This window comes from Arachis ipaensis, chromosome B5, assembly GCF_059453495.1.
Source record: "Arachis ipaensis isolate K30076 ecotype BB chromosome B5, ASM5945349v1, whole genome shotgun sequence".
In the NCBI taxonomy this organism is placed as follows: domain Eukaryota; kingdom Viridiplantae; phylum Streptophyta; class Magnoliopsida; order Fabales; family Fabaceae; genus Arachis; species Arachis ipaensis.
Genome location: NC_142440.1, coordinates 44,709,077 through 44,781,165, shown reverse-complemented (window position 1 = coordinate 44,781,165; position 72,089 = coordinate 44,709,077). Strand labels below are relative to the sequence as shown.

The 72,089-nt window shown below is 38.7% G+C and overlaps 3 non-coding genes across 3 annotated transcripts; all 3 read right to left on the bottom strand.

Annotated features, from left to right (window-relative positions):
- Window positions 1-24,656: 24,656 nt before the first annotated feature.
- On the bottom strand, window positions 24,657-24,760 carry LOC148564034 (small nucleolar RNA R71). Its single transcript, XR_015884422.1, has one exon. It is a non-coding gene; the product is annotated as a small nucleolar RNA R71 (small nucleolar RNA).
- Window positions 24,761-36,122: 11,362 nt separating this feature from the next.
- On the bottom strand, window positions 36,123-36,229 carry LOC148564033 (small nucleolar RNA R71). Its single transcript, XR_015884344.1, has one exon. It is a non-coding gene; the product is annotated as a small nucleolar RNA R71 (small nucleolar RNA).
- A 6,518-nt stretch (window positions 36,230-42,747) lies between these two features.
- LOC148564032 (small nucleolar RNA R71) lies at window positions 42,748-42,855 on the bottom strand. The gene has a single exon (XR_015885285.1). It is a non-coding gene; the product is annotated as a small nucleolar RNA R71 (small nucleolar RNA).
- Between the last annotated feature and the right edge of the window lie 29,234 nt (window positions 42,856-72,089).

Sequence of the window (72,089 nt, the reverse complement as noted above, 5' to 3'; positions counted from 1 at the left end):
ACTACGCCCAGCCCTTGTGTGTTTGACGCTCGTCACAGTTATTCAATCCCTGAATCCTACTCGGAATACCACAGACAAGGTTTAGACTTTCCAGATTCTCAAGAATGCTGCCAATGGATTCTAGCTTATACCACGAAGATTCTGATTAAGGAATCCAAGAGATATTCATTCAATCGAAGGTAGAACGAAGGTGGTTGTCAGGCATGCATTCATAGGTTGAGGATGATGATGAGTGTCACGGATCATCACATCCATCATATTGAAGTGCGAATAAACATCTTAGACAAAAACAAGTGTGTTTGAATAGAAAACAGAAATAGTTGCATTAATTCATCGAAACACAGCAGAGCTCCTCACCCCCAACAATGGAGTTTAGAGACTCATTGATAAACCCATATTTCATGAGTTCTTTTGTGCTTAATTTGAGTGATTTATACAATCCTTCACTTGCTAATTCACATTAATTGCATGGTTTTACTTTCCCTTCCTTATTATCTCATATTGTGAAAAACATGTTTCCTAAGCTTTAAAAATTAATTATTTTAATTACCTTTATTTCCATTCGATGCCGTGATTAGTGTGTTGAGTAGTTTCAGATTTTCTACGGTAGAATGACTTAAAGGATGGAAAAGGAAACATACAAAATAGGAAGGAGAAGGCAAAACGGAGCTTTAAGGAAACTGGTATCCACGCGATCGCATGGATGACGCGATCGCGTGCCAAGCACGAATCAGCAGCGACGCGGCCGCATGACTGACGTGACCGCGCGCCTTAAGCAGAACACACATGACGCGGTCGCATGACTGACGCGACCGCGTGGCAAGGAAAAGCTCCGAATGACGTGACCGCGTGACCCACGCGGACGCGTGACAGAGGCCACGCACCAGAAATTGCAGAAAACGCTCATAGCGATTTCTGAAGCCCTTTTTGGCCCAGATCCAAGTACAGACAGCATAGACCAGAGGTTATAAAGTGTGGGAATGCACCCATTCAAAGAGAGCTCGCATATTTTACTTTTCAATGATTTAGATTTAGTTGAGAGGGAGATCTTCTCTCTCTCTCTCTTTTAGGATTTAGGATTTCTTCTTGTTTTAAGAGTGACTTTCAATCCAGGTTTTACGTTCCTTTGTTTTAGCTTCCTTTTACTTTTATTTATTCTAGCACTTGAATTGATCAGTGAATTTATGAATTTCTTCCATGTTACAGATTGTTATTTGAATTAATGATAATTGAGGTATTTTCAGTTTATGATTGTTCTCTTTGAATTAAGTTACCATTGCTTCCCATCTAAGGATATTTTTATTATTCTATCAATTTTACTTTTTCCCCTTTTGGTTCTGGTTAAGAATTCAATAACTCAACAATTATTAAACTCAACATAATTGATAATCGTTATCTTGCTAATTGAGCTGAACTTAAGTAATTCCAACATTTTCTTAGGAAATAAATAGGATTCAAAGGTCAATTTAATTAGTCCCTTGACTTTTCTTTGCCCTAGTACAGGTTGATCAAGTGGAGTTTAGATTCAACTTTCATTATAGTTGAGAGAGATAACTACGTTGGACCTCCAACTTCTCCTACCTTGCCAAAAGTCTGTTTTACAATATTTATTTACTTTAATTGCCATTTACCTTACTTGTCATTCAAATTACTTGCCTCTCATCTTCTAAACCCCGATTACAACCTTTATAGCCAATAATAAGAACATACTTCATCGCAGTTCCTTGAGAAGACGACCCGAGGTTTGAATACCCGGTTAACAATTTCTAAAGGGGTTTGTTACTTGTGACACCCAACACGTTTGTATGAAAGGACTTTTGAAGGTTTAGAAACTATACTTGCAACGAGGATTTATCCGCAAATTTCTAGACCACGCAAAAGTTCTCTCATCACTCATGCTGTCAGAGATTACAAAGTTTAGATCTAAAATGTCATGAGGTGCAAAATAAATCTCTAAAAGTTGTTTAAATACTAAACTAGTAACCTAGGTTTACAGAAAATGAGTAAACTATGATAGATAGTGCAGAAATCCACTTCTGGGGCCCACTTCGTGTGTAATGCGGCTGAGACTAAAGCTTCTCACGTGCCTGGGCTGTTTTGGGCATTCAACGCCAGGTTGTAACCTGTTTCTGGCGTTGAACTCCAACTTGTAACTTGTTTCCGGCGCTGGACGCCAGACTGCAACATGGAACTGGCGTTGAACGCCAGTTTACGTCATCTATCCTTGAAAAAAGTATGGACTATTATATATTTCTAGAAAGCCCTAGATGTCTACTTTCCAACGCAATTAAAAGCGCGCCAATTGGACTCTTGTAGCTCCAGAAAATCTATTCCGAGTGCTGAGAGGTCAAAATCCAACAGCATCAGCAGTCCTTTTTGCTTCCGAACAGTTTTGGCATCTCACTTTATCCATTGAAGCTCAGAATGATTGGCATCTACAGGAACTTAGAATTCAGATAATGTTATTGATTCTCCTATTTCAGTATGTTGATTCTTGAACATAGCTACTTTATGAGTCTTGGCCGTGGCCCTAAGCACTTTGTTTTCCAGTATTACCACCGGATACATAAATGCCACAGACACATAATTGGGTGAACCTTTTCGGATTGTGACTCAGCTTTGCTAAAGTCCCCAATTAGAGGTGTCCAGGGTTCTTAAGCACACTCTTCTTTTTGCTTTGGACCTTGACTTTAACCGCCCAGTCTCATGTTTTCACTTGACACCTTCATGCCACAAGCACATGGTTAGGGACAGCTTGGTTTAGCCGCTTAGACCAGGATTTGATTCCCTTAGGCCCTCCTATCCACTGATGCTCAAAGCCTTGGATCCTTTTTATTACCCTTGCCTTTTGGTTTTAAGGGCTATTGGCTTTTTCTGCTTGCTTTTTTTTTTTTTGCAAGCTTTGTATTCAGTGCTTTTTCTTGCTTCAAGAATCATTTTTATGATTTTTCAGATTATCAATAACATGTCTCATGTTCATCATTCTTTCAAGAGCCAACATATTTAACATTCAAGAACATCAAATTCCAAAGACATATGCTCTGTTCAGGCATTCATTCAGAAGGCAGAAAGTATTGCCACCACATGTAAATAATTAGAATTTCTTTTATTGAAAATTCGAAAAATATTGCCTCCTTATTCTAAAGAAAATCTTCTATTTTATTCATGTTTAATGATGATGAGAAAAATAAATTATAGCTTAATTGGAGATAAAATAACTACTAATTACTACTATAACTTCTAAGGTAAAACTCAAATAAGAACAATTATCACAGAGTTAAGGCTAAGATTAGAACTCAACAACCTTGAGTTTGGGATGTGGATGTTCCTCTAGTCTGTGGGGTGCTTGGTCCTTCAAGAGATAACTTCTGACGCTTCAGTTCCTTTAAGTCACGCCCTTGCTCTTCTTGTTCCCTGAGCAGTTTGCAGAGCATACTGTTTTGATTTTGCTGTTCTTCCTTTATTTGGTCCATAGATTCTTGCAACTTGGTAACAGATGCTTCAAGCTGTTCCCAATATTCAAATTAAGAGACTTCCGGGAGAAATTCTTACGCCCTCCTCTTGATGGGGTCATCCTACACTTGTTGTTTTTCCATTGTGGTTTTAGTGATTGGTTGCTCCACTGAGATGTACTCCGTTATTCCCATCCTTACTCCAGCATCTTTGCAGAGCATAGAGATTAGGCTTGGATAAGCCAACCTGGCATCTTTGGAGTTCTTATTTGCAAGTATGTAAAATTCAGATGGAATCAGTTGATGAACTTCCACTTCTTTCCCAACATAATAAAATGGATCATCACTGCTCTTTTAACGGTGACTTCAGAATGATTGCTAGTGGGCAATATAGAACGCCCAATGAAGTCCATCCATCCTCTTGCGACTGGTTTGAGATCTTCTCTCTTGAGTTGATTTGGGACACCCTTGCTGCTGGTGGTCCACCTGGCTCCAGGGATGTATATATCCTCTAGAATCTTATCCAGGCCCTTGTTTGTTCTCATCATTCTCCTATTGAAGGAGTCTGGGTCATCTTTCAGCTGAGGTAGCTTAAAGATCTCTCTGATTTTGTCAGGGTGGATGTGAACAATCTTCCCTCTGACCACAGTCTGATAGTCATAGAGGGCAGTTCCAGATATTCTCTGCCTGTCTGTTTGTCATAGATTAGCGTAGAACTCCTGAACCATATTCCTTCCCACTTTTGTTTCAGGATTAGTTAGGACTTCCCAGTTCCTGTTTCGAATCTGCTCTTGGATCTCCGGATATTCATCTTCTTTCAGATCCAACTTGACTTCCGGGATCACTGATCTTAGACCCATTATTTTGTAGTAATGGTCTGAATGTTCTTTGGTTAAGAACTTCCCTTGATTCCAAAGTGGTTTTGGAATACTCTCTTTCTTGCCTCTTGGAGTGGGTTGTTTTCCTTTAGGAGCCATGATCTTAGTAGGTATAGTTTAGTGATCACGGATAAACACACCAAACTTAGAGGTTTGCTTGTCCTCAAGCAAAAGAAAAGAAAGGAGAGGGATAGAAGGAGAGCTAGTGTCGAATGGTGGATGAGAGGAGGGAGGCCGAATGTGGATTTAAAAGGGAGGGGGTGGGTTTTCGAAAATTTTAAAAAGATAAGATCGAAGATATGATTTATAAAAAAAAGTATGATATGAAAAGATGTGATTTAAAATTGAAAAGATATGAAAGATATTTGAAAAAGATAAATTTGGATTTTGAAAAAGATAATGTGGAGATTTGAAAAAGATATTGATGAGTTGAAAAGATTTTAGAAGGAAAAGAGATAGATTTGTTTTGGAAAATTTGAAAAAGAGTTGGATTGGATTGAAAAAGAATTTGTGTTTATGGATTAAGATACATTTGATATTTTTAAAGTAGGGTTTTTAGAAATTAGGGATTTTAGAAATTAGGGTTTGTAACATGTTTATGCAAGAAATCATGAATTGAAACATGAAAATTAAAATTAAAATAAAAAATGTGAAATAAAAACGAATTTACCTCCTCCCCACCATCCTGGCGTTAAACGCCCAAAGCGTTTAACGCCCAAATGCTGCTTCTCTTGGGTGTCCAACGCCCAGCTGTTGCTTCTTTCTAGCGTTGAACGCCAGGAACTCCTTTGTCACTGGGCGTTTTTTTGAACACCCAGGATGCTGTAAATCCAGCGTTAAACATCCAGAAGGTACTTCTTTCTGGTGTTCAACGCCCAGAAGATGCTTCTTTCTGGCGTTTAACGCCCAGATGGCTATCCTTACTAGCGTTCAACGCCCAGTGGATGCTTCTTTTGGGCGTTGAACGCCCAATTGTGCCTCTTACTGGCGTTTTCTTGCCAGTGAGACTTTTTTTCTCTGTTTTGTGTTCTGAATCCTTCTGTAACCCTATGAACCTATGCAATTGACTCTTTACCTTATTATCATTGAAGTTATACGCTTTAAATAAATAAAATCAAGAATAGGGCAAAATAACAGAAAAAGTTTTGCCAACGGCTGGGTTGCCTCCCAGCAAGCGCTTCTTTATTGTCTTTAGCTGGACCTTGCTGAGCTTTTAATCTAGCTTCAGCCTTGAGCACTCTTGCTCAACATTACCTTCAAGATAGTGCTTGATTCTCTGTCCATTAACAATGAACTTCTTATCAGAATCAATGTCTTGAAGCTCCACATAACCATATGGTGATACATTTGTAATCATATATGGTCTCCTCCACTGGGATTTCAGTTTCCCGGGGAATAGCCTGAGCCTAGAGTTAAACAGCAGAACCTTTTGTCCTGGTTCAAAGATTCTAGATGACAACTTTCTGTCATGCCACCTTTTTTATTTCTCTTTATAAAGCTTGGCATTTTCGAAAGCAGTGAATATGAATTCCTCTAGCTCATTCAGCTGGAGCAATCTTTTTTCTCCAGCTAGTTTGGCATCAAATTTTAGGAATCTGGTTGCCCAATAGGCCTTATGCTCTAGTTCCACGGGCAGGTGACAAGCCTTACCATACACTAGTTGGTACGGAGAGGTCCCTATAGGAGTCTTGAATGCTGTTCTGTAAGCCCACAGAGCATCATCCAAGCTCCGTGCCCAATCCTTTCTACAGGTACTTACAGTCCATTCCAGGATCCTTTTTAGTTCTCTGTTAGAAACTTCAGCTTGCCCTTTTGTCTGTGGATGATATGGAGTCACCACCTTGTGGCGAATCCTATACCGGACCATGGCAGAGTAAAGCTATTTATTGCAGAAGTGAGTGCCCCCATCACTGATTAGTACCCTAGGGACACCAAACCTGCTGAAGATATGTTTCTGGAGGAACTTCAGCACTATTTTAGTATCATTGGTGGGTGTGGCAATGGCTTCTACCCATTTTGATACATAGTCAACTGCCACCAGAATATAAGTGTTTGAGTATGATGGTGGGAAAGGCCCCATGAAATCAATACCCCATACATCAAACAACTCAATCTCCAAGATTCCTTGTTGAGGCATGGCGTAACTATGAGGCAAATTACCAGCTCTCTGGCAACTATCACAGTTACGTACAAACTTTCGGGAATCTCTGTAGAGTGTAGGCCAGTAGAAGCCACATTGGAGGACCTTGGTGGCTGTTCGCTCACCTCCGAAATGGCCTCCATATTGTGATCCATGGCAATGCCATAAGATCCTCTGTGCTTCTTCTCTAGGCACACACTTATGGATTATTCCGTCTGCACATCTCTTAAAGAGATAGGGTTCATCCCACAAGTAGTACTTTGCATCAGTAATTAATTTTTTCTTTTGTTGCCTGCTGTACTACTTGGGTATGAACCTTGCAGCTTTATAGTTTGCAATGTCTGCAAACCATGGTGTTTCTTGAATGGCAAACAAATGCTCATCTGAAAAAGTTTCAGAGATCTCAATAGAGGGAGAGGATGCCCCTTCTACTGGCTCTATCCGAGATAGATGGTCAGCCACTTGGTTTTCTGTCCCTTTTCTGTCTCTTATATCTATGTCAAACTCCTACAGAAGCAACACCAATCTTATGAGCCTGGGTTTTGAATCCTACTTTGTGAGTAGATATTTAAGAGCAACATGGTCAGTGTACACAATCACTTTGGATCCTACTAAGTATGATCTAAACTATTCAATGGCATAAACTACTGCAAGCAATTCTTTTTCTGTGGTTGTGTAGTTTTTCTGGGCATCATATAAAACGCGGCTAGTATAATAAATGACATGCAGAAGCTTGTCATGCCTCTGTCCCAGTACTGCACCAATGACATGGTCACTGGCATCACATATTAGTTCAAATGGTAATGTCCAGTCTGGTGCAGAAATAACTGGTGCTGTGACCAGCTTAGCTTTCAGAGTTTCAAACGCCTGCAGACACTCTGTGTCAAACACAAATGGTGTGTCAGTAGCTAGCAGATTGCTCAGGGGTTTTGCGATTTTTGAAAAATCCTTTATAAACCTCCTGTAGAATCCTGCATGCCCCAGAAAGCTTCTGATTTTGTTAACATTAGCAGGTGGTGGTAATTTTTTAATTACTTCCACTTTAGCTTGATCCACTTCTATTCCCTTGTTCAAAATTTTATGCCCAAGGACAATTCCTTCAGTTACCATAAACTGACATTTTTTCCAGTTTAAAACCAGGTTGGTCACTTGGCATATTTTCAGAACCAGTGTCAGGTGATCAAGGCAGGAGCTGAATGAGTCTCCATATACCGAGAAGTCATCCATGAAGACTTCCAGAAATTTTTCTACCATATCAAAGAAAATAGAGAGCATGCATCTCTGAAAGGTTGCAGGCGCATTACACAGCCCAAATGGCATCCTTCTGTAAGCAAACACTCCAGATGGACATGTGAATGCTATTTTCTCTTGATCCTGGGGATCTACTGCAATTTGGTTGTAGCCTGAATAGCCATCCAAAAAGAAGTAATAATCATGACCTGCTAGTCTTTCTAGCATTTGGTCTATGAATGGTAAAGGAAAATGGTCCTTTCTGGTGGCTGTATTGAACCTTCTGTAGTCAATACACATGCGCCACCCTGTAACTATTCTTGTAGGAACCAGTTCATTTTTTTCATTATGAACCACTGTCATGCCTCCCTTTTTGGGGACAACTTGGACAGGGCTCACCCAGGGGCTATCAGAAATAGGATAAATAATCCCAGCCTCCAGTAATTTGGTGACCTCTTTCTGCACCACTTCCTTCATGGCTGGATTAAGCCGCCTCTGTGGTTGAACCACTGGCTTAGCATTGTCCTCCAATAAGATCTTGTGCATGCATCTAGCTGGGCTTATGCCCTTAAGGTCACCTATGGACCACCCAAGAGTTGTCTTGTGTGTCCTTAGCACTTGAATTAGTACTTCCTCTTCCTGTGGATTTAAAGCAGAGCTTATGATTACTGGAAAAGTGTCACCTTCTCCCAGAAATACATATTTCAGGGATGGTGGTAATGGCTTGAGCTCAGGTTTAGGAGGTGTTTCCTCTTCCTGAGGAAGTTTCAGAAGTTCTTTCAATTCTTCTTAATCCTCCAAATCAGGCTGAACATTCTTAAAGATGTCTTCCAGCTCTGATTCGAGACTCTCAGCCATGTTGATCTCCTCTACCAAAGAGTCAATAAGATCAACTTTCATGCAGTCTTTTGGTGTGTCTGGATGCTGCATGGCCTTGACAGCATTCAACTTAAACTCATCCTCATTGACACTCAGGGTTATTTCCCCCTGTTGGACATCAATGAGAGTTCGTCCAGTTGCTAGGAAGGGTCTTCCTAGGATGAGAGTAGCATTCTTGTGCTCCTCCATTTCCAGCACTACAAAATCAATGGGAAAGGCGAATGGCCCAACCCTAACAATCATGTCCTCAATCACGCCTGATGGGTATTTAATGGAGCCATCAGTAAGTTGGAGACATATCCGGGTTAGTTTAACTTCTTCAATTAAACCAAGCTTTCTGATGGTGGATGCAGGTATTAGGTTGATGCTTGCCCCAAGATCACATAAAGCTGTCTTGGTGCAATTACCTTCTAATATGCATGGTATCAGAAAGCTCCCAGGGTCTTTAAGCTTTTCAGGAAAGCTTTTCAGAATGATTGCACTGCATTCTTCAGTGAGGAGAACTCTTTCAGTTTCTCTCCAATCCTTCTTATGACTCAAGATCTCTTTCATGAACTTGGCATAAGAAGGTATTTGCTCAAGTGCCTCTGCAAACGGAATCTTTATTTCAAGAGTCCTGAGATAATCTGCAAAGCGAGAAAATTGCTTATCCTGCTCTTCTTGGCGGAGTTTTTGAGGATAAGGTATCTTGGCTTTATATTCCTCAACCTTAGTTGCTGCAGGTTTATTTCCTACAGAGGTGGTTGGAGAAGCCTTTTTAGAGGGGTTGTTATCAGCACTTGTGTATGTCTGATCCCTCACTGGCATTTGAATGCCAGGGTTAGAAGCTGGAGTGACGTTGGACGCCAACTCCTCACCTGTTCCTGGCGTTTGAACACCAGAATTGTGCTTCTTTTGGGCGTTCAACGCCAATTCCTTGCTTGTTTCTAGCGTTGAACGCCAGGACTGAGCATGGTTTGGGCGTTCAACGCCAGCTTTCCACCCAGTTTCTGGCGTTTGATTGCCAGAATTATTCCTCTCCAGGCTCTTACTGTCCTCAGATGGGTTTTGGGTAGTTTGCTTATTTCTTGGCTTCCTGCTACCTTGAGGTGGGGCATCTAATGTTTTCCCACTTCTCAATTGAACTGCTTGGCACTCTTCTGTTATTTGTTTTGACAGCTGCTGCTTTGTTTGCTTTAATTGTACTTTCATATTTATATTAGCCATTCTTGTCTCTTGTAGTCTCTCCTTGAATTCGGCTAACTGTTTTGTTAGAAAATCAAATTGCTGATTGAATTCAGTAGCTTGTTCTGCAGGACTCAGTTTAGCAGTCACTGTTCTAGCCTCTTCTTTCATGGAAGGTTCACTGCTTAGGTACAGATGCTGATTTCTGGCAACTGTATCAATGAGCTCTTGAGCTTCTTCAATTATCTTTCTCATGTGGATAGATCCACCAGCTGAGTAATCTAGAGAAATCTGAGCTCTTTCTGCAAGCCCATAATAGAAGATGTCTAACTGAACCCACTTTGAAAACATTTCAGAGGGGCATTTTCTTAGCATCTCTCTGTATCTCTCCCAGGCATCATAAAGAGATTCATTATCTCCTTGTTTAAAGCCTTGGATGTCCAGCCTTAACTGTGTCATCCTTTTTGGAGGGAAATATTGATTCATGAATTTTTTTGACAGCTGTTTCCATGTCCTTATGCTAGCCTTAGGTTGGTTATTTAACCACCTCTTAGCTTGGTCTTTTACAGCAAATGGAAACAGTAATAGTGTAGACATTTTAATCTACTTCCTTATTATGGACTGTGTCAGCAATTTGTAAAAACTGTGCCAGAAACTCTGTAGGTTCTTCCTGTGGAAGACCGGAATACTGGCAACTTTGCTGCACCATGATAATGAGCTGAGGATTCAACTCAAAGCTACTGACTCCAATGGAGGGTATACTGATACTACTCCCATATAAAGCAGTAGTGGGGTTAGCATATGACCCCAGAGTCCTTCTGGACTGTTCATTTTCACTTAGATCCATGATGGAGAAAGGGAGATGATGTAAAATAGAAAAAAGATGTTTTTATTTATTTATTTATTTATTTCGAAAATAAAATAAATTAAAATAAAATAAATAAAAATGGGTGAAGATTTTCGAAAAATAAAGAGAGAGAAAGAAAAAAAATTGTTAGGAAGTTTTGAAAAAGATATAATTGAAAGGATTTGATTGGAAAAAATATGATTTGAAAAAGATATGATTTTTAAATTTGATGACTAATTTACTGATAATTTTTCGAAAATTATGAGTGGAATGAAGAAAAGATATATATATATATATATATATATATATATATATATATATATTTTGAATTTTATGATGAAAGAGAAAAACACACAAAAGACACACAACTTAAAATTTTTAGATCTAATGCTCCTTGTTTTCGAAAATTTTGGAGGGAAAATACCAAGGAACACCAAACTTAAAATTTTTAAGATCAAAACACAAGGAAGACTCAAGAACACTTTGAAGAATCACAAGAACAACAAGAACATGAATGTAGAACACTAAACTTAAAATTTTTAGAAAACCAAAATAAAATTTTCAAAAACCAAAGAAAAATCAACAAGAAAACACCAAACTTAAAGTTTGGCACAAGATTTAATCAAAGAAAAATTATTTTTAAAAAAAGAATTTAAAAAGAAGATACCCAATTACCAAGAACATAGACCAACGCTCTAGCCAACTGGGCAGTAAATGTAACACTTGTTTTGAAGAAGTATTTTTAATAACTAAGAATAATTTTTTTTTGAAAACTAATGTTTTGAAAAGGCAGACGAAAAACAAGAAAAGAAACAGAACAAGAAAAACTAAAGATCAAACAAGAAAGATAAACAAGAACAACTTGAAGATCCAGGAAAAACAAAGAACACAAATTCGAAAATTTAAAGGAAGATATAAAATATGCAATTGACACCAAACTTAAAATATGAAACTAAACTCAAACAGAAAAATTCAATTATTAGTTTATAAAATTTTTGAAAAATTTAAAAAAGAGAAAATAAGGATTTTCAAAGAAAAATTTTTCCTAATCTAAGCAACAAAATAAACCGTCAGTTGTCCAAACTCGAACAATCCCCGGCAACGGCGCCAAAAACTTGGTGCACGAATTGTAAATCACACTTTTCACAACTCGTACCACTAACCAGCAAGTGCACTGGGTCGTCCAAGTAATACCTTACGTGACTATGGGTCGAATCCCACGGAGATTGTTGGCTTGAAGCAATCTATGGTTATCTTGTAACTCTTAGTCAGGATATCAATTATAGTTATCAGTTTGAATAGCGAAGAATAAAAGAGCATGGATTAAATACTTGTTATGCAGTAATGGAGAATATGTTAGAGTTTTGGAGATGCTTTGTGTTCTGAATCTCTGCTTTCTCCCTGTCTTCTTCTTCACGCACGCAAGGTTCCTCCTATAGCAAGCTGTGTGTTGGTGGATCACCGTTGTCAATGGCTACCATCCATCCTCTCAGTGAAAAAGGTACAGGTGCACTGTCACCGCACGGCTAATCATCTGTCGGTTCCCACTCATGCTGTAATAGGATCCATTGATCCTTTTGCGTCTGTCACTACGCCCAGCCCTTGTGAGTTTGACACTTCTCACAGCCATTCAATCACTGAATACTACTCGAAATACCACAGACAAGGTTTAGACTTTCCGGATTCTCAAGAATGCTACCAATGGATTCTAGCTCATACCACGAAGATTCTAATTAAGGAATCCAAGAGATATTCATTCAATCGAAGGTAGAATGGAGGTGGTTGTTAGGCACGCGTTCATAGGTTGAGGATGATGATGAGTGTCACGGATCATCACATCCATCATATTGAAGTGCGAATAAACATCTTAGACAGAAACAAGCGTGTTTGAATAGAAAACAGAAATAGTTGCATTAATTCATCGAAACACAGCAGAGCTCCTCACCCCCAACAATGGAGTTTAGAGACTCATGCCGTCAGATATTACAAGGTTCAGATCTAAAATGTCATGAGGTGCAAAATAAATCTCTAAAAGTTGTTTAAATACTAAACTAGTAACCTAGGTTTATAGAAAATGAGTAAACTATGATAGATAGTGCAGAAATCCACTTCTGGGGCGCACTTGGTGTGTGCTGGGGCTGAGACTAAAGCTTCTCACGTGCCTGGGCTGTTTTGGGCGTTCAACGCCAGGCTGTAACCTGTTTCTGGCATTGAACTCCAACTTGTAACTTGTTTCCGGCGCTGGACGCCAGACTGCAACATTGAACTGGCATTGAACTTGTAACTATTATATATTGCTGGAAAGCCCTTGATGTCTACTTTCCAACGCAATTGGAAGCGTGCCAATTGGACTTCTGTAGCTCCGGAAAATCTATTCCGAGTGCTGAGAGGTCAAAATCCAACAACATCAGCAGTCCTTTTTCAGCCTGAATCAGATTTTTGCTCAGCTCCCTCAATTTCAGCCAGAAAATACCCGAAATTACAGAAAAACACACAAACTCATAGTAAAGTCCAGAAATATGAATTTTGCCTAAAAACTAATGAAAATATACTAAAAACTAACCAAATCATACTAAAAACTATATGAAATTAACCCCAAAAAGCGTATAAAATATCCGCTTATCAATGCTCTATTGTCAGGAGAGACGATGCGAATCGTGGCTTAGAGACCCAAGAGAATATACTCCAGCTGTTGTCCAATGACGATGTTGAACATCATGTAGACCGTATTGTGGTTGTCAGGCACGCGGATCTTGGCTAAGCGAGTAACGAAGATAGTGGGTGATTGTCAAGGGTCACCCTTTCATTATGACTTAACTGAATTAAGTACAAGAGTATATCTTGGAGAAGAAGTAGGCATGAGTTGAAAGAAAAATAATAGTACTTGCATTAATTCATGAAGAACAGCAGAGCTCCAGACCTTAATCTATGGGGTGTAGAAACTCCACCGTAGAAAATACATAAGTGAAAAGAGGTCTAGGCATGACCGTGTGGCCAGCCTCCAAATGTAACATTAGATGATAAAAGTATCCATAGTATGATCAAAAGATGTAAATACAATAGTAAAAAGTGCTATTTATACTAAACTAGTTACTAGGGTTTACAGAAAATAAGTAACTAAGTGCAGATAGTGCAGAAATCCACTTCCGGGGCCCACTTGGTGTGTATTTGGGCTGAGCATTGAGCTTTATACGTGCATAGGCCATTCTTGGAGATAAACGCCATCTTGGGTGCCAGTTTAGGCATTTAACTCCAGTTCTGGTGCCAGTTTGGGCGTTTTACTCCAGAAAAGGGTCTTTGGTGGGCGTTTAGAGGCCAGTTTGGGCCATCAAATCTCGAGAAAAGTATAGACTATTATATATTGTTGGAAAGCTCAAGATTTATACTTTCCAACATAATTGAGAGCGTGCCAATTGGGCTTCTATAGCTCCAGAAAATCCACTTCGAGTGCAAGAGGATCAGAATCCAACAGCATTTGCAGTCCTTTTTCAGCCTTTGAATCAGATTTTTGCTCAGGTCCCTCAATTTCAGCCAGAAAATACCTGAAATTACAGAAAAATACACAAACTGGTAGTAAAGTCCAGAAATGTGATTTTTGCATAAAAACTAATAAAAATATAATAAAAAGTAACTAAAACATACTAAAAACTATGTAAAAACAATGCCAAAAAGGGTATAAATTATCCACTCATCACAACACCAAACTTAAATTGTTGCTTGTCCCCAAGCAACTAAAAACAAAATAGGATAAAAAGAAGAGAAAATACAATAAATTCCAAAATTATCAATGAAGATTAGTTTTAATTAGATGAGCGGGGCTAGTAGCTTTTTGCTTCTAAACAGTTTTGGCATCTCACTTTATCCTTTGAAGTTCAGAATGATTGGCATCCATGGGAACTCAGAATTCAGATAGTGTTATTGATTCTCCTAGTTTAGTATGTTGATTCTTGAACACAGCTACTTTATGAGTCTTGGCCGTGACCCTAAGCATTTTGTTTTCCAGTATTACCACCGGATACATAAATGCCACAGACACATAACTGGGTGAACCTTTTCAGATTGTGACTCAGCTTTGCTAGAGTCCCCAGTTAGAAGTTTCCAGAGTTCTTAAGCACACTCTATTTTTTTTTTGCTTTGGACCACGACTTTAACTGCTCAGTCTCAAGCTTTTCACTTGACACCTTCACGCCACAAGCACATGGCTAGGGACAGCTTGAATTAGCCGCTTAGGCTAGGATTTTATTCCTTTGGGCCCTCTTATCCATTAATGCTCAAAGCCTTGGAACCTTTTTACCCTTGCCTTTTGGTTTAAAGGGCTATTGGCTTTTTCTGCTTGCTTTTCGTTTTCTTTCTTTTTCTTTATTTTTTGCCTTTTTTTTTCGCAAGCTTTTGCTTTTCACTGCTTTTTCTTGCTTCAAGAATCAATTTTATGATTTTTCAGATTATCAATAACATTTCTCTTTTTTCATTATTCTTTCAAGAGCCAACAATTTTAACATTTATAAACTTCACTATAAAAAATATGCACTGTTCAAGCATTCATTCAGAAAACAAAAAGTATTGCCACCACATCAAAATAATTAAACTATTTTCAAGATAGAATTCGAAATTCATGTACTTCTTTTTCTTTTTCAGAAAACATTTTTCATTTAAGAAAGGTGAAAGATTCATGAACATTCATAGCTTTAAGACATAGACACTAAACACTAATGATCATGTAATGAAGACAAAAACATAGACAGAACATAAAGCATAAAAATGAAAATAGAAAAGAAAATAAACAAGGGGATTAAAGAACGGTTCCACCTTAGTGATGGCGGCTAGTTCTTCCTCTTGAAGATCCTATGGAGTGCTTGAGCTCCTCTATGTCTCTTCCTTACCTTTGTTGAGGTCCATGAGTGGGCTCTCTTGTTTGCTCCATCCTCTTGCTAGTGATGGGCTTTTGAGATGAATCTCTCCATCTCCCATGACTCGAAGTTGGAAGCAACTGCCTTCCCTTTCCTCTTCCTAGAGGTTTCTCCGGCCTTAGGTGCCATTAGCGGTTATGGAAAAACAAAAAGCAGAGCTTTTTCCACACCAAACTTAAAAGGTTTGCTCGTCCTCGAGCAAAATAAGATAGAAGGGAGTAGAAGAAGAACGATGCAATTAATTTTGAAAACTTATTACTGTATGCAAGAGAAATTAAAAAGAGTTGAAAAGAATTTGGAAAAGAAATGTAAGTTTTGAAAACGTTTTGGAAGGAATTGAAAAGAATTAAAAAGAATTGGAAAGATTATTAAATTTTTTGGAAATAGAAATTGAAAGATGAACGTTTAAAACATGTTTGATGCAAAAAATTATGAATTAAAACATGAAAAATTGAAAAAAATCGAATTGGAAACAAAATTACCTCCCTTGTGTCTTCCTGGAATTAATCACCCAGAATGCTATCTATTCTGGAGTTTAACGCCCACTTGACTGCCATTTTGGGCATTTAACGCCCAGCCAGATACCTTGGCTGGCGTTAAACACCAGGAATCCTTCAAAACGCCTAGAATGCTGCCCATTCTGGCGTTTAACGCCCAGAATGCTACCATTTCTGGCGTTAAACGCCCAGAATGCTATCCTTACTGGCGTTTAGCCTGTCCTCCAAGGTGTGCTATTTTTGATGCTGTTTTTTATTTTGATTTATTTCTGCAACTGTTTTTATGACTTTACATGATCATCAACCTAAAAAAAACATAAAATAACAATGGAAAACAAATGTCTAAAATAAATATAATTAAATAACATTGGGTTGCCTCCCAATAAGCGTTTCTTTAATGTCAATAGCTTGACAGTGAGCTCTTAGAGGGCATCACAGAGGCTCAGAGCTTAATGGTGGCCTCCTAACACCAAACTTAGAAGTTGAGTGTGGGGGCTCTGTTTGACTCTGTATTGAGAGAAGTTTTTCATGCTTCCTCTCCATGGTTACAGAAGAAGATCCTTGAGCCTTAAACACAAGGTAGTCCTCATTCAATTGCAGGACTAACTCTCCTCTGTCCACATCAATCACAGCCCTTGCTGTGGCCAGGAAGGGTTTTCCAAGGATGATGGATTCATCCTCATCCTTCCCAATATCTAGGATTATGAAATCAGCAGGCATGTACAGGCCTTTAACCTTCACTAAGACATCCTCTACAAGTCCATAAGCCTGTTTCATTGATTTGTCTGCCATCTCTAGTGAGATTCTTGCAGCTTGTACCTCAAAGATCCCTAGTTTCTCTATTACAGAGAGGGGCATGAGGTTTATTCCTGACCCTAGGTCACACAGATCCTTCTCAAAGGTCATGGTGCCTATGGTACAGGGTATGAAGAACTTTCTCGGATCTGGTTTCTTCTGAGGTAATTTCAGTTGAACCAAGGCATTCAGTTCATTGATGAGCAATTGAGGTTCATCCTCCCAAGTCTCATTACCAAATAACTTGGCATTCAGCTTCATGATTGCTCCTAGGTACTGAGCAACTTGCTCTTCAACAATATCTTCATCCTCTTCAGAGGAAGAATACTCATTAGAGCTCATAAATGGCAACAGTAAATTCAGTAGAATCTCTATGGTCTCTATATGAGCCTCAGATTCTTTTGGTTCCTCATTAGGAAACTCCTTAGGGGTCAATGGACGTCCATTGAGGTCTTCCTCACTGGAAATCACGGCCTCTTCCTCCTCTATAGGTTCGGCCATGTTGGGTATATTGATGGCCTTGCACTCTCTATTTGGATTTTTTTCTGTATTGCTTGGGAGAGTAATAGGAGGAGTTTCAGTAACTCTTTTACTCAGCTGACCCACTTGTGCCTCCAAATTTCTAATGGAGGACCTTATTTCAGTCATGAAACTGAGAGTGGTCTTAGATAGATCAGAGACTATAGTTGTTAAGTCAGAGAGGCTCTGCATAGAATTCTCTGTCTGTTGCTAAGAAGATGATGGAAAAGGCTTGCTATTGCCAAACCTATTTCTCCCACCATTATTATTATTGAAGCCTTGATTAGGCTTCTGCTGATCCTTCCATGAGAAATTAGGATGATTCCTCCATGAAGGATCTTAAGTGTTTCCATAGGATTCTCCCATGTAATTCACTTCTTCCATTGAAGTTGGAAGTTGGTGCAATAAAGTCACCAAGCACCTTCCTTGCATCTCCACCATTGTTGTTGGGTTCGGCTGCCATGTCTACTTCTTTTTCGAAAATTTCTGTCAGGTCCTCTCCGAAGTGTTGTGCTTTAGCTTCTCTTAGCTTCCTCTTCAAAGTCCTTTCAGGTTCAGGATCAGCTTCAACAAGAATGTCTTTATCCTTGTTTCTGCTCATATGAAAAAGAAGAGAATAGAAAAGAAGAGGAATCCTCTATGTCACAGTATAGGGATTCCTTTATGTGAGTATAAGAATAGAAGAATAGAAAAATGAGGTAGAAGAAGAAATTCGAATACAAAGAGGGAGAGAGGGTTCGAATTATTAATAAAAGAAAAGAAAAATATTTTTGTTTTTATTTTGATTATAAGTTAGAATTCGAAATTTAAGAAAAGAAATAAAATAAAATTGAAAACTAAATAAATTAATTAATTAAAAAGATTTTTGAAAAAGTTGTTAGTTAGTTTTCGAAAATGAGAAGTGAAAAAGTAGTTAGGTGGTTTTGAAAAAGATAAGAAATAGTAAACTTTTTAAAATTAAAACAAACAAGTCGAGTGGTTAATTGAAAAAGATTTGAAAAATAAATTTTGAAAAGATAAGAAGTTAGAAAGAGATTTTGAAATTAAGTTTTGAAAAAGATATGATTGAAATTTATTTTGAAAAATATTTGAAAAAGAAATTTAAAAAGATTTAATTTTGAAAATTAAAGTTGATGACTTGACTAACAAGAAGCTAAAAGATATGATTCTAGAATTTAAAGATTGAACCTTTCTTAACAGGAAAGTAATAAACTTGAAATTTTTGAATCAAAACATTAAATGTTAGCAATAATTTCGAAAATATGAAAAAAAAAATAAGAAAAAGATTTTGAAAATTTATTTAAGAAATTTGAAAATATAAAAAGGAAAAATGAAAAAGATTTGAAAAGATAAAGTTTTTAAATTGAAATTTTGACTTGACTAACAAGAAACAACTAAATTTCAAAAATTTTTGACTAAGTCAACCTAAAATTTTGAAATTTATGAGTAAAATAAGGGAAAGATATTATTTTGGATTTTTTTGAATTAATGAAGAGAGAGAAAAACAACAAAATGACACAAGATATAAGAATTTAAGATTAAAACAAATAATGCATGCAAGAACACTTTGAATGTCAAGATGAACACCAAGAACACTTTGAAGATCATGATGAACATCAAGAACATATTTTTGAAAATTTTTAAGAAAAGAAACACATGCAAGACACCAAACTTAGAAATTTTTAATGTTTAGACACTATGAATTCGAAAATGCATATGAAAAACAACAAAAAACACAAAACAAGAAAAATTAAAGATCAAACAAAGAAAATCATCAAGAACAACTTGAAGATCATGAAGAACACAATGCATGAATTTTCGAAATTTTAAGAGAAAAAAAAATACAATTGACACCAAACTTAAAATTTAACACAAGACTCAAACAAGAAACACAAAATTTTTTGGTTTTTATGATTTAATTAATTTTTTTTATTTTTCGAAAATAAAAAAATAAAAAGCTTAAACATAAAATAAAATTACCTAATCTAAACAACAAGATGAACCGTCAGTTGTCCAAACTCGAACAGTCCCCGGCAACGGCGCCAAAAACTTAGTGCACGAAATTATGATTTACACTTTTCACAACTCCGCACAACTAACCAGCAAGTGCACTGGGTCGTCCAAGTAATACCTTACGTGAGTAAGGGTCGATCCCATGAAGATTGTCGGCTTGAAGCAAGCTATGGTCATCTTGTAAATCTCAGTCAGGCGGATTCAATTGGTTATGAGGTTTTGATAATTAAACGATAAATAAAACATAAAATAAAATAGAGATACTTATGTAATTCATTGGTGGGAATTTCAGATAAGCATTTGGTGATGCTTTGTTGCTTCTGAACCTCTGCTTTTCTATTGCCTTCTTCCAATCATGCGTGCTCCCTTCCATGGCAAGCTGTATGATCCTCTCGGATGAAAAATACCAGGTACGATCTCTGCACGGCTAATCAACTGTCGGATTTCTCATCTCGGATGGAAAATACCAAGTACAGCTACCGCACGGCTAATCATCTGTCGGTTCCCGCTAACGTCGGAATAGGACCCTTGTCCTTTTGCACACTGTCACTGCCCCCAACATTCACAAGTTTGAAGCTCGTCACAGTCATCCCTTCCCAGGTCCTACTCGGAATACCACAGACAAGGTTTAGACTTTCCGGATCTTAGGAATGCTGCCAATGGTTTTAGCCTATACAACGAAGGTCCAATTCACAAACTCGGATGCTTTGTTGTCAGGAGAGACGATGCGAATCGTGGCTTAGAGACCCAAGAGAATATACTCCGGCTTTCGTCCAATGACTACGTTGAACATCATGTAGACTGCTTTGTGGTTGTCAGGCACGCGGATCTTGGCTAAGCGAGTAACAAAGATAGTGGGTGATTGTCACTGGTCACCCCTTCATTCTGACTTAACTGAATTAAGTACAAGAGTATATCTTGGTGAAGAAGTAGGCGTGAATTGAAAGAAAAATAATAGTACTTACATTAATTCATGAAGAACAGCAGAGCTCCACACCTTAATCTATGGGGTGTAGAAACTCCACCGTAGAAAATACATAAGTGAAAAGAGGTCTAGGCATGGCCATGTGGCCAGCCTCCAAATGTAACATAAGATGATAAAAGTATCCAAAGTATGATCAAAAGATGTGAATACAATAGTAAAAAGTGCTATTTATACTAAACTAGTTACTAGGGTTTACAGAAAATAAGTAACTAAGTGTAGATAGTGCAGAAATCCACTTCCGGAGCCCACTTGGTGTGTGTTTGGGCTGAGCATTGAGCTTTACATGTGCATAGGCGATTCTTGGAGTTAAACGCCAGCTTGGGTGCCAGTTTGGGCGTTTAACTCCAGTTCTGGTGCCAGTTTGGGCGTTTTACTCCAGAAAAGGGTCTTTGGTGGACGTTTAGACGCCAGTTTGGGCCATCAAATCTCAGGCAAAGTATGGACTATTATATATTGTTGGAAAGCCCAAGATGTCTACTTTCTAACGCAGTTGAGAGCGCGCCAGTTGGGCTTCTGTAGCTCCATAAAATCCACTTTGAGTGCAGCAGGGTCAGAATCCAATAGCATCTGCAGTCCTTTTTCAACCTTTGAATCAGATTTTTGCTCAGGTCCCTCAATTTCAGCCAAAAAATACCTGAAATTATAGAAAAATACACAAACTCATTGTAAAGTCTAGAAATGTGATTTTTGCATAAAAACTAATAAAAATATAGTAAAAAGTAACTAAAATATACTAAAAACTATGTAAAAACAATGCCAAAAAGGGTATAAATTATACGCTCATCACCCGACAACGGCGCCAAAAAATTGACAAGAGAATTATTGCCGGTTTAGAATCAATCAAAATAAGAATCACTTCGTTGGTAGCATAGTCCAAACCAACAATGAACTCTCATAATCAAAGTTTAAATCAAAGATGTCATAGTTCAAATCAAACAACCAAGAGTATTCAAACTCCCGAGTCGTCTCCCAAGGAGTACTTCTAGAACAATGAGTGTGCAAATTCGGTTATAGTGATCAAGGGTTTGTCAATGAAGAAATGAAAATATAAAGCAATAAAAGAACATGCAAAATTGTAATGATTGAACTAATAAAGAAATTGAAGAACCGACTATGTAATATAAACAAGTAAAGTATAAAAGAGATCAACATAGAATTATATAAAAGATTAAAAGCATCAAAAAGAGTCTTAGCTTGGAGTGAGCTAAGGGTCCTTTCCTTGTTGGAACCACAACTATGACAATTATGATGGATTAATCTGACTTGATCAACCCTCACATCGGAAGGTAAGTTAAATGAGCATAAGTGTTCCCAACCCACAAATCCTAAATTGCTTGCTAATTGGCTTAGCAAGAAATTAGCGTTAGTGGGAACAAGAACAATTAACAATCCAAGAATTAAAACTAAATGTTGGACATTCCAACTCTAGAAACCCAATTGCTCACTTTACCCAAGCCAAGAACTAAAAAATTTAGCCTAAAACCAAGTTTGACATTTTGTCAAACACTTGGTGGGCAAAAACCTTAAACATGGAGAAAAAGAGAAAAGGCTTGAAACTAAAAGCTACAATTGACCTCAATCAACAACAATAACACAAGGAAGCATGAAACAAACATCAAACATCAAATTCATCAAAAGAAATTAAAATTGCGAGAGAAGCAAAATTGAACTATAACTTGAATTAGAAGAAAGAATAATGAGAATGTAACTATAAAGAGTAATAACAAGAGAATACTTACAATGAAAGCTAGCAAAATCTAAGATCAAAAATGGAAATAGCACTTGAATGTAAAACCCTAATATAAAACCTAATAGAGATGATGAAAAACTTAGAGAAAAACTAACTAAAGCTTCCTACTACTACTCCTAAAACTATACTAAATGATATGCTATGTTATGTTGATCATTTTCCCTCCAATATGAGCTAGAATACTTTAGAAATGGGCCTCCAAAGCCCCCAAATTGCGAGTCACGTGCCATTTTAATGAAGTCATGTGCGGACACCTGTGTGTACGCACAAGTAGCCGTGTGCACGCACACTAGGCGATACTTGAATGGACGCGTGACGCGCTCGAAGCAATCCACGCGCTCTGATTGGGCAGCTGTGCGTACGCACAGGTAGCCGTGCATACTGATAAACCACTATTTTATGGTTTATCTTGTACTCATTTGAGTGGTTTTTATCAAGTCCTTACCCACTTATTCATATGATTTGCATGATTTTACAATTCCTTTCTAGTCTTATTCAACGGTTGAAAACTTGCTTCCTACAAATCTTTAATCTGTGTATTTTAATTCTTCTTTATACCATTCGATGTCGTGATCCGTGTGTTATGTGTTTCAGGCTTTATAGGGCAGGAATGGCTTAGAGAATGGAGAGGAAGCCTGCAAAAATGGAAGGAACACAAGAAACTAAGGAGATAACCAGCGAGCATCGACACGCACGCATGGCTCACGCGAGCGCGCGATATGGAGAAATTTGCAGCGACGTGTACGTGTGCCTAAGCGTACGCGTGGATTGGAGTTCTGCTAGATGACGCGTACGCGTGCTTTACACATACGCGTGACACGCCAAAACGACCAGCGATGGGCACGCGTGACTGACGCGTACGCGTGACATGCGCGATCTGCAGAAATAACAGAAAATGCTGGAGGCGATTTCGGGCCAGTTTTGACCCAGTTTTTGGCTCAGAAACACAGACTAGAGCAAGGGAACATGCACAGACTAAAAACACATTCTCATTAGCATTGTTTTAGTTTGAGATCTGAATCTAGAGAGAAAAATTACTCTTCCTCTAGGTTTTCTTTACATTCATAGTTTTATAGTTTATTGCTTTTGCTTTGGATATTGAAGAGTCATCACCTCCGTTGAAGATACTATTCTAGTTTGTTTTCTTACCCTGTTATTATTCCATATTCTTAATTCTTGTTTAGAGTTACAATTGGATTATTTTTAGAATTTATTAATGCAAAGGATTACTTTTATTTTTAATTGAATCATAGTTATTGTCTATCATGTCTTCCTTTTATTCCTTATTTAATTCTATGCAAGTAATTCTCATGTCTATGGAGTAGATTCCCAACTTGACATGGGGGTTGATTAAAAGGAGACACTTGAGTTGGAATGCTCAAGTAATTAGTTAAATTGGAAGTTGTTGGCTAATTTTGTATTTACTAACGCTAGACCTTCCCAAGGGAGAGGACTAGGATTTGCGAATAAGAGTTAGCTCAATCACTTGACTTTCCTTTATTTAGTAAGGGTTAACTAAGTGAAAATAACAACCTCTTTACACTACACTTGAGAGAATTCCAACAAGGATAGAACTTCCAATTAATCATTCCCCCAGTCAAGGCCTTTTATTTTGAATATTATAAATCTCTTTTAATTTTCATTGCTTTAATTTACAATTATATGCTTGTCCCCATTGCCCAAACTCAAAATTTCCCAGAAAACTCCTGATTAATAAATTAGCACCTTTTTGTCAACTCGTTGGTAGACGACCTGGGACTTATACTCCCAGTATTTTTATTCTAAACTTTTGTGACAACTTTTATAAATTGATGAGGTGGATTTTTGCTGGTTAAGAGCTATACTCGCAACGTATTTCCTATATTAATTTCTTAATCGGCCAACTTCCGCTAGTCCGTTAATTTTTGGCGCCAAGTTGCAATTGTGTGCTAAATTATTAATTAGTGTACATATTTTTTATTTTCGCATATTTTATTTTATTACCATGAGCTGTATGTTTCTTTCATTGAATGACGCGTTCACTGCCTGATCCGAACTTAGCCGCATTTGATCCTGAAATTGAAAGAACTCTTTCACGTATTAGGCGAGCTCAGCGCAGGCTAGCCTCTGAGGGTGGTAAAGTGATTATTATCAATTCACCAGTCTCTTCTGAGGGCAAATCTGAAGCGCCATCTGAGGAAGAAACAAGCTCCGTTTCTACTAATCTGGTTGATTTAGGCGCAGGTAATATGGCAGCACCCAGGAGGATCACTCCCCAGGAGGCAGGAGCCCCAGAGTTTACTCTACAACCGTATCAAGTGTGTCACCCAAATCTGGCTGCAGATTTCGAACTGAAGACTGCACTAATCAACTTGATGCCTAAGTTTCATGGCTTACCTGCTCAAGAGCCTATCAAGCACATAAGGGATTTTCAGACAGCCTGTTCTACTGTTAGGCGTCATGGTGTAGATGAAACTTCTATTTTGCTGACCGCCTTCCCGTTTTCTCTTGAGGGAAAGGCGAGGGAGTGGTACTACACTCAACCTGAAGTGACCGTTAGTAATTCGGATACGCTCAGGAGAGAATTCCTGGAAAAATACTTTCCAGTTGAAGTTACAGATAGATTGAGAAAAGAGATCTCCTACATTGTTCAAGGTGAATCGGAGACTCTCTATGAATACTGGGAGAGCTTCAAGAATCTTCTGGACGCATGCCCCCATCATATGAATGACAAGTTAGTGTTGATCAGCTACTTCACTCAAGGCATGAACCCTCGGGATAAAACTACATTGGATGGTGCTAGTAATGGTTCTCTGAAAAAAGTACAAGACTACAGATGAAGCATGGCAACTGATCAGCGACTTAGCTGAGTCCACTCGAAATCATAGGCACAGGAATAGCCACTCAAAGGTTGTTGCAGAGGTTTCCTCTAGCAGTGAGACTACTACCGTCACACAAGCTATATTTGAAATGACCAACCTACTGAAGCAGATGCAATTGAATCAACAACAAACTCAGCCTCCCCCACCACAACAAAGCCAACAGTTGGTCCCCCAAAGAGTATGTGGAATTTGTGTTGACTATAGTCATTACACTGATGAGTGCCCGCAGCTCCAACAAGAAGACAACACTATGGCAGCTACTCATAACTTCTATGATCGCCCGAATCAAGGATACAATCAACAAGGCGGCAACTACAACCAAGGTGGGAACTATAACCAAGGATGGCAGGACAACTCCAACCAGGGATGGAGAGATAATTCCAACCATGGCTGGAGGGACAACTATAACAAAGGATGAAGAGACAATAATAGAAATTAAAGGTGGAACAATAACAATAGACAGCAGAATCAGAACCAGCCATACAGAGCACCTCACCTTAGGCAGTCCCAAAGACCCCAGCACAACCAACAACAGGCCCCTCAGATCACTTATCCCCCTTCCTCATCAAGTGACGAGATGCTTTGTTCTCTTGCACAAGGACAACAAGACATGCAGACTACACTAAACTCTACTCTAAATGATCTGAATGCCACTTTACAAGCTCTCGTCTCCCGGATAGATTCATTACCTACTCCCACCAACCAGCCTTCAAGCTCCAGTAGAATTTCTTCTCAACCATTACCTAATCCCAAATGTGGCATCAATGCCATCACTTTAAGGTCTGGAACCACACTACAAGAGAGGAATCAGGAGGAGCCAAGCCCACAAGAACACACCCCAGTTAAAAACTTAGTTGAAGTGGAAGATGCTGAAGAGGAAGAGGAAGTACAAGACATGGTTGAAGAAGAAGTAGTTCAGCCAAGGAATGGAGCACCAAAGGACACAGAAGCTGCAAGTGGCGCCATTTCTATCCCATTTCCACACCCTGCAAGGAAGTCCAGGAAGCAGATGGAACTTGATCCCAAAATGGTAGAAATTTTAAAAATGGTTGAGGTAACTGTTCCCCTTTTTATGTTATTCAACAAGTACCTAAATATGCAAAGTTTCTAAAAGATTTATGCATACATAAAGATAAAATTAATGAACTAGAAACTATTCCTTTAGGTAGTTCTATATCTGCTTTAATGGGAGGTATACCTGAAAAATGTAGTGACCCAGGTCCATGCATGGTTAACTGTACCATTGGAGTTGTAATATTTTCTGACTGCATGTGTGATTTAGGAGCGTGTGTTAATATAATGCCATTGTCTATATATGATGCTTTGAGGCTCTCTGCCTTAAAAAGGTCGGTAGCTCATTTTGTGTTAGCAGATAAAAGCATTATTACAGTGGTTGGAATCGTTGAAGACGTGCTGGTAAGCATTAAGGGGATCACATTTCCCATTGACTTCAATATCTTGGAAATGCCCCCTAATGACTCAGGAAGACCATCATCAATCCTGTTTGGAAGACCATTCCTGAAGACTTCAAAGTTCAAGCTGGATGCATCCTCCGGAAGTTACTCCTTTGAGATAGATGGTAGAGCTGTACGTTTCAATTCAAATGAAGCTATGAAGCACCCTCCGGAAGATCATTCTATCTTCCAGTGTGACATTATAGATGAAACTATAGCTGAAGTTCACCAATAAGAAGTAGAAGAGAGGCACATGGAGTAAGGTCCAAGTGTGGGGACACCCTCTGAACACAATAAGAACACTTTGCCATTATCACTACCTCCAGATGATCCAGAGTCCAGCCATGAGCAGATAGTGGAATTAAAGCCCCTCCCACCCCACCTCAAGTATGCTTACCTTGATGATAATCAGAAGCTCCCAGTTATCATTGCAAGGGAACTCACTCTCTAACAAGAGGAGCAGCTGCTCAGTGTGCTGAGAAAACACAAGAGAGCAATTGGGTGGAGCTTGGCGGATATAGTAGGAATTAGCCCTCGAGTTTGTAAGCACAGAATATTCTTAGAAGAAGGAGAAAAACCTGTCTATTAACCCCAAAGAAGATTGAATCCCACCATCTTAGAAGTTGTCAAGAAAAAAGTGACCAGGCTAGTTGAAGCAGATATCATTTACCCCATCTCAGACAGGGAATGGGTCAGTCCAGTACAAGTGGTGCCCAAGAAGTCTGGAGTCACTACAGTAAAGAATGAGCATGGAGAGCTCCTGACAACTAGAGTGCAGAATTCATAGAGGGTTTGCATTGATTACAGGCGTCTCAATCAAGCTACTCGCAAGGATCCCTACCCCTTGCCATTTATTGATCAGATGCTTGATCGCCTGTCAGGTAAATCCCATTACTGCTTTTTAGATGGTTATACAGGCTATTTTCAAATTCATATAGCTCCTGAAGATCAGGAAAAGACTACTTTTACATGTCCCTTTGGAACGTATGCATATAAGAAAATGCCTTTTGGCCTATGTAATGCACCGGCTACTTTCCAAAGATGCATGATGAGTATCTTTCTAGATCTTATTGAGAACTGTATGGAAGTTTTTATGGATGATTTCAGCGTATATGGTGATTCGTTTAACCTTTGCTTGGATAGTTTAGCTAGAGTATTAGACAGGTGTGTTAGTTCAAACCTTGTATTGAATTTTGAAAAATGTCACTTTATGGTAAAACAAGGGATCATTCTAGGCCATGTTGTTTCTAATATTGGTATTTCTGTAGATCCAGCAAAGGTAGATGTCATTTCTAGTTTACCTTACCCTTCTTCCGTGAGGGAAGTCCGTTCGTTCCTTGGCCACGCAGGTTTTTACAGGAGATTTATAAAGGACTTCAGTAAGGTAGCATTGCCTTTATCTAGACTACTGCAGAAAGATGTTGAGTTCGAGTTCAGTGAGGATTGCATGCAAGCATTTGATAAGCTGAAAATCGCCCTGACTCAAGCTCCAATTGTGAGAGGACCAGACTGGAGGCAGCCATTTGAGATTATGTGTGATGCCTCCAACCATGCAGTAGGAGCGGCGCTGGCTCATCGCGAAGGTAAGGATCCTTTCGTAATTACTTATGCGTCTAAGACTTTAGACGCTACTCAGTCTAATTATACAACCACTGAAAAAGAGCTTCTGGCTATTTTTTTGCTCTGGATAAATTCCGAGCCTATTTACTTGGTACTAAGGTAGTAGTGTACTCGGACCATACAGCTCTAAAATATTTATTAGCTAATAAAGAGTCCAAACCAAGGTTGATACGTTGGATACTGTTGCTGTAAGAATTTGATTTAGAAATTAAGGATAGGAGTGGTAACCAGAATTTAGTGGCAGACCACTTGAGTCGCCTCGAGCACATTAAGGATGACTCTACTCCTATCAATGATACTTTTCCATTTGATAGCTTGCATACAGTATCCGAAGTAGTTCCTTGGTATGCACCTGTAGCTAATTATCTAGTTAGCCATACTTTTCCTCCTAATTTTACTAAGCATCAGAGAGACAAGCTGAAAAGCGAGTCCAAATATTATATATGTAATGACCCATATTTATGGAGGTGTGGTGCTGACCAGGTAATTAGAAAGTGTGTGCCTCAATCAGAATTCCAGTCCATTTTAGAGGCCTACCACTCTTCTGAGAGTGGAGGACATTTTGGCCCTCAAAGAACAGCTAGAAAAATTTTAGACTGTGGATTCTGGTGGCCTACTCTTTTTAAAGATGCTGCTGCCTTTTGTAAATCCTATTCCCCATGCCAAAGGTTTGGTAATATATCCAAGAGGGATGAGATGCCCCAACAGATTATGCTTTTCTGTGAAATTTTTTATGTTTGGGGCATTGACTTCATGGGTCTATTTCCAAACCCTAGTGGTTGCCTTTATATACTGTTAGCTGTAGATTATGTTTCTAAATGGGTGGAAGCAATTCCTACCCGTACTGTTGATGCTAACACTGTTGTTTTCTTTGTTAGAAACTATATTATATGTCACTTTGGATCACCACGAGCAATCGTGAGTGATCAAGGCACTCACTTTTGTAACAGGAGACTAGCAGGATTACTGAAGAAGCATGGGATTGTTCACAAAGTAGCAACATCATACCACCCCCAGATCAATGGGCAAGCAGAGGTATCTAATAGAGAAATAAAGCGTATTCTAGAAAAGATAGTAAAGCCCCATAGGAAGGACTGGAGCACTAGACTTGTTGATGCACTATGGGCATATCGGACAGCATACAAGACACCCATTGGGATGAGCCCCTTCTGCTTAGTGTATAGAAAGGCTTGCCACCTTCTAGTGGAGGTGGAACATAAGGCTTTCTGGGCTATGAGGGAGTGCAACATGGGATTCGAGCAAGCTGGTGCTAAAAGGAAGCTGCAACTGGCAGAACTGAAGACCCTTCGACTCGAAGCTTATGATAATTCCAGATTATACAAAGAGAAGATGAAGGCTGTGCATGACAAGCACATCAAGAGGAGAGAGTTCAGACCGGGAGATCTGGTTCTCATTTACAACTCCAGGCTGAGACTCATGCCAGGCAAGCTGAGATCCAGATGGGAAGGTCCCTACAGAGTAGAGAAAGCAGAGCCATATGGAGTTTTCCACCTGCGTCATCCTTCAAGTTCTAATTGCATCAAGGTCAATGGACATCGCTTAAAGCTTTATCATGGTGAGAAGATGAAGGAACACAAAGATCTAGAGGTCTTCCTCTTGGAGGACCCACCAACAGAAGCAGAATGAGCTTGAAGACCGTCCAACTTAAGGACGTAAAAGCAAAGTGCTAGGTGGGAGACAACCCACCATGGTATGATCGTTCCGTTTCAGTCTTAGTTTTGTTTTATTTTATTCTACTTTATTTTTCTTAGTGACTCTTCTCATAATCTCTGCATATAGTCTGCATTTGAATTTGCATTCTACATAAAAAAAAGGCACGCGACGCGTACGTGTCATACGTGCATTCGAACCAAAGAAGAAAAGAAACAGAGAGTTGCGTGGGAGCATGGCTGGAGGCATGCCTTAGGCACAAACACGCCCACACGAACGCATCCCTGACGCGTCCGCGTCACTTGCAAAATCAGCCACCCACGCGCACGCGTGACCCTGCAAAATCGACGTAAAGGGGTGTATGGCCAGAGAGTTGTGATGGTGTGGGGCTGGAATTATGCTGGAAGCACAGGCCCTATCACGCGTACGCGTCCCTCACGCGTACGCGTCGTTTTCCAAATCAGGCCATCCACGCGTGCGCGTCCCTCGCACGCACACGTCACCCCAAATTTTGGCAATATGCGCATTATAACAGAGAGTTATGCGTGCGCGAGGCTACTCTCGCATCAATAGCACAATTCATGTCACTCGAACGCGTCCCTGACGCGTACGCATCACTTGAAACTAGCGCAACCCACGCGAACGCGTGAGGCACGCGTCCGCGTCGCATGCGACGCACAGTTTATCCAGATCAGCACCAGAATCCCTATCTTTTCTTCCCTAATCCTAATTCTTTCTTCCCCCTTCTTAATTCTTTCTTCTCCCTTCTTTCTTCTTTATTCTTTCTTACTTTCTACTACTTTCTCCCTCCTTCCTCATCTTCTTCATCAAGGTTCTTTTCTTCCTTCCCTTTTTCCTTTTCCATTATTATTTTTATTTATGTTTTCTTCTTTTTTTTCTTTTTAATTTCATTATCTATGTTTTCTTAGTCTTTCTTTTTCTTTCTACATCCTTTTAATTGGTGTTAGAAATCTAATTGGGTGGTTATTTTCTTCTATAATTGCTTGTGGGTTATTAAGTAGTTATTTGACAATTATCAATAATTATTTTTGGGTTGTTTGCATGTTCAAATTTAATACTTTCAATAACATATTTACCATGCATACTAAGTGTTTGTGAAAAAGCCCGTATGGCATTATGCATTTATAATTACTCTATCCTTCTACTCTAATGCCTGTTTTTCACAAAATCCCTTAAATATTTTATTAATTGAATATAATTGTCAATATAAATGTGATGGTCAGTTTGTTACGAGTGATAATACAATTTAACTTTTAATGCTTGATCTATGCTACTCCTACCTTTTTCGGCATGCCAATAAACATCTTGCATCTACTTGCCATAACATGCACTTGCTATATTCCCATTGATGAACTCAGCACATGTAGTCGCGACCAGGTGTTAACGACATCCTTCTTTACCTTGGCATTGATTATCACTTGTACCGTCCCTTCCTTGCTCTAACTCTTAGCTTTAAATGTTACTTACTTTTTCCCTTTTCAGGATGGCCACCAAGAAGGGTAAAGAGAAAGCTACTCCCAAACCACCGGCAAGGAAAGGAACAAAAAGAGCACTAGCTGCGGAACCATCTTCAACAGCAGTAAAGCCCTCAACAAAGCGAGTCAAGAGGATCATCAAGGTCGATGAAAAAGAGAAAGCCTTTCCAGCAAAGGACACTGCGCGGTTCACTAACCGCTACTGTGAGCAGATGTTCCCCATCCTGACTGAGAGAAACTATAACAATGAGCACCTACTAATCCTTCCGACCCACATTGTTGAGTTTGTTGAGCCCCGCATTGGGTGAAGATAATGGGGATTCCTACAGAAACAGCCACGGCAGGTTAATCTTTTATGGGTAGTTGAATTCTACTCCAATTTCCACATGCCATCCCTACAGTCTGTCTATGTCCGTCAGAAGCAAGTCCCCATAACAGAAGAAGCTATTCAACGAGCTTTAGATCTTCCCCCTGCTCCAGAAGGATTAGACGCATTCCAAAAAGCCTCTTTCAAGCGCCAGACATACCAATTTGACTGGGACGCCGTTTTTAGAGTTATAGCACAACCTGGCAGCAGATGGATCTATGGATACCATCGATCCCGACCTAAAGGAATATTGGCTTCAGCACTCACCTTGGAGGCTCAAGTATGGGCACAAATTATGTCCTACTACGTCTTTCCGAGCACTCACGAGTCCTCTTTCACTTCAGATATCGCTGTTCTACTCTGGTGTATCCTTACAGACCAGCCTCTCAACCTACCAAGACATCTCTGTGATGCCATGGGACACATACAAATTGTAGGCAACCTACCTTTTCCCGCCTTGGTTACAGATCTAGTCTCAGCAGCCAGAGTTTCCTACAGAGCTGGAGACACCAAGGCCATGATTCCACGGGATGATCAGTACGTCCCCAACGGGAAGTACATCAGACCTCCAGCAGCCACTATCAACCGGACTGCAGACCTGGCCGAAGATAATCCTTCTCCTTCCACATCATAAGAACCTTCAACAAATCAGCTACTCCTATAGATAATTCAGAGGTTAGACCGACTAGACCGGCATGTAAAGCGAATGGAGCGCCGTAACAAGCACCAGTTTATATACCTCAAGGAGCTTATTGTTGGCAACCACCCACCTGAAGAAGACCCAGACACTCCGGACTCCACTTCATCTACTAGCACAGGGAGCCATGACAATCCCGACTGTGGAGATGCTGTTACCAGCCCACCTTTGTTCCTGACTGATGGCACCGAGGACGGTGCCAAGCTTTAAGTGTGGGGAGGTCGGTCAGTACCTGACTTCCGGAGGTAACTGCTCATTCTTAACACCAATAAATTATTTATTTTTCTTTTGTTTAGGATAGGATAGATTGCATAGTAATAGGTATTTGCATGCATGTTCTATTTGGTTGAAAAATAATAAATTTCTTTTCAAGACCCTATTTTTGAAAAATTTCACTAATTTAAATCAAAACTTTTGTGTTAAAACTTGTTTGAAGATTGTAATTTGGAACATGATTTTAAAGCTAGAACACACAACCTGTGAGACTTGAGCTTAATTACATGGTTACATTATTTAACCATAATATTTTATTCTTGTGTGTTTTCTTCTCTATGATTATAATTTATATTTTATTCCATCCTATATGTCCAATGTTTAATGTGTTATATGCATGCATATGATTGAGGCCATTATTTTATTAGCTCACTTATCCCAAATAGCTTACCCTTTTATGTCACCTTTGTTAGCCACTTTGAGCCTTTTTATCCCCCTTATTCTATATTTTACCACATCACTAGCCTTAAGTAGAAAAACAAATTAATCACCCCAAATTGAATCTATGGTTAGCTTAAGATAGAGATTGTGTATCAACTAAGTATGGAAAAAACTGTAGGAACTTGGGTTAATGAAAGTGTACAGTGCTTAAATGATAAAATATTGGGAAATTGGGTACCTATTCATGTAAGACCAGAAAAATTAAAAATCCATGTGCATTAATAATGTTATGTTTATTTTTATGCTTTCAAAAAAAAATCCAAAAATATTCAATAAATAAGTAAATAAATAAGGGGACAAAATTATCCCAATGCTAAGTTAAGTTAATGAAAAGATCAATGCATAGGTGATACAAATTAAAAGAAGAGTTGATACATGAGTATGTAATGCAAAAGTGGGAATTTTGGGTAGCTAGGCATGAATTTAAAAGTATATAGAGTATGTATAGGTGAGAGCTTAGGTTAATCAAGGATTCAATTTATAGCTCACTTAGCCATATATATACCCTCACCTTTACCTTAGCCCCATTACAACCTTGAAAAGACCTCATGATGTTTGCATTGGTACATTAAATACTTGTTGATTGGTTAGGTGAAAAGCAAAGTTTAAAAAGCATGACTAGAGAAGAGTAGAGTGATTACCCTATACACTTGAGTGATTAGAGTGCACATATACTATCAGTGAGGGTTCGATGCTTGATTCTATGTTCCCTTCTTTCATGAGCTATCTTCTTACAAGTTTACTTGTCTTTTATTGTATAATTTGAATTAGTGGAATTTGATTTATGTTTGTCTTGAATAACCTATTTATTTTTAACCAAGTAGGCAAAATCATCTTAGCATGTAGTAGCATTCATACATAGGTTGCATTACATTGCATGAGTCTTACTTTTCCCTACTCATTTATTTTATCTCCTTGAGCTAAGCATGAGGACATGCTAATGTTTAAGTGTGGGGAGGTTGATAAACCACTATTTTATGGTTTATCTTGTGCTCATTTGAGTGGTTTTTATCAAGTCCTTACCCACTTGTTCATACAATTTGCATGATTTTACAATTCCTTCCTAGTGTTATTCTATGGTTGAAAACTTGCTTCCTAGAAATCTTTAATTTGTGTATTTTAATTCTCCTTTATACCATTCGATGACGTGATTCGTGTGTTAAATGTTTCAGGCTTTATAGGGCAGGAATGACTTAGAGAATGGAGAGAAAGCTTGCAAAAATGGAAGGAACACAAGAAACTAAGGAGATAACCAGTGAGTATCGACACGCACGCATGGCTCACGCAAGCGCGCGATATGGAGAAATTTGCAGCAACGCGTACGCGTGCCTGACGTGTACGCGTGGATTGGAGTTCTGCTAGATGACGCGTACGTGTTCTTGACGCGTACGCGTGACACACCAAAATGACCAGCGACGCGCATGCGTGACTGACGCGTACGCGTGACATGCGTGATCTGCAAAAATAACAGAAAATGCTGGGGGCGATTTCGGGCCAGTTTTGACCCAGTTTTCAGCCCAGAAATACAGACTAGAGCCATGGAACATGCAAAGACTAAAAACACATTCTCATTAGCATAGTTTTAGTTTGAGATCTGAATCTAGAGAGAAAAATTACTCTTCCTCTAGGTTTTCTTTACATTCATAGTTTTATAGTTTATTGCTTTTGCTTTGGATATTGAAGAGTCATCACCTCCGGTGAAGATACTATTCTAGTTTGTTTTCTTACCCTGTTATTATTCCATATTCTTAATTCTTGTTTAGAGTTACAATTGGATTATTTTTAGAATTTATTAATGCAAAGGATTACTTTTATTTTTAATTGAATCGTAGTTATTTTCTGTCATGTCTTCCTTTTATTCCTTATTTAATTCTATGCAAGTAATTCTCATGTCTGTGGAGTAGATTCCTAAGTTGACATGGGGGTTGATTAAAAGGAGACACTTGAGTTGGAATGCTCAAGTAATTAGTTAAATTGGAAGTTGTTGGCTAATTCTGTATTTACTAACGCTAGACCTTCCCAAGGGAGAGGACTAGGATTTGCGAATAAGAGTTAGCTCAATCACTGGACTTTCCTTTATTTAGTAAGGGTTAACTAAGTGAAAATAACAACCTCTTTACACTATACTTGAGAGATTTCCAACAAGGATAGAACTTCCAATTAATCATTCCCCCAGTCAAGGCCTTTTATTTTGAATATTATAAATCTCTTTTAATTTTCATTGGTTTAATTTACAATTATATGCTTGTGCCCATTGCCCAAACTCAAAATTTCCCAAAAAACTCCTGATTAATAAATTAGCACCTTTTTGTCAACTCGTTGGGAGACGACCTGGGACTCATACTCCCAGTATTTTTATTCTAAACTTTGTGACAACTTTTCTAAATTGATGAGGCAGATTTTTGCTGGTTAAGAGCTATACTCGCAACGTATTTCCTATATTGATTTCTTAATCGGCCAACTTCTGCCAGTCTGTCAATTTTTGGCGTCGTTGCCAGGGAGTAGCAATTGTGTGCTAAATCATTAATTAGTGTATATATTTTTAATTTTCGCATATTTTATTTTATTACCATGAGCTGTATGTTTCTTTCATTGAATGACGCGTTCACTGCCTGATCCGAGCTTTGCCGCATTTGATCCTGAAATTGAAAGAACTCTTTCACGTATTAGGCGAGCTCGGTGCAGGCTATCCTCTGAGGGTGGTAAAGTGATTATTATCAATTCACTAGTTTCTTCTGAGGGCGAATCTGAAGCGCCATCTGAGGAAGAAACAATCTCCGTTTCTACTAATCCGGTTGATTTAGGCGTAGGTAATATGGCAGCACCCAGGAGGATCACTCTCCAGGAGGCAGGAGCCCCAAATTTTACTCTGCAACCGTATCAAGTGCGTCACCCAAATCTAGCTGCAGATTTCAAACTGAAGACCGCACTAATCAACTTGATGCCCAAGTTTCATGGCTTACCTGCTCAGGAGCCTATCAAGCACCTAAGGGATTTTCAGACAGCCTGTTCTACTATTAGGCATCATGGTGCAGATGAAACTTCTATTTTGCTGACCGTCTTCCCATTTTCTCTTGAGGGAAAGGCGAGGGAGTGGTACTACACTCAACCTGAAGCAACCGCCACTAACTGGGATACGCTCAGGAGAGAATTCCTGGAAAAATATTTCCAGCTGAAGTTATAGATAGATTGAGAAAAGAGATCTCCTGCATTGTTTAGGGTGAATCAGAGACTCTCTATGAATACTGGGAGCGCTTCAAGAATCTTCTGGACGCATGCCCCCATCAAATCATTGACTAGTTAGTGTTGATCAGCTACTTCACTCAAGGCACGAAGCCTCGGGATAAAACTACATTGGATGGTGCTAGTAACGGTTCTCTGAAAAAGTACAAGACCGCAGATGAAGCATGGCAACTGATCAGTGACTTAGCTGAGTCCACTCGAAATCACAGGCACAGGAACAGCCACTCAAAGGCTGTTGCAGAGGTTTTCTTTAGCAGTGAGACTACTTCCGTCACACAAGCTATATGTGAAATGACCAACCTATTGAAGCAGATACAATTGAATCAATAATAAACTCAGCCTCCCCCACCACAACAAAGCCAATAGTTGGTCCCCTAAAGAGTATGTGGAATTTGTGCTGACTATAGTCATTACACTGATGAGTGCCCGCAGCTCCAACAAGAAGACAACATTGTGGCAGCTACTCATAACTTCTATGACCGACCGGATCAAGGATACAATCAACAAGGCGGCAACTACAACCAAGGTGGGAACTATAACCAAGGATGGCAGGACAACTCCAACCAGGGATGGAGAGATAATTCCAACCCTGGCTGGAGGGACAACTATAACAGAGGAAGAAGAGACAACAATAGAACTCAAATATGAAGCTCGAACAGCTATCAAGTCTCAGTACCTGGCCGACTTCATCGTAGAGTACACTGACACCCCGGGCACCCCATAGAATGGAGCCTTTACGTCGATGGCTCCTCAAACAAAACCGGGAGTGGCACAGGCATCATTTTAGAGAGCGATCAGGGAACCCAAATCGAACTCTCATTAAAGTTCAAATTCCCCGCCTCAAATAACCAAGCTGAATACAAGGCCCTACTGGCTGGTTTGAAGCTGGCTAAGGAGGTAGGAGCTCAGAAGCTTACCATTTTCAGTGATTCACAGGTAGTCACCTCGCAAATAGAAGGGAGTTACCTAGCTAAGGATCCCACCATGAAGAAATACCTTGACAAAACTAGAGAATAGCTCGGACAATTCAGGGGATATGAGGTCAGGCATGTACCTCAGGAACAAAATGCCCAAGCTGATGCCCTTTCAAAATTAGCCAGCACCAAACCAGGGGGCAACAATAGAAGCCTCATCCAAGAAACACTACAAAATCCATCAACCTTGGAAGAAAAGAATGTCTTAAGCATATCAGACCAGGACCAAGGGTGGATGACTCCCATAGTCAGCTATCTCAAGTCTGAAACACTTCCTGCAAACAAAAAGGAGGCAAAAAGGCTAGTACGAGAAGCGCAGTACTACACCATAGTGCACGACGTCCTATATAGGAGAGGAATCTCTACACCCCTCCTAAAATGCATCCTGACCTCCGCTACGAGGGAAGTTCTTGAGGAAGTCCACAGTGGCATGTTCGGAAACCACCTCGGGGCACGAGCTCTTTCCAAAAAAGTACTCCGACCCTACAAAAAGAAGTAACAAAGTTCTTCAAAACAAGCCCCCCATGTCAGAAGAAGGCCAACTTTCACATCGCACCACCCGGATAACTCATTTGTGTCACTTCACCCTGTCCATTCACAAAGTGGGGGCTCGACCTCCTCAGACCATTCCCTCAGGGATTAGGGCAAGTCAAGTTCCTTATTGTAGGAATAGACTATTTTACAAAGTGGATCGAGGCTGAACCTTTAGCCACTGCCACCGCCCAAAGAAGTCAGAAGTTCTTGTACAGAAATATTGTCGCGAGGTTTGAGGTCCCATACTCCATTACTACTGACAATGGCACTCAGTTCACCTCTGTAGAGCACCCACAAGCCAATGGATAGGCGGAAGCCACTAACAAAGTCATACTAGCCAGATTAAAACAGAGACTACAGGACGCCAAGGGAGCTTGGGCCGAAGAGCTCCCGTAAGTCCTATAGGCGTACCGGACAACACCACACTCAACCACCAGAGAATCACCATTCTGACTTACTTACTGGATGGAGGCAATGATTCCCGTTGAGATGGAAGAAGGATCCACTAGAGTGATCCTCTACAATGAACACACGAACTCCCAAGCTCAAAGGGAAGGGCTCGACCTACTTACAGAAGTCCGAGAGAAAGTTCGGATCAAAGAGGAAGCCCTAAAGCGTCGAATGGCTCTGAGGTATAATCAGAAGGTAATCCAGCGAAGCTTCGCCACCAACAATCTCATTTTAATCCAAAATGATATCGGAGTAGGTCGGTCAGGAGAAGGGAAGCGAGCAGCTAACCAGAAAGGGCCATACCGAGTTACAGAAGTACTAGGAAAAGGTTACTATAAGGTGTCCGACCTCGAAGGGTGAGAGCTACCAAGGTCATGGCATGCCTGTAACCTAAGAAGATATTTTAGCTAGAAAATAGTAAAGATCTTAGGTCAAGGCGTACTCTTTTTCCTAAAAAGGTTTTTTAATGAGGCGCTGATGAGCGGATAATTTATACGCTTTTTGGCATTGTTTTTAGTATGTTTTTAGTAGGATCTAGTTACTTTTAGGGATGTTTTTATTAGTTTTTATGTTAAATTCACATTTCTGGACTTTACTATGAGTTTGTGTGTTTTTCTGTGATTTCAGGTATTTTCTGGCTAAAATTGAGGGACTTGAGCAAAAATCAGATTCAGAGGTTGAAGAAGGACTGCTGATGCTGTTGGATTCTGACCTCTCTACACTCAAAGTAGATTTTCTGGAGCTACAGAACTCAATGGCGCGCTTCCAATTGTGTTGGAAGGTAGACATCCAGGGCTTTCCAGAAATATATAATAGTCCATACTTTGCCCAAGTTTAGACGACGCAAAAGGGCGTTGAACGCCAGTTCTACGCTGTAGTCTGGAGTTAAACGCCAGAAACACGTCACGAACCAGAGTTGAACGCCAAAAACACGTTACAACTTGGCGTTCAACTCCAAAAGAAGCCTCTGCACGTGTAAACTTTAAGCTCAGCACAAGCACACACCAAGTGGGCACCGGAAGTGGATTTATGCATCAATTACTTACTTCTGTAAACCCTAGTAGCTAGTTTAGTATAAATAGAACTTTTTACTATTGTATTTAAAACCTTTGATCAGTTTTATGCTATCTTAGACTTTCATGGGGGCTGGCCATTCGGCCATGCCTGGACCATTATCACTTATGTATTTTCAAATGGTAGAGTTTCTGCACTCCATAGATTAAGGTATGGAGCTCTGCTGTTCCTCATGATTTAATGCAAAGTACTACTATTTTCTATTCAATTCAACTTATTCCGCTTCTAAGATATCCATTCGCACCCAAGAACATGATGAATGTGATGATTATGTGACGCTCATCATCATTCTCACTTATGAACGCGTGCCTGACAAACACTTCCGTTCTACATGCAACCAAGCTAGAATGAGTATCTCTTAGATATCTAATACAGGGGACCGAGTCCGAGTTATTAGTATCTTCGTGGTATAAGTTAGAACCCATGGATGGCCATTCTTGAGATCCGGAAAGTCTAAACCTTGTCTGTGGCATTCCGAGTAGGATCTGGGAAGGGATGGCTGTGACGAACTTCAAACTCGCGAGTGCTGGGCGTAGTGACAGACGCAAAAGGATAGTAAATCCTATTCCAGTATGATCGATAACCTCCAGATGATTAGCCATGCCGTGACAGAGCATTTGGACCATTTTCACAGAGAGGATAGGATGTAGCCATTGACAACGGTGATGCCCTTGCAGAAAGCTTGCCATGGAAAGGAGTAAGACTGATTGGATGAAGACAGCGGGAAAGCAGAGATTCAGAGGAACGAAAACATCTCTATACGCTTATCTGAAATTCTCACCAATGAATTACATAAGTATTTCTATCTTTATTTTCTGTTTATTTATTATTATTATTAGAAAACTCCATAACCATTTGATATCCGCCTTACTGAGATTAACAAGATGACCATAGCTTGCTTCATACCAACAATCTCCGTGGGATCGACCCTTACTCACGTAAGGTTTTATTACTTGGACGACCCAGTGCACTTGCTGGTTAGTTGTGCGAAGTTGTGAAGTTATGTTTGGACCATGGTATTGTGCACTAGTTATTGGCGCCATTGCCAGGGAGAGAACGAACAACAAATTTTACAACCTCAGAGTAACAATTTCGCATACCAAGTTTTTGGCGCCGTTGCCGGGGATTGTTCGAGTTTGGACAACTGACGGTTCATCTTGTTGCTCAGATTAGGTAATTTTCTTTTTGTTTTATTTTCAAAAGTTTTTCAAAAATCTTTCAAAAAAAAAAATTTTCTCATCTGTTTTCGAAAATTATTCAAAATTTTTAAGAATGAATTCTAGTGTTTCAGGGTAACATGTTGAAGCCTGGCTGGCTGTAAAGCCATATCCAAATTCTTTTGGATTGAGGCTTCCACTTGTCAACATAAAAGGCATGTATATAAAGTTGGATGAAGTATCAGCTGTTATATGCCTGATTTGTATCTTCTAAAGCTTGGTTGGCTATTGAGTCATGTCTAACCCTTGGATTGGAGCTTTAGGCTAACATTGAAAGATTCCTGGAATTCTTATTAAAAATTTTGAATTTCTTATTTTCTTTTTCTTATATGTTTTTTGAAAAAAATTTAAAAGAAAATACAAAAAAAAAATCAAAAAATCAAAAATATTTTGTGTTTCTTGTTTACGTCTTGAGTCAATTTTTAAGTTTGGTATCAATTGCATTTTTTCTAAAAATTTTTTATGCATTTTTCGAAAATTCATGCATTCATAGTGTTCTTCATGATCTTCAAGTTGTTCTTGGCCAGTCTTCTTGTTTGATCTTCATATTTTCTTGTTTTGTGTCTTTTCTTGTTTTTCATATGCATTCTTGCATTCATAGCGTCTATACATGAAAAATTTCTAAGTTTGGTGTCTTGCATGTTTTTCTTTTCTTGAAAATTTTTCAAAAATAAGTTCTTGATGTTCATCTTGACATTCATAGTATTCTTGATGTTCATCTTGACATTCACAATGCTCTTGCATGCATCACATGTTTAGATCCAAAAATTTCATGGATTGCATCATTTTTCATGTTTTTCTCTCTCATCATTAAAAATTCAAAAATCAAAAAAATATCTTTCCTTTTTTTTTTCTCTCATAAATTTCGAAAATTTGGATTGAATTTTTCAAAAAATTTTTAAAATTCAATTGTTTCTTATGAGTCAAATCAAATTTTCAATTTAAAAATCTTATCTTTTTCAAAATCTTTTTCAAAAATCATATCTTTTTCATTTTTCTTATTTATTTTCGAAAATTTAAAAAAAAATAATTTTTTTAAAATCTTTTTCTTAATTTTATCTCATAATTTTTGAAAATATCATCAACAATTAATGTTTTGATTCAAAAATTTCAAGTTTGTTACTTACTTGTTAAGAAAGATTCAAACTTTAAGTTCTAGAATCATATCTTGTGATTTCTTGTGAATCAAGTCATTAATTGTGATTTTTAAAAATCTATTCTTTTTCAAAACTAATTTCAATCATATCTTTTCAAAAATATCTTTTTATCTTATCTTTTTTGAATATCTCTTCTAACTTCTTATCTTCTTATCTTTTCAAAATTGAATTTCAAATCTTTTTCAACCAACTAATTGACTTTTTGTTTGTTTCTTATCTTTTTCAAAACTACCTAACTAACTATCCCTCTCTAATTTTCGAAAATACCTCCCTCTTTTTCAAAAATTCTTTTTAATTAATTAATTGTTTTCAATTTTTAATTTTAAGTTTATTTCATTCCTAATTTTCAAAAATTACTAACTTTTTTTCAAAAACTATTTTCGAAATTTAACTTTAAATTTTAATTTTTATTTTTCGAATTCTCTCACCCCCATCTCCTTCTATTTATTTATTACTTACTAACACTTCTCTTCATCTCATATCTCTGTTATCCTCACCCTTGTGTTTGGATTCTCCTCCCTTCTCTTTCTTTACATTACATTCTTTTCTTCTTCTACTCACACAAAGGAATCTCTATACTGTGCCATAGAGGATTCCATATTTTCTTTGTTATTCCCTTCTTTGTCATATGAGCAGGAGCAAGGACAAGAACATTCTTGTTGAAGCAGATCCTGAACCTAAAAGGACTCTGAAAAGGAAACTAAGAGAAGCTAAAATACAACAATCCAGAGATAACCTTACAGGAATTTTCGAACAAGAAGAGGAGATGGCAGCCGAAAATAATAATAATGCAAGGAGGATGCTTGGTGACTTTACTGCACCTAATTCCAATTTACATGGAAGAAGCATCTCCATCCCCACCATTGGAGCAAACAATTTTGAGCTCAAACCTCAATTAGTTTCTCTGATGCAACAAAACTGCAAATTTCATGGACTTCCATCTGAAGATCCCTTTCAGTTCTTAACTGAATTCTTGCAGATATGTGACACTGTTAAGACTAATGGAGTAGATCCTGAAGTCTATAGGCTCATGCTTTTCCCGTTTGCTATAAGGGACATAGCTAGAATATGGTTGGACTCTCAACCTAAAGATAGCCTGAACTCTTGGGATAAGCTGGTCAAGGCTTTCTTAGCCAAGTTCTTTCCTCCTCAAAAGCTGAGTAAGCTTAGAGTGGATGTTCAAACCTTCAGACAGAAAGAAGGTGAATCCCTCTATGAAGCTTGGGAGAGATACAAGGAACTGACCAAAAAGTGTCCTTCTGACATGCTTTCAGAATGGACCATCCTGGATATATTCTATGATGGTCTGTCTGAATTAGCTAAGATGTCATTGGATACTTCTGCAAGGATATCCATTCACCTAAAGAAAATGCCTGCAGAAGCTCAAGAACTCATTGACATGGTTGCTAACAACTAGTTCATGTACAATTCTGAGAGGAATCCTGTGAGTAATGGGACGCCTCAGAAGAAGGGAGTTCTTGAAATTGATACTTTGAATGCCATATTGGCTCAGAATAAAATATTGACTCAGCAAGTCAATATGATTTCTCAAAGTCTGAATGGAATGCAAGCTGCATCCAACAGTACTCAAGAGGCATCTTCTGAAGAAGAAGCTTATGATCCTGAGAACCCTGCAATAGTAGAAGTAAATTATATGGGTGAACCTTATGGAAACACCTATAATCCCTCATGGAGAAATTACTCAAATCTCTCATGGAAGGATCAACAAAAGCCTAAACAAGGCTTTAGTAATGGTGGAAGAAATAGGTTTAGCAATGGCAAGCCTTTTCCATCATCCACTCAGCAACAGACAGAGAACACTGAACAAAATAGCTCTAATTTAGCAAACTTAGTCTCTGATCTATCTAAGGCCACTCTGAGTTTCATGAATGAAACAAAGTCCTCCATTAGAAATTTGGAGTCACAAGTGGGCTAGCTGAGTAAGAAGATCACTGAAACCCCTCCTAGTGCTCTCCCAAGCAATACAGAAGAAAATCCAAAAGGAGAGTGCAAGGCCATTGATATAACCATCATGGCCGAATCCAAGGAGGAAGGGGAGGACGTGAATCCCAAGGAGGAAGACCTCCTGGGACGTCCAGTGATCAACAAGGAGTTTCCCTTTGAGGAACCAAAGGACTCTGAGGCTCATCTAGAGACCATAGAGATTCCATTAAACCTCCTTATGCCATTCATGAGCTCTGAAGAGTATTCTTCTTCTGAAGAGAATGAGGATGTTACTGAAGAGCAAGTTGCCAAGTTTCTTAGTGCAATCATGAAGCTAAATGCCAATTTATTTGGTAATGAAACTTGGGGAGATGAACCTCCCCTGTTCACCAATGAACTAAATGCATTAGATCAACTGAGATTGCCTCAGAAGAAACAGGATCCTGGAAAGTTCCTAATACCTTGTACCATAGGCACCATGACCTTTGAGAAGGCTCTATGTGACCTTGGGTCAGGAATAAACCTCATGCCACTTTCTGTAATGGAGAAACTGGGAATTTTTGAGATACAAGCTGCTAAAATCTCATTAGAGATGGCAGACAATTCCAGAAAACAGGCTTATGGACAAGTAGAGGACATATTAGTAAAGGTTGAAGGCCTTTACATCCCTGCTGATTTCATAATCCTAGATACTGGGAAAGATGAGGATGAATCCATCATCCTTGGAAGACCCTTCCTAGCCACAGCAAGAGCTGTGATTGATGTTAACAGAGGTGAACTAGTCCTTCAATTGAATGAGGACTCCCTTGAGTTTAAAACTCAAGGACATCTTTCTGTAAACATGGAAAAGAGGCACAGTAAGCTTCTCTCAGTACAGAGTTAACTAAAGCCCCCACAGTCAAACTCTAAGTTTGGTGTTGGGAGGCCTCAGCCAAACTCTAAGTTTGGTGTTGAACTCCCATATCCAAACTCTAATTTTGGTGTTGGGAGTCTATAAAATTGACCTAATCACCTGTGTGGCTCCATGAGAGCCCACTGTCAAGCTATTGACATTAAAGAAGCGCTTGTTGGGAGGCAACCCAATTTTTATTTATCTAATTTTATTTTTATTTTTATTGTTCTTTCATATTTTATTAGGTTCATGATCATGTGGAGTCACAAAATAAATAGAAAAATCAAAAACAGAATCAAAAACAGCAAAAGAAAAATCACACCCTGGAGGAAGGACTTACTGGCGTTTAAACGCCAGTAAGAAGCATCTGGCTGGCGTTCAACGCCAGAACAGAGCATGGATCTGGCGTTGAACGCCCAAAACAAGCAGCATCCTAGCGTTCAGACGCCAGGAATGCACACTGAGGAAAGCTGGCGCTGAACGCCAGAAACAAGCATGAAGCTGGCGTTCAACGCCAGAAACATGCTGCAGATGGGCGCTGAACGCCCAGAACAAGCATCAATTTGGCGTTTAAACGCCAGGATTGCATGCAAAGGCATTTTACATGCCTAATTGGTGCAGGGATGCAATTCCTTGACACCTCAGGATCTGTGAACCCCACAGGATAATCTCAGCATCTGTGGACCCCACAGGATCCCCACCTACCTCCACTCATACTCTTCCCTCTTCTCAATGTTCATCCTCTCTTCCCAATAAACACCCTTCCCCAAAACCCTTCACCAATCACCTCAAGCTCTCTTCTCTATTACCTATTCACCACCTACATCCACCCACTCTTCCCCATAAACCTACTTCATACACCCCACCTACCTTCAAAATTCAAAATCACTTTCCCACCCAAACCCACCCTAAATGGCCGAACCTAACCCCTCTCCATTCACTATATAAACCCCTCCATTCTTCTTCAATTTCACACAACACAACCCTCTCCTCCTCTTCTTGGCCGAAACACATCTCTCTCTCCCTCTCCTCCATTTCTTCTTCTTCTTCATCTATTCTTTCTTTCTTGCTCGAGGGCGAGCAATATTCTAAGTTTGGTGTGGTAAAAGCATATAGCTTTTTTGTTTTTCCATAACCATTGATGGTACCTAAGGCCAGAGAAACCTCTAGAAAGAGGAAAAGGAAGACAAAAGCTTCCACCTCCAAGTCATAGGAGATGGAGAGATTCATCTCAAGGGTCTATAGCTCAGTGGTAGAACATTTGACTGCAAATCAAGAGATCCCTGAGATACCTCAGGGGATACATTTTCCTCCACACAATTATTGGGGACAACTAAGGATGGAGCACCAAGAGAACTCCATCACCCTCCATGAAATTAGAGAAGATCAAAGAGCAATGAGGGAGGAACAACAAAGACAAGAAAGAGACATAGAAGAGCTCAAGGACATCATTGGTTCATCAAGAAGGAAACGCCACCATCACTAAGATGGACTCATTCCTTGTTCTTAAATTTTCTGTTTTTCGTTTTCTTATGTTAAATATTTATCTATGTTTGTGCCTTTATTACATGATCATTAGTGTCTAAGTGTCTATGCCTTAAAGTGGTGAATATGAATCCATCACCTCTCTTAAATAAAAAAATTGTTTTTAATTCAAAAGAACAAGAAGTACATGATTTTCGAATTTATCCTTGAACTTAGTTTAATTATATTGATGTGGTGACAATACTTTTTTTTTCTGAATGAATGCTTGAACAATGCATATGTCTTTGAAGTTGTTGTTTATGAATGTTAAATATGTTGGCTCTTGAAAGAATGATGACAAGGAGACATGTTAGTTGATAATCTGAAAAATCATAAAAATGATTCTTGAAGCAAGAAAAAGTAGTGAATACAAAAGCTTGCAGAAAAAAAAAAGAAAGAAAAAAATGGCGAAAAAAAAATAGAAAAAGAAAAAGCAAGTAGAAAAAGCCAAAAGCTCTTAAAACCAAAAGGCAAGAGCAAAAAGCCAATAACCCTTAAAACCAAAAGGTAAGGGTAAATAAAAAGGATCCCAAGACTTTGAGCATCAGTGGATAGGAGGGCCTAAAGGAATAAAATCCTGGCCTAAGCGGCTAAACCAAGCTATCCCTAACCATGTGCTTGTGGCGTGAAGGTGTCAAGTGAAAACTTGAGACTGAGCGGTTAAAGTCAAGGTCCAAAGCAAAAAAAGAGTGTGCTTAAGAACCCTAGACACCTCTAATTGGGGACTTTAGCAAAGCTGAGTCACAATCTGAAAAGGTTCACCCAATTATGTGTGTGTGGCATTTATGTATCCGGTGGTAATACTGGAAAACAAAGTGCTTAGGGCCACGGCCAAGACTCATAAAGTAGCTGTGTTCAAGAATCAACATACTGAACTAGGAGAATCAATAACACTATCTGAACTCTGAGTTCCTATAGATGCTAATCATTCTGAACTTCAATGGATAAAGTGAGATGCCAAAACTATTCAAGAGGCAAAAAGCTACAGGTCCCACTCATCTGATTGGAGCTATGTTTCATTGATATTTTGGAATTTATAGTATATTCTCTTCTTTTTATCCTACTTGATTTTCAGTTGCTTGGGGACAAGCAACAATTTAAGTTTGGTGTTGTGATGAGCGGATAATTTATACGCTTTTTGGCATTGTTTTTAGTATGTTTTTAGTAGGATCTAGTTACTTTTAGGGATATTTTTATTAGTTTTTATGTTAAATTCACATTTCTGGAATTTACTATGAGTTTGTGTATTTTTCTGTGATTTCAGGTATTTTCTGGCTGAAATTGAGGGACTTGAGCAAAAATCAGATTCAGAGGTTGAAGAAGGACTGCTGATGCTGTTGGATTCTGACCTCCCTGCACTCAATGTGGATTTTCTGGAGCTACAGAACTCACAATGGCGCGCTTCCAATTGCGTTGGAAAATAGACATCCAGGGCTTTCTAGCAATATATAATAGTCCATACTTTGACCAAGTTTAGATGACTCAAAAGGGTGTTGAACGCCAGTTCTACGCTGCAGTCTGGAGTTAAACGCCAGAAACACGTCACGAACCAGAGTTGAACGCCAAAAACACGTTACAACTTGGCGTTCAACTCCAAAAGAAGTCTCTGCACGTGTAAACTTCAAGCTCAGCCCAAGCACACACCAAGTGGGCCCCGGAAGTGGATTTATGCATCAATTACTTACTTCTGTAAACCCTAGTAGCTAGTTTAGTATAAATAGAACTTTTTACTATTGTATTTAAAACCTTTGATCAGTTTTATGCTATCTTAGACTTTCATGGGGGCTGGCCATTCGGCCATGCCTGGACCATTATCACTTATGTATTTTCAAACGGTAGAGTTTCTGTACTCCATAGATTAAGGTGTGGAGCTCTGCTGTTCCTCATGATTTAATGCAAAGTACTACTAAGATATCCATTCGCACCCAAGAACATGATGAATGTGATGATTATGTGACGCTCATCATCATTCTCACTTATGAACGCGTGCCTGACAAACACTTCCGTTCTACATGCAACTAAGCTAGAATGAGTATCTCTTAGATATCTAATACAGGGGACCGAGTCCGAGTTATTAGTATCTTCGTGGTATAAGTTAGAACCCATGGATGGCCATTCCTGAGATACCGAAAGTCTAAACCGTGTCTGTGGTATTCCGAGTAGGATCTGGGAAGGGATGGCAGTGGCGAACTTCAAACTCGCGAGTGCTAGGCGTAGTGACAGACGCAAAAGGATAGTAAATCCTATTACAGTATGATCGAGAACCTCCAGATGATTAGTCATGCCGTGACAGAGCATTTGGACCATTTTCAAAGAGAGGATGGGATGTAGCCATTGACAACAGTGATGCCTTTGCAGAAAGCTTGCCATGGAAAGGAGTAAGACTGATTGGATGAAGACAGCGGGAAAGCAGAGATTCAGAGGAACGAAAGCATCTCTATACGCCTATCTGAAATTCTCACCAATGAATTGCATAAGTATTTCTATCTTTATTTTCTGTTTATTTATTATTATTATTCGAAAACTCCATAACCATTTGATATCCGCCTGACTGAGATTAACAAGATGACCATAGCTTGCTTCATACCAACAATCTCCGTGGGATCGACCCTTACTCACGTAAGGTTTTATTACTTGGATGACCCAGTGCACTTGCTGGTTAGTTGTGCAAAGTTGTGAAGTTATGTTTGGACCATGGTATTGTGCACCAGTTATTGGCGCCATTGCCAGGGAGAGAACGAACAACAAATTTTACAACCTCAGAGTAACAATTTCGCATACCAGGCGCCAGGCCGAGATCTAAAAAACTCCCCGACCTAGAAGGGTAAGCACTCATATGTACACAATTTTATTTATGTTTTTACCTCATTATTATTTCAATGAAAGTTATCAATTCCCTAAAAAAGTTTCCTATCAAGACGCATTAATCTAAGCTCATAAAATACAAAAATTCATCGTTCGATTACAAAGAGGTCAGCAAGGTAAAGCGATAGAAGCAAGTTAATGCAAGAAGTTATAAAAAGTAACCCATAAAAAGTGAACTGACGAGGACTAACTAAAAATGGGATTACTAAAAATTACTTAAGAATGCCCGACAGAGAAGTCGGACCAATGAAAGGATCACTGAAAAGGGACAAAAACATCTCGCAAAGGCCAAAGAATGGTTAAAAAACCAGGGCCCGAAGTGCTCAGCTAAAAAGGTACAAAGTGCTGAAAAGGATCTTACTTAAAGCAAGAGCACAAAAACGGAGCTAAAAAGTCATCCAAACAAACTATAAAGAAAAGGTTCCCCTTTGGAACACTACCTAAAAAGTTGTTGGAATATGACTAAAAGCTCGGGCAACAAAGCTATATAGGTCGACGTCAGCTAGGAAAAGGCGCGACCCAAAAAGACAAAGACGACCTCGAAAAAAGAACAAGCAAAAAGCCAAAAAGGTTGAAAAAAAACTTAAGGCTCAAAAGTGCTTAGCTAGAGGGTACAAATCCACTCAAAGAAGACACGATCTCAAAGCAGGGCTACAAAGTCGTCCGAACAAACTAAAAAGGTTCTATGCAAAGAATACTAAAATGTTATCGGACAAGTCACTAAAAAGCCTGGATACCAAGGTGCAAGGATAACTTCGCCAAAACAGAGGGTTGTCAACACAAACTCAAAGCAAGGCGTGATCCAAAAGGCAAAAAACCCACACCACCACTCAAAAGAGGACGGACTGGGAAGTACCAAACCTCTAGAAAATCTGCAAGGATTACAAGGATAAAAAAGCAATGAAGGAACAACCTCCATACATCAAATAACTCGTCAAAGGTTTGATTGACGTATCAGTAAAATGCATCCTTCAGATTACAACATTAAAAGACTCAAAGGCTGCCTAAATGACAGCCCCAGAGTTTAAGGTGTTTGTTTTCTAAATTAAAAGTTGCTAAGAAGCAACCAAATGTCACATAAAGGCATCCACAAAGACTTACAAAAACTAAACAAAGTCCACAAGACGGACTGTACCAGTACATAAACAAAACAAAGTTATAGTAACAAAATCATAGGGGATCCAAGTTCACCCCAGTAGCAATAACCTTTGGAGGAGGAGGAGGCATGGTAGAGATCGAGGTGGCATTGACAACTCCGTCTAGCCTGTTCAAAATCTCCACGTCCGGCTCGGGCTCAGGAGGGACCACCTCACCAGAAGGAGTCGAAGAGGCTAAAGCTACAGAAGCCTTGGCCAGTGGCACAAGGGGAGGACCCTCATCATCATCATCTGGAGCAGGCACGATCTTGCCATCCTCTACCACATTATCCATGTTGAATAAGGAGAGATCGGCCTCGGAAGCAAGAACTCGGAGGAGGCCGAACCCTGCGGGATAATCTTCCTCGGACCCTGCATCTCAAGTACCGGTTTCTTTGGAGGCAACTGCTCCAATGAACCCTCCCTCAACGTCTTATTTGACAGATTTTGAGCAGCAACCGCCTTCTTGGTCTTTCGAAAAGACCTCATAGAATCCGAAGATTTAACCATCTTTGAAAAAAAACTAGAGAAACAATTACATAGTTGAAAAAGAATAAATTCACAGACAATAGAAGAAAGCTATCGGTAAAGAAAGAGGTCGGATGCTACCTAGCACGGCACGAAGGAGGGAAGGATCCCCTAAAAATTTTTTCGTATCCAGATGAGGAGGTTCCCCCTAATGTTCCTCTAAAACACCCACAAAGGCATGTTCTACCTCATCTAAACTCTCCCAGGTATATTTAAGAACTGCAGGTTCTTTTTGCCACCATAAAGGAAAGGTCCGCTCATCGTTTTTATCTAAAAAGAAAGGTCGAGCACCGTCAACAGCTCGGACTTTGAAGTAGTAATTCTTGAAGTCCCGAAAAGAGTCATCAAACATTGAAAATACTTTCTTCCCCTGGGTAGCTCGGAAGGAGATCCAAGAAGCTTTCTTCTTGGCCACCCTAGGTTTAGTCAGCACAAACAGGTAAAAAAACAGAGATAAGGAAGGTCGGACACCCAGTTCCTGACACAGCAGCTGGAAGATCTTCATAAATGCCCAAGAGTTTAGATGAAGCTATGAAGGGGCCACCTTACAGTTCCATAGGAGCTCGGTTTCAAATAGAGTGAAAGGAAGGGTAATACCTAACTGGCTGAAGTAATAGTCGTAAGCATAAAAGAAACGGCGCTCTTCCCGAGTCAAGGGAGGAAAACAAACCCTCTCCTCATGGTCGGGCGACAACAGCTCATAATTCTTTTTGTCCTCCCTATTTCTACACACCCTATGGAACCTCCTAAGTCTCTCACAGTACTCTGCATTGGCCAGAGTAACACACAGCAACACTATAGAGTCTAGCCAATCGGCCATACCAGCAGGGACTTTGGTCGACAACTTGACAATATTCTTATGGGAAGACATATAGCAACTACACTTACAGTAAGAAAAAAGAAAAGAGGTCACTACCGAAAAACTTAGACAGTAAGAGAATGAAAAAAAATGAACAAGCGTCAGATATGGCAACAAAAGGGAACCCCAGGACTCGCGAAGAACAGAGGATCAACACCAAAAGCCCAGGGGCACCCTTTGGAGGCAACAACAGAGTAGAACATAGAAAAGGAAACGACGCAAAAGTCGGAGCCCTAACCCTCTCAAACAAAAGAAAATACAAGGAGGCAAACAAAAACCTAGGTACCAGCATTTCTTCATACAAACAGCAAGATAAAAAGACTGTAACTATAAAAAAACAGAGGCACACAAGAATCGCCAAGAAAGTTTCAACCTTTTTCAAAAGAAGTTCAAAAAAAGATCGAAACTTTGTACGAAGGGAAAGCATGCAAGAGTAAAAGCGATGAGAACGAAGACAAATAAAGCATGTAAAAGCGAGAAAGGATAAAGAAGCAAAGCACCAACCTACGAGAGAAGTGAATCGTGAAAATTTTCCTGTCAACAAATTTCCTACCAGCAAGTGCACCAGATTGTCGTCAAGTAAAAACTTACTGTAGAGTGAGGTCAAATCCCACAGGGATTGGTAGATTGATCAATGTTAATTGGAGAATTGTGCTAGTTGAGCTAAATTGGAATTGAAATTGGGATTGTAGAAAAGTAAATTGGCGGGAAACTTAAAATGCAAGAAATTAAATAAACAAAAATTAAATTGCTGGAAATTAAATGACAGAAACTTAAATTGTAAGAAAGTAAAGGGGAATGGGGATTAAGCATGAAATTAGAGACAGAATGTAAATAGAATGGGTAGATCAGAGATGGGGGTTCATTGGGTTTTATGAGATATTGAATTCTTCGGATCAAATCATTTTCATCTCTTCCTCAATCAATGCATTCATTGACATTACTTGAAAATCCTAGATGATTGGATCACAATGTCTTGGCTCACCAATCTCTCTAAGCATGAACAATTGCCTAATGTCTTGATTTAATTGCTCATGGGAAGAGTTGAAGTTCGGTCACTGACTATACCACACACATTCACAGATCAAAGTATTGGTAGGATTACATGTCACTATATCCATCCAACCCCCAATCTAATCCAATTTGAGAAAGAAATTCTAGCATGAATTCTTCATCCCTCTCTCAAGGATCTGAAGAATTCCAATTATGGATAGCTTCCCTCTCAAGACAACTATCCAATTGAATTAAGACCGAAAGCTTTCTAACAATAATCAAGAGAAAAGAAAGAAGAAGACGATGAAAACTACTATTGATCCATTGAATTACAATAGAGCTCTCTAACCCAATGAAAGGGGTTTAGTTGTTCATAGCTCTCAAAATGGAAATTGGAATTAAAAGATACATTGCTGGAAATTAAATTTGAACAGAAAAGTAAAAGTGTAGTAAGTATCAAAAATGGGGAAAAGTTCCCCCTAACTTAAATTCTAGGCTATTTATACACTTTCTTCCATTGATCTTTAATCTCTGAATTGGGCTTTTGGCCTTGGTAGAATTGGGTTGAATTTGGCTCGAATTCGTTTCCCTTGTTATTGAGAAGAGATCTGTTTGAATTGCAGAGTTCTGGTGCTCAAGTTGGAGTCAACGTTTGATGGCCAACGTTGACTCAAACGCCACCCTTAAAAACCAGCTAATTCTTCTGTCATTGGTGTTTGACTCAACGTTGGAGGGCTAACGTTCTGCTACCCATGCGTACGCGTGCTTTGCGCGTTTGCGCACAAGGGTTAAAAAATCTCATCCATGCGTGCGCGTGGATGCAAAAAATTCATTTTCCAGTTTTAAACTTATGTAGGGGAGCGTTGGCCTCAACGTTGGACCTCCAACGTTCTCTCCAACGTTGGCATATCCACGCGTACGCATACTCCACGCGTGCGCGTGGATTCTCAAAAACTAGGCCCATGCGTACACGCCCTGGACACGTACGCGTCATTATGCATTTTCAAATTTAGATTTTGGAGTTCACCATCGTGCACATTGGCCTTCAACGTTGGAGGTAACGTTGGGGTCCAACGTCACCCCATCCACGCGTACGGGTCACCCACGCGTGCGCGTGGACTAGAATCTCCAATCCACGTGTATGCGTACAGTGCGCGTGCGCGTCGCTGCAGTTTTTTTTAAATTTTCAGAAAGCTCATTTTTTCACAACGTTGGGGGTAACGTTGGATGTCCAACGCTCCCTTCAACATGAGCATTAGCAATTATGCAGATAATTGCTCTGCCTCCCCTTCAACGTTTGAGGTAACGTTGGTGGTCCAACTTGGCCACCAACATTGCTTCTTCTTCTTCATCTTTTCCAGTCTCCTTCTTCAACCTTCCTCCATGCTTTCTTTCACCTATCATCAACCAATACATGCATCAAAGCCTTGCTAAGGCCATGAGAATTCTCATCATTCTTAGCATACAAGTAATTATAGCATAATTCTCATAAAATTACATCAAATTAATCATGGTTGAATGAATCTAGGCATACATGAATTTCACACTCAATTGCTTACTTATAGCTCAAGAAAGTGCATAAAACCTATTAAAAACAAAGAAAAAGGCTAGTAAAACTAGCCTAAGATGCCCTGGCATCACAACACCAAACTTAAATCTTGCTTGTCCCTAAGCAAGTACTGAATTATTAAGAAGAAAGAATGAAACAGAGGGTGATGTTCATATCAGCAAGTCATTATCATTAGTTCATGGGGTTTTATGCAGAAAATGTAGTAACTCACTTCTTATTGATCCTTAGGCATAGACTGTCTCCTTTAAGCTTCAATTAACACACTGCTATGACTTCTTATTATTCACTCATCCTTGGTAATTGCTTTTTTCTTTATTTTCTTTTTCTGTAAACTTTAGCTCAATGTCATGTGTTGTAGCAATTTCTTAGCTTATTTGTATTCAACACATATTCACTACAGACACTTGGCTCTTAATTCTTCTTAAGACATTGATGCCCAGCACCTCTTTGGGTTACTAAATGCCTTGTAAGTAGGTTGTTCTTGATAGTGGACTTTTGATCGATAATCCCGGGTTAGTTAACCCAAGTTACCAAGTGTTAAAGCACTCCATAGAACCTAATCATCCAAGCAGATCCTAGTACAAAGACACCACAGGCATATGTCCTAAGGTCCAAGCTATTGGTGTCTAGCTTTATTCTTTGCTTTCTTCTGTTTTTGTTGCCACTTTTGGCTTTTCTTTTCTTTCTTTTTACTTGTTTTTCTTTCCTCCAAGGACTTTTATTTGCTAAAATTCATAGACAGCAAGCTAATTTACACTAAACGGGAACAATCTATCCTTTTATTCATTATAGGTGAGCTACTACATAATCCAACATATATACCACCACTTACTGTTATTTCATTTCTTGCTAAAAAGGAACTATTCCATTTCTTGTTCAAACATTTCTTTTATTTAAATTGAAAAGACTCAGGGGACAAAACAAGCATTTAAACAAGTGAAAGTGAAAGCACAATGATAAACCCCTATTTCATGGTTTATCTTGTGCTCAATTTAGTGGTTTTTATCAGCTTTTCACCCACTTATTCATATGATTTGCATGTTTTACATTTTCCTTCCTAATTTTGTGCTATGATTGAAAACATGCTTCTTTGGCTTTAAATAACCAAATATTAATCCTCTCTTATTACCATTAGATGCCTTGTCATGTGTGTTAAGTGATTTCAGATATTACAGGACAGGAATGGCTCAGAGGATGGAAAAAAAGCATGCAAAAGTGGAAGGAATACAAGAAACTGAAGGAACTACTAAAGCTGTCCAGCCTGACCTCTTGGTACCAAATTGACCATAACTTGAGCTATAGAGATCCAAATGAGATGCTTTCAGTTGCGTTGGAAAGCTAACGTCCGGGGTTTCACAACGATATATAATTTGCCATAGCTGCCTCGAAGCCAAGCGACGCGAATGCATAGATCACGTGGATGCGTGACCTGGCAGAAACACAATCCACGCAAACGCGTGGACGACGCTTCCGCGTCACTTTCTCGCGACCTGTACGTACCAGAATACGCTGGGGCGATTTCTGGCCTATTTTTGACCCATTTTTCGGCCCAGAAAGCACAGATTAGAGGCTATAAAGTGGGGGAATGCATCCACTCATGATCACGCTTTCATAATTCATAATTTTTAGTTTTAGATGTAGTTTTTAGGGAGAGAGGTTCTCTCCTCTCTCTTAGAATTTAGGATTAAGATTCCTCTTAAAGGATTTAGGATTATTTCTTTGCAATTTATAGGTTTAATGTTCTTTTTATTTATTTTATCAATTTTGTTTATGAACTCTTTATGTTTAGATTGATTTTCTTTTAATAATGCAATTGAGGTATTTCAGATTTATCACTTCTTCTATTGTTTGTTATTAATTGATGCTCTAAGTTAGATCCTAACTTGATTTTGGAGTTGATTGATATTTGGAGACCCTTGAGTTGAATTACTCAAGAGTTAAATTGTAATTGGGTTTATTGTTGGCTGGCTCTCTAGTCACTAACGCTAATCCTTCCCAAGGGAGAGGATTAGAACTTATGAATAGAAGTAGACTTCCAACTTACTTGTCTTTCTTTTACTTTATTTGGTAAAGGATAACTAAGTAGAAGTAACCTTCAATTATCAATTGATCTTGAGAAAAATCCAACAAGGATAGAACTTCCGATTAATCTCTCCTAATTAAGGTTTTTTTATTGTTATTATTTTATTTCCTCTGCCATTGCTATTCTTATTTTTTATCTTAATCCAAAACCCCAAAACACACTTTCTCATAACCAATAATAAGAACTCCTTCTTGCAATTCCTTGAGAAGACGACCCGAGGTTTAAATACTTCGGTTATCAATTTCAAAGGGGTTTGTTACTTGTGACAACCGAAACGTTTGTAAGAAAGGATGATTGCTTGGTTTAGAAACTATACTTGCAACGGGAATTTATTCTGAATTCTAACCGTCAATCATTCGCTTCTTCAAAATGGCGCCGTTGCCGGGGAATTGCAAACGTGTGCCTTATTATTGGTGATTGTAAATATTTTCTTTTTACTTGTTTACTTGTTTATTTGTTTTATTTTTGTTTTTATTTTTGCTTTTTCATAAATTAAGAGGTTATTGGTTTTTATTTAGTTATTAAAAATTTTTCAAAAATTTGTTCTTCGTGTTCATCTTGACCTTCAAGTTGTTCTTAGTTGTTTTCTTCGTTTTGATCTAAAAATTTTAAGTTTAGTGTCATTTTATTGTTTTTTTCTCTTTCCTCATTTAATTTAAAAATATATTTTCTCTTTATTTTAATTGAATTTTCAAAATTTGCAAAAAAAAAAATTTCAGATTTTTATTTTAAAATTTTTATCTTATCTTATCTTAGTTTTAAATTTCAAAATTCAGATCTTTTTCAAAAATCATATCTTTTTCAAAATCTTATCTTATCTTATTTCAAAAATCAAATTTCAAAATTCAATATTTAAATTTCAAATTTCAAAAATTTAAAATTCAAAATTTCAAATTTCAAAATTCAAAATTTAGAATTCAAATTTCAAAATTTAATTTTCAAATTCAAAATTTAAATTTCAATAACCTTTTAATTTAAATTTGTTTTTATTTTCATTTTTAATTTTTATTTGCTACTATGAACTCTAACCCCCATCGCTATGAGTCTGGTTACAATTATGTTGCAGGAAGAAGAAATTACAATGAGAACATGCATCAAGGTCGAAACAATCACAGATGGAAGGAGCCACGAGGATCTGATCAACCCTTTCGGCAACAACACCTTCCAAGATACCATGGACAACGACCATCCTACAATGCATGCCAAGACAATAGATATGGTGGACCCCCTTGTAATTACCAACAAGCCCCATCATACGCCTGTAAACCATCTCCTCAACACAACTTTGAACCACCATACTCACAAGCCACCCACAACCATTCACCTCCATATAACCCTAACCTGTATCCACCATACCAACCACCTTATGAGCCAAATGAACCATACATAGAACCACCCCCATTCCAACAGAATTACTCTCATGAACCACCACCTCCATATACACCATGTCCATATCCATCGACCCAAGAATCACAGGAGCGTCTCAAGGAAACAGTGAATAAATTTCATGAAACCCTTCACCAATTGAATCAAGCGATCAATCGATTACCTTCCCGACGTTCAGACACTCAAGAAATCCCCATGGCTTCATGTGCAGAATCTACTGAAGAACACAGCATGAAGGAGAAGCTAGAAACTCCAATGAACAGTGAGCAGCATGACTTTATATTGGAAAAATTGGAGGAAGCCGTGATCGTCAAAGAAGAAGAATTGGTTGAAGAATTAGGAGATGCTGAATCTCCATGGGAACCTGAAGTCATAGAACCTCCCTCCAAGAAGCTTGAAATTGATGTTGAGGAGGGTGTACAACCTCCAAGGCATATCATGGTTGAAGACTTTGAAGGGGATGATCAAGAGATGGATTCAATCATTGATGAATTCTTATCTACATTTGAATCCTCTCCCATTGGACTTGACATGGAGATTAAAGAAGAAGAAGCACAACCTCCCATGCCCTTGGTAAGCAATGAAGAAGAGACTAAATTGGAAGAAAGCTACCAAGAGGAAGAGGTTGATATTGAAGACGCTTGCAAAGAGGTGGAAGTTGTCAAAGAAGAGCCCAAGGGAATGGAGCTGGAAATCACCTTGCCAAAGCTGTTGGAGACCTCTCTTCCAAAGCCATCACCATCCATTCCTTCATTCAAGTGGGTAAATCTCTCATCTCTAAGCTCAATTAGCTCACTTGAATATGCTTTGCTTGAGATAGATGGTCAGCTTAGAGCTCTTTGTGGCATTAAGAGTAAGAGGAAGATGGTCAGTGGTAAGAATTGTCCTGCAAGGTTCTTTATGGTTGGAAGCTTTAAGTTTAAACGCAAAGGTTGGTGTAGAGCTTAATTGAATAGGTCTAGAAAGCTGTTTGGATGTCTCAGTGAGAATTTAAATTGCGTACCACCCAGATGGAATCATGATGATCAACAAGAAGACGGGTGCAAAAGCAAGGTTTGGGACCCCGGAATTCAGTCTAGAAATCAACACTCTTGGGGCCTTGTCACTTGCTTTAACCTGCTTGAAGGCTTTCTGCGCCTAGTTTGGGACCCCGGAGGACATTGGAATCACAAACATTGGTGGAGATTCCTAGATGAGTTCAAGCACAAGCCACCATAACAAAGGACTCTCCAAATGTCCAACTTAAGGACAATAACTAAAAGTGCTAGGTCGGAGACAACCCACCATGGTATGATCGTTCTTTTTTCATTTTTTTTATTTAATTTCATTTGTTTTCGAGTTTTATTTTATTTTATTGTATTGAACCTAGAGTTTTGCATAACATTCATATTAGTATTGCATTCTGCATACTGCATTATTAAAAAAAAAAAAGAAACACGCACGCGATGCGGCAGCGTCGCTGACGCGTCCGCGTCACCAGTGCGTTGTGAAGAAAAGAAAGTAAACAGAAAGTCACGCGAAAGCGTGGCTGGAGGCGCACTTTAGGCACGAACATGCCCACATGTCCGCGTGACCTACGCGGCCGCGTCATTTGGAAAAATAGCCTCCCACACGTCCGCGTCACCCACACGAACGCATGCTCCAACAAATCGATGTAAAAGGGGTGCATGGCCGAAAGTTGTGCTGGAGTAGGGCTGGACTGGCGCTAAACGCACAAGCCTTACCACGCGAACGCGTGCCCCATGCGTCCGCGTCATCCTCCAATCTTGGCCATTCACGCGATCGCGTCCACCATGCGAACGCATCACCCAGATTTTTGGCAAAATGCATTTAAAACAGAGAGTTGCGCGACTACGAGGCTGCCCTCGCGCTAATGGCACAAATCACTCCACGCCAACGCGTGACCCACGCGTTCGCATCACTTCATAAAAGAGCTATCCGCGCGAACGCGTCACTCACGTGTCCGCGTCGCCTGCGCCGCACAACTTAGCCAGATTAGCGCCAATTATCTTGTCTTTTCTTTTCTAATCCTAATCTCTTCTATCTTTTCTTTTTTTTCTTCTTTCTTTCTTACTTTATTTCTTTCACTTCTCATTCTTTTTCACCTACATTCTATTTTACTTAATTTATTTGCATATTTCATTCATTGCATTTTAATTTTGTTCATATTTTTCTTTTCTTTTCTAAATTTATTATTTTTCCATTGGTGTCACTTGTTCATATTCAATTGTTGTGTCTTTTCTGGTATTATTTTGGTGCTCAGTGACTTATTTTACACTGTTGGGTAATATTATTTAAGTCAATGCTAATCTTTTATGATATTTGTATTCATTTTGCATTGACATTGATTTATATTGTCTTGCACTCTCTTCCCCATTATTGCAAATTTTTGCACTCTTGATTTGCCATGTACTTCTACTATTTTCTCACTTGCATGTTGTAGCTACTATGTAATTGGGACCCTTATTATCTGGCATTAACACCCATATTTTATTTATTTTCTATCTTTATTTTTGGGTTACTTTTCTTCTTTTCCCTCTTCTTTCAGGATGGCCACCACGAAGGGAGAGGAAAAGCTTCTTAATGGGAAGACAAACAAGTCCACCTGCATAATCTTTGGAAAGTATCAGTTGAAGCAACCCGTCCACTTGCACATCTTAGCATGCACCGAGGACGGTGCAATCTTTAAGTGTGGGGAGGTCGATACCGATCTCCATGGGTTAGTTTTTCTTCTCAACACCAATATTTTATTTTCTTTGTTAATTGATGCATTTTCATATTTAATTGCATGTTTGTTTGATTTTATGCATTTAGTTACCACTTGGTTGAAGTAATATTTTCTTTTTCAAGAAATTTTTATAGTATTTCACTAATTTAAATTAAAAACTTTTCTATTAAAACTTGTTTGAAGTTGTATTTGGAACATAGTTTAAAAAGCTAAGAACACACAACCTGTGAGATTTTGAGCTTATTTATATGGTTACATTATTTAACCATAAATTTTTATTCTTGTGTGTTTTCTTCTCTATGATTGCAATCTTTGCTTTGTTCCATTCTATATGTCCAATATTTAGTGTATTTACATGCTTGCATATGATTGAGGCCATTACTTGTTTAGCTCACTTATCCCAAATAAGCCTACCCTTTAAATCATCCTTGTCAGCCACTTTGAGCCTTGTAAACCCCCATTTATTCTATATTTTACCACATCACTAGTCTTAAGCAGAAAAACAATTAAATATCCCAATTGAATCTTTGGTTAGCTTAAGATAGGGATTGTGTAACAATTAATTGTGGGGAAACTGTGGGAACATGGGTTAATAAGGGAATGTGTTATGTTTCTACCATCATAAATTAATGGGAATTTGTGTACCTACTCATGTGAAAGTATAAAAAATTAAAAATCCATGTGCATTGATAAGCTATGTTTATTTTTATGTTCAAAAAATAAAAAAAATAAAAAAATCCAAAAAAAAAATATTCAATAAATAAGTAAATAAATAAGGGGACAAAATTACCCCAATGCTAAAGTTTAATAATGAAAGATCAATGCACATGTGATAAATTAAAAAGAAAAGTTGATACATGAGTATGTGATGAAAAAGTGGGAATTTTGGGTAGCTAGGCATGAATTAGAATTATATAGAGTATATGTATGTTAGGTGAAAATTTAGGTTAATTAAAGATTTAATTTATAGCTCACTTAGCCATATATATATACCCTCACCCTTACCTTAGCCCCATTACAACCTTGAAAAGACCTTATGATGTTTGCATTGGTACATTAAATTTTTGTTGATTGGTTAGATGAAGAACAAAGTTTAGAAAGCATGACTAGAGAAGAGTAGAGTGATTAACCCTAGACACTTGAGAGTTAGAGTGATATACACTACCAGTAAGGGTTCAGTGCTTAATTCTATGTTCCTTGCTTTCATGAGCTATCTTCTTACAAGTTTACTTGCTTTTTATTGTATGATTTGAATTAGTAAAATCTGATTTATGTTTGTCTTGAAGAGCTTATTTACTTTTAACCAAGTGGGTAGAAACATTTTGCATGTAGTTGCATTCATACAGATAGGTTGCATTTCATACATTCTATCATTCCTCTTCACTTCTTTATAGCTTCTCTTAAGCTTAGCATGAGGACATGCTAATGTTTAAGTGTGGGGAGGTTGATAAACCTCTATTTCATGGTTTATCTTGTGCTCAATTGAGTGGTTTTTATCAGCTTTTCACCCACTTATTCATATGATTTGCATGTTTTACATTTTCCTTCCTGATTTTGTGCTATGATTGAAAACATGCTTCTTTGGCTTTAAATTACCAAATATTAATCTTCTCTTATTACCATTAGATGCCTTGATATGTGTGTTAAGTGATTTCAGAGATTACAGGGCAAGAATGGCTCAGAGAATGAAAAGAAAGCATGCAAAAGTGGAAGGAATACAAGAAACTGAAGGAACTGCTAAAGCTGTCCAGCCTGACCTCTTGGTACTAAATTGACCATAACTTGAGCTACAGAGGTCCAAATGAGATGGTTTCAGTTGCGTTGGAAAGCTAACGTCTGGGGTTTCGCAATGATATATAAGTTGCCATAGCTGCCTCGAAGCCAAGCGACGCAAATGCGTGGATCACGCTGACGCGTGACCTGGCAGGAACACAATCCACGCAAACGCATGGACGACGCTTCCGCGTCACTTTTCCGCGACCTGTACGTACCAGAATACGTTGGGGGAAATTTCTGGACTATTTTTGACCCAGTTTTCGACCCAGAAAATACAGATTAGAGGCTATTAAATGGGAGAATGCATCCATTCATGATCACGCTTTCATAATTCATAATTTTTAGTTTTAGATGTAGTTTTTAGGGAGAGAGGTTCTCTCCTCTCTCTTAGAATTTAGGATTAGGATTCCTCTTAAAGGATTTAGGATTATTTCTTCTCAATTTCCAGGTTTAATGTTCTTTTTATTTATTTTTTCAATTTTGTTTATGAACTCTTTATGTTTAGATTGATTTTCTTTTATTAATGCAATTGAGGTATTTTAGATTTATCACTTCTTCTATTGTTTGTTATTAATTGATGTTCTAAGTTAGATCCTAACTTGATTTTGGAGTTGATTGATATTTGGAGACCCTTGAGTTGAAATACTCAAGAGTTAAATTGTAATTGGGTTTATTGTTGGCTGGCTCTCTAGTCACTAACGCTAATCCTTCCCAAGGGAGTGGATTAGAACTTGTGAATAGAAGTAGACTTCCAACTTACTTGACTTTCTTTTACTTTATTTGGTAAAGGATAACTAAGTAGAAGTAACCTTCAATTATCAATTGATCTTGAGAAAAATCCAACAAGGATAGAACTTCCGATTAATCTCTCCTAATCAAGGTTTTTTATTGTTATTATTTTATTTCCTCTGCCATTGCTATTCTTGCTTTTTATCTTAAACCAAAACCTCAAAACACACTTTCTCATAACCAATAATAAGAACACCTCCCTGCAATTTCTTGAGAAGACGACCCGAGGTTTAAATACTTCGGTTATCAATTTCAAAGGGGTTTGTTACTTGTGACAATCAAAACGTTTGTAAGAAAGGATGATTGCTTGGTTTAGAAACTATACTTGCAACGGGAATTTATTCTGAATTCTAAACCGTCAATCATTCGCTTCTTCACACACACACACACACCTAGGCTAGCATACTTATTGCAACATTAAACATGACAGAGTGCAAAACAACTTAAACCAAAGGTTACTATCAGCTAAAACAGACATGTTCTTTTTTTATTGAATAGAATAGCCAAGGAGCAAGTCCACCTTTCATTTTTTATTCTGTTTGTCTTTCTTCTTCTTCTCGCTTGCTTGCTTACTAGTTTCTCCCTTGCCTTTGCCCTTTAGATTTTTCCAGAATCAAGCTTTCTTCATTATCTCTGCCACTCTCTTTTCTAGGCGTATTGCTTTGTCTATTTCTATGTCACTCCTTTCCTTGAAGTATTGATCTTAAATTGGAAATGTTGGGTCCATACTATGTAGATGTTTTGTAATTTAGTTGAGCTTGATTTGGCCATTTATGAATAATCAGCTTGAACTCCATATCTTACATCCTGAAGGGTAGTGAACTCCTTGAAAGCTCTCGTGTTATCAACTTGAAGTTGGGCCAGCTGGTTGAAAGATCATTGAAATTGTGAAGCTTGTTCCCTTTGCATAACTAAAGATCTTGACTCATAGTCTCTCTGTTGACTCATCATTCTCAACTGAAGCTCCTATTGTCTTTGTTGAGCTCTCATGTACTGTGAATGGAATTCTTCTTGCTTCTCTTGAATTCTCATGTACTGTTCAGATAGCCTTTCAATTGCTTCTTGCATCAGTCCCATGTCCATGTTGTTTTGTGGTTGGAATTGTTGCTCCTCTTCTTGCTCTTCTTGTTGTTCTTCTTCTTCCCGTGGTTCTTCTCTCCTTCTCCTTCTTTGTAGTCTTCGACTTTGTTGTGCCTCCGTCACATTCATCATCCTTTCAAAGGTCATAGGCATGCCTGGGTGCAGCCATGTTGGGTTTGCATCCTCCAGTGGCACTCTGGCTTTCATGCATAACCGCATGATAGTGCTAGGGTAATATAGCCAGGATTTAGCATAATTTTTCTCTGAGATCTTTTGAATTTCATTTGCAATGATCTCATAAACCTTTACCTCTCTTCCCACTATTATACAGTGTAGCATGACAGCCCTTTGCTTGTTAACTTCTGAGGTATTCACTGTGCCCAAAATTTATCTCTTTATAAGTTCATACCAACACTTTGCTTCAGGAGTGAGATCTCCCCTTTTTAGGTACTTGTGCCCTCCTTCATTGTCTCTCTCCCAGTCAGTATTAATCATATAGATATCACTAGAGATTTCATCATAATCTGGGTTCCCATTCACTCTTTGTTGGTACCCTAGCTCATCAAAATGTGCTGGCCTTAGTCCTAAGACCTTCATAATGGTCTTCGGGCTAAAGTCTACTTCCACACCTCGTACAAAACTCTTGTATGTTGGTGCTTTGGTCATATCCAGCCTTGTAGTGTTACCATAGAACTCCCTTATGATGTTTGCATTAATCCTGGTGATCGGTGAGGTTAGCTCTTCCCACTTTCTCTTTCTGATCTTAGCTTTTATTTCTGAACATCCATCCTCAGGCAACAGAAAAGGGATTTCTGGATATATCTTTTTGTCATTCATCCACCCAAGTTGCATTTGGTAGAACCATGATATGAACTTCCATCGATCATAGTCATTTTCCACTTCCTCAGTAATAGGTTTATTTCCTCTCCTTCTTTTGGAACTTGAAGAAGATGCCATGCTTTCCTTGATGGCTAGTGATGAATGGAATTTTGACGGTTTAGAATTCACAAATGAAATCTCGTTGCACTATAGTTTCTAAACCAACAAATAATCCTTTCATACAAAAGATTGTTTGTCACGAGTACGAATCCCTAAAATTATAAACCGAAGTATTTAAACCCCGGGTCGTTCTCCCTATGAATTATGATAAAGTGTCTTGTTATTGGTTATGAGGTATGTTTTGGGGTTTTTGAGATAAGAGGCATGAAATGTAAATGGCAATGAAAATAAACTAACAACTAGAAAAGCTTTTGGCAAGGGATGAGAACTAGAAGTCCTATCCTAGTTATCCTCCTCAATTGTGACCACAATTGTCCATTGCTCCCACTTAGTTAACCTCTAACCATGGAGGAAAGTCAAGTGGATGGATTAACTTGATTCCACAAGTCCTAGCCAACTCCTAAGGAAAGACTAGCTTTAGTGGTATTCAAGCTAATTAGCAACTTCTAATTATCAATCAACAAAGGAATTAGATAACTCAAGAGTCACTAATTACTCAACCTAGGCCAAGAGGGGAAAAAATATACACTAAAATCCACCCAAGCATTTCATCAAACACTTGGAAGGCACAAAAGAAAAGCATAGTAAATTGACAACAACAATGAAATCTAACAACAATTATTGCAAGGAATTAATAACAACAACCAAAAGAAACAAAATTATTATGAATTACCTCAAATTGAATTGAAAGAGAACAGAAGGAACAAGAGTAGATCTACAACAAAGAATAGAAACAAAATAGAAGAAATTACAACAAAAGAATAGAAGAATGACGAACGTAACAACAAGGAACTGAAGAGTAGAAGAAGATGAAAGCATGAATTGAAACCTAGATCTAAGATTATTGACCTAAACCTATTCCTAATCCTAATCCTAAAGAGAAGTGAGAGCTTCTCTCTCTAAAACTAACTAAAACTAATCCTAATGTCTATGAATGAGCCAAAGATGTGTGAATCCTCCATTCCCCTTCAATCCTTGGTCCTTTTATGCATTTTGGCGCTAAAGTTGGTTTGGATTGGGCCCCACAGCTCTCAGAATTTGCTAGTCACATTTTATATTTAAAAATCACGTGCGGCCACCGACGCGTACGCATACAGCAAGCGTGCGCGTCCCTTGAAGTTCCGCGATCCATGCGTGCGCGTACAGTGCGCGTGCGCGTGGATGACGCCTCTCAAATCTTTGGCTTTTCCATGTGTTCTCCACTTTGGATGCTTTCCTCTTCACTTCTTTTATCCATTCCCAGCCTTTTCAACCTGAAATCACTTAACAAACAAATCAAGGCATCTAGTGGAATCAAAGGTGAATTAAAATTAACAATTAATAGCCTAAAAAGCATGTTTTCATACTTAAGCACAAATTAGGAGAAAATCATGAAACCATGCTATTTCATTGAATAAATATGGGTAAAAGGTCATAAAATCCCCTAAATCAAGCACAAGATAAACCCTAAAAATGGGGTTTATCAGTTAGCCGAGTAGGGGTTGAAGGTTTATGAAGGGGGAAGGTTGGTGTAATGCACTCTCGGTGGAAAAGTGTTTGAAGTTAAGGTAGTGTTATGGAAGCAAGTGAACAAAGGTGCTTTGTTACACAAAGAACACGGTTATTGGGCTTTAGTTTTAAAGAATACAAGAGTTGAATTTCTGGAGTGCAAGAAGTGTGAAACTTTAGTTTACATGCACGGTTCGAGTGAGGCCATTTATAGTAAGCTTTAATGAAGAATGGATGGCTAGGATTCTGTGGGACAAGTTTTTAATGAATGGTTTGCATGTAAAGGTAAATAAGGACAAAAGTTGCCTCTTCATTAGGCATGTGGGGTCGGTCTTCTAAGGGCTTCTCCTAAGGATGTGCAGATTTTTATCCTTACGAAACAACCTTCCAAGACATGCGATCTACTTTTGTTTTCATGCTTGCTTTACTCTTTCTTGTCTTGTCCCTTTCATCAAGCCATTCTTCTGTATACCTATCCATCATGTCAAAACAAAGAAAAGAATTAAAATAGGTGGCAGTGATACATGGCAAGCAATGCTTCAATTTAAACTAAAATTTTGACTAGCATTCTTCATGATTGTTCATTGGTGCACGAAATTGTGATCATCAACAATGGCGCCAAAGGACTTGGAGCTCTTAAACGTGAATCACACTTTCTCACAATTCCGCACAACTAACCAGCAAGTGCACTGGGTCGTCCAAGTAATAAACCTTACGTGAGTAAGGGTCGATCCCACGGAGACTGTCGGCTTGAAGCAAGCTATGGTCACCTTGTAAATCTTAGTCAGGCGAATTCAGATGGTGATGGAGAATTGATAATTAAAAGATAAATAAAACATAAAAAATAAAGATAGAGATACTTATGTAACTCTTTGGTTGGAATTTCAGATAAGCGTATGAAGATGCTTTGTTCCTCCTGAACCTCTGCTTTCCTATTGCCTTCTTCCAATCATTCATACTCCTTTCCATGGCAAGCTTTATGTTGGGCATCACCGTTGTCAATGGCTACTTCCCGTCCTCTCAGTGAAAACGTTCCAAATGCGCTGTCACCACACGGCTAATCATCTGCCGGTTCTCGATCATGTCGGAATAGGTTCCATTGATCCTTCTGCGTTTGTCACACGCCCCACAATCGCGAGTTTGAAGCTCGTCGTAGTCATCCCTTCCTAGATCCTACTCAGAATACCATAGACAAGGTTTAGACGTTCCGGATCTCAGGAATGGCCGCCAATAATTCTAGCCTATACCACGAAGGTTTCAATCTTAGATTAGAAACCCAAGAGATATGCATTCAAGCCATTGCTAGTAGAATAGAGGTGGTTGTCAGGCACATGTTCATAGGTGAGAATGATGATGAGTGTCATGGATCATCACATTCATCAAGTTGAAGAACGAATGAATATCTTGGAGAAGAAATAGACTTGAGTTGAATAGAAAAACAATAGTACTTATATTAATTCATGAAGAACAGCAGAGCTCCACACCTTAATCTATGGTGTGTAGAAACTCCACCGTTAAGAATACATAAGAACAAAAGGTCTAGGCATGGCCATGAGGCCAGCCCCTAAACGTGAAAAGGTCTATCAAAGTATATCAAGTGTGAAAAAGTGTCAAAATACAATAGCAAAAGGTCTATTTATAGAAAACTAGTATCCTAGGGTTACAGAAATAAGTAATTAATGCAGAAATCTTCTTCCAGGCCCACTTGGTGTGTGCTTGGGCTGAGCATTGAAGCTTCCATGTGTAGAGACTTTTCTTGGAGTTAAACGCCAGCTTTTGTGCCAGTTTGGGCGTTTAACTCCAGCTTTTGTTCCAGTTTTGGAGTTAAACGCCAGAATTCTTGAGCTGACTTGGAACGCCTATTTGGGCCATCAAATCTCGGATAAAGTATAGACTATTATATATTGCTGGAAAGCCCAGAATGTCTAATTTCCAACGCAATCAAGAGAGCGCCAATTGGGCTTCTGTAGCTCCAGAAAATCCACTTTGAGTGCAGGGAGGTCAGAATCCAACAGCATCTGCAGTCCTTTTTCAGCCTCTGAATCAGATTTTTGCTCAGGTCCCTCAATTTCAGCCAGAAAATACCTGAAATCACAGAAAAACACACAAACTCATAATAAAGGCCAGAAGAGTGATTTTTATTTAAAAACTAATAAAAATATAATAAAAACTAATTAAAATATACTAAAAACATACTAAAAACAATGCCAAAAAGCGTATAAATTATCCGCTCATCATTCATCCATCCGTGACTCATTTTGTGCTTTATATATTCTTGGAGGACACCAAACTTAGTGTTTGGCTATATGGTTCAAAGTGTTACTCCCTCCAAGTATTATCATTGAGAGCTCACTGATAAACCACTATTTTATGGTTTATGTTGTATTTAATTGAGTAGTTTCATCAAGTCTTTACCCACTTATTCATATGATTTGCATGATTTTACAATTCCTTCCTAGTTTTGTTCTACGGTTCAAAACTTGCTTCCTAGAGATCTTTAATTTGTATATTTTAATTCTCCTTTATACCATTCGATGCCGTGATCCGTGTGTTAAGTGTTTCAGGCTTTATAGGGCAGGAATGACTTAGAAAATGGAGAAGAAGCTTGCAAAAATGGAAGGAACACAAGAAACTAAGGAGATAACCAGCGAGCATCGATGCGCACGCACGACGCGTGCGCGTGCTTGATGTGTACGCATGGATTGGAGTTCTGCAAGATGACGCGTGCGCATGCCTGACGCATACGCATGACATGCACAACCTGCAAAAATAACAGAAAATGCTGGGGGCAATTTTGGGCCGAGTTTTGACCCAATTTTTGGCCCAAAAACACAGAATAGAGCCAGGGAACCTGCAGAGACTCAACACACATTCACACATTCTCATTAGGATAGTTTTAGGTTTTTAGATCTGAATCTAGAGAGAAAATCACTCTTCCTCTAGGTTTTCTTTACATTCATAGATTATTAGTTTTATGCTTTTACTTTTGGAGATTGAAGAGTCATCACCTCCGTTGAAGATATTATTCTAGTTTGTTTTCGTACTCTTTTATTTATTCCATATTCTTAATTCTTGTTTAAAGTTACAATTGGATTATTTTCATGGATTGTTAATGCAAAGGATTACTTTTACTTTTAATTAATTTTGAATCTCTATTTTATTTAAATTATCATGCCTCTTTTCTATTCCAAACTCCCAATAACGAAGATGGTATCCATGTCAATAGAGTAGATTCTCTACTTGACATGGGGGTTGATTAAAAGGAGACACTTGAGTTGGAATGCTCAAGTGGTTAGTTAAATTGGAAGTTGTTGGCTAATTCTGTATTTACTAACGCTAGACCTTCCCAAGGGAGAGGACTAGGATTTGCGAATAAGAGTTAGCTCAATCACTTGACTTTCCTTTATTTAGTAAGGGTTAACTAAGTGAAAATAACAACCTCTTTGTACTACACTTGAGAGAATTCCAACAAGGATTGAATAATATAAATTCCTTTTTATTGTCATTGCACTTAATTACAATTGTTTATTTTCTGTTATTCAACTCTCAAAATTCTCGGAAAACTCCTAATTAATAACTTAGCACCCTTTCTAGCAACTCGTTGGGAGGCGACCTGGGACATTGATGCACGTGGAAACTTGTCTCGCAACAAATTCCCCTTCGGCAAGTGTACCGAATTGTCGTCAAGTAATAACTCACAAAAGAGTGAGGTCGAATCCCATAGAGATTAACGGATTAAGCAATCAATAGTTGATTTATTATCCTAGTTAGATGATTCAGATTTGGATGATGAGTAACAAAGGAATGTAAATTGCATGAATGTAAAGAAAGCAATAAAGTGCAGAAAAGTAAAATGGCAAGAAAAGTAAATATAAGAACTTAAAATAAAATGAACATTGGGATCAAGAGATATTGCAATCCTTCGGATCAAGTTCATTCTCATCTCTTCCTCAATCAATGCGTTCATTGATCTCCTTGGCAATCTTAAGTGATCGAATTACAATTCCGTGTAATTCAATCTCTCAAATCTTGATCAATAGCCAATTCCTTGGTCAATTGCTCATGAGAAGAGATGAAGTATGGTCACTGATTATACCACATGCATTTCCCAAATCAAGTGTTGGAAGGATTATAGTCACATGTCCATCCAAACCCAATTTGGTCCAGCATGAGAAAGTATTTCTAGCATGATCTCTTCATTCCTCTTTCAAGCTTCAGAAGAGATCCAAGTATGAATAGTTTCTTTTCTAAGATAACTACCCAATTGGATGAAGATCGAAAGCTCTCTAGTAAAATCAAGAAGAAAGAAAGAAGAAGAAGAATAAGAACTACACTTAATCCATTGAATCACAATAGAGCTCTCTAACCCAACGTAAAGAGTTAGTTGATCATTTCTCTACAAAAATAGAAAAGAAAGAAAGTGTAGAAAAGTAAATATGAAGATTCAAACTGAAATTGAAAATTCAACATTCATAAATGAAAATTACAACTAAAAAAAAGAAGGAAAAGTGTGTGAGGGGAGGGAGTCTGAAGACCCCTCTTCAATCCCCCATTCCAGAATTTCAGTCCCCCCTTTCCAAGATTCCTTTCAATGTAAAGACTAAGGCCTTTATATAGGCTCTCCTAAATTACAAAATAAAATTAAAAGCAAATTACAATTAAATGAAAATTCCTATTCTAGATGCTTCTTGTGGTCTTGATTGGTTGACAATTGTGGGCTTGCTTGCTTGAGCTTTGAGGTGGACTTGAGAGAGAGTGAGTCAAGTTGAGGTCCAGGTGCTAAAGTTAGTGCTAAAGTTAGCCACACTAACGCTACAAGTGTGGCGTTAGTGCTAAAGTTATTATGGCTAACGTTGCACTTGTTGCCCAGTTGGTGTTTTTGGGGCTTAAAAGATGCCTCTTGTTTGTGCTCAAATTTCATGTCCACTATAGAGTATTATATATCGTTGGAAAGCTCTGAATGTCCGCTTTCTAACGCAACTGGAATCACCTCAATTGGACCTTTTTAGCTCAAGTTATGCTCCTTTGAAGTGGACTTGGTCGCTGGCATAATTGCCAGCGTTACTGGAAAACTTGAGTGCCAATAACGCTAGCGATCAGGGCTTCATTATTGCTAGTTTCTGGAGCTCAAACTTAGTGTCCACCCCATACTATTATATATTTTTGGAAAGCCCTGGATGTCTACTTTCCAATGCCTTTAGAAGCGCATCATTTGGAGCTCTACAACTCGAGTTACACTTCTTGGAAGGTGAAGTGGTCAGCTGGCCTTAATACAGGTTGATACCATGTTCATCATTGCACTTTGGAGGCAGGTTTTCTCCCTCAAATTTAGTGTCAACCATGTAGTACCATATATTCCTGGAAAGCTCTGGAATCCTACTTTCCAATGCCACTAGAGTCACCTCATTTGGTGTTTTGTGGCTCAAGTTATTCTTGTTTGAAGAAGGCATGGTCAGGCTGCCAAGTGGGACTTTTGCCCACGTTAACTACCACGTTAATCTAGTTAACGTGGAAGTTGACGTGGGTCTTTTTACTTCGCCAACGTTAGTGGAGATCACCTTTTCCACTAACTTTGGCATTTCCCTTTCCTTCCACGTTAGTTCCCACGTTAATGTAGTTAACGTGGAAGCTAACATGGGTCTTCTTGCTTCGAAAACGTTAGTGGCACTCACTTTTTCCACTAACGTTGGCATATACTCCTTTTGCAAGCGTTATTGGGGCTCACCTTCCCCATTAACGTTGCTTGGTGCCTTTTGTCCCTTCGTTAGAGTTCACGTTAGTGTAGCTAACGTGACTCTTAACGTGGGTCTTCGTTCCATGCTCTCCTTCTTCAAAGTTAATGCCACTAACTTTTCTCACTAACG